Below are 52561 nucleotides of genomic sequence, written 5' to 3'. Positions count from 1 at the left end.
CAGATTTCATTTTCTTGTCTCCAAGCTTCCCGTTCTTCCTAGACCACTCAGCTTGCGGGGGAATGATAAACCAATCATCAATTGATCAAGCTGCATGGCTTATCTTCTGTTGCATGGCTTATCTTCTGTTACCTAATATTCACCATTGTAATTATCCTCTCTTATCCTAGACGTACAAGTAGATAGGTTCTGTTTACTAGTCTTATCTTTCCTATATGTAGAGTCTCACTCCTAATACAATTATACTTGTAAGTTACTCATCAATATATATACAATCGTCAGCCACTAGGTGTGCTTGACAACACTTTATTCAAACCCTTTAGAGTTGTGTTTCATTTCAGTAAAACATCTAGCAAGATGGCTTTCTACCGCAGCCATTATGGTTAGAACACCTTTGTTTAAGATTGTTGCTTCTCAAGGATGTAGCTACTATAATGAACTGATGTGATGCAATTTTTTTTTTCCTTTCTTTTTTCAATGAAGTGATGATAAATAATAAATTACAATCAAGGTATTGCATAAACTAAGACAACTCTTGCAGCCTTCAATTACTGAACATGCACAAATATATGCACAATGTAATACCAAAAGAACACTAATCAATTAGATATGCAGAGAGGTGATACAATCATACAAATCACACTTTAAAAAGTAGGGCACATACCAAATCGATCAGAAGCTAGGTTTACTTGCAACCATATGTTTCACTCAGCAAAATCAAAATCCCAAAAGGACAAAGCAGAATATGAAGATACACAAGAAATTATATTGAGTAACACTGAACTGTAGGCATAAATATCAACCATGACTTAAAAGTCTGCTACATAGCAGCAAAACCTGCCCAAATGGTCCCAACTTTTGCTTCTGTGCTAGTAGTTCAGCCAAATTAATATCTGCTATTATACCAGCTGAGTATTAATGATCAAGACAATGTAAACAACAGTGGATAAGAACACCACCAAGCATATATATGATTATAGAAATGACTGGGAAAGAAGAAGAAGAATATTGGGTGGAGAAAAAGGAGAGCAAGAAAACAAAGAACACACAGAAGTGCGGTATGACACTACAACATAGACGGCCATGGAGCTGCAAGTGGAGAAATCATTGGTTGGTTGGTTCAAACCTTTTAATGTTATAAACAGCAACAAGTAAGTCCTGCTCTAAGAATAACTGATAATAAAACCTTCATTTCAAAATAACTGCTCCAATAGTTTACATGCTTGCACTGAGTCTACCTTTACTCTCTAGCTAATAAAAAGAGTGTCTCATCGAAGCAGGGGAAATATACTCTCTTCTCACATTCTCTGTTCAAAAGTCTCCTCTCCAACTCTCCAAAGAAGAATACTTCTGTGTTTGTAACACTGAAGCTAATGGAATTCTATTACTTCCAGGTTAGAAACATAGTCTATTAACTATTTCATATTTGATTTGATTGGTTTTTACTCTTTTTTGTTTTTCTTCTCTATGTTTGCATGTTTAATTGAAAGATGGCCATGGCGATTATTGTGGTAATTGTGACATGGTTCGGTGTCATAGCTAGTATTAAGTGGATCTGGTCTCTAGTGAAGTATCGGTTAACTTCTTACACTCAAGAGTTATTTGCAGGTAAATTGCTTTTCGTCAAAAAGGTTGTTTTGTTTAGGTCACAATCTAAAAGGTTTACCAAAAATAAGCTTGACCTAATATGTTTTAGAAAGGCCAAATATAGGCAGAAGTTTAGCAATACTTCCCAACTTTGACAGGGTTTTTTAATAAACATTTAGCTTTGAGTAGTGGATAAGAACACCACCAAAAAAAGAAAAGAAAACACACACACACAGAGAAAAGCACTAGCAAAGCCAACGACAAAAAAAATATACTAAATAACAGCAACACTACAATTTGAGAAGATAGCAACTAACCAATCTCTGAATACCTAGGAAACTGATGCCTATAAGGACTCCCAGAATTGAACTCTATCCACAACTTACGCTCCTCCCTCACATCTAACCAGAATACACTGGTAGGGAATTATTTCCAACTTTGTCAACATTCAACAAGCACAAATTAAAGTAATAACATTTAGGATGGCTAGATTACTTCTATGTAAAATGACTTAACGACTAACATTAATTCTAAACTTCACTTCTCCCCTGCTACAAAACAATATCACCAAAATCCCAAATTCCAATCAACAAACTAGAAACACAAACACAACAGATATATAACAAAAACCCTCAAACAGTATCCCCTAAAACCAAATAGCCCTTTTCTCTAAGTTATGAGAAAGATAAGCTCTAAGCATACAAGGAAGTCAAGTGAAGCCTTAGATTTTGGTTAAAAGAGAATTTTTCGTTGAAGTCTAAGATAGGATTGCTGGTAATTGTCAAATACGTGTTGCAAAGAAAAGAGAACTCACTTACCTCAAATCCTAAACAAGACCAATCGCATAGAATCGATGCAAGGCTCTTGTACTATTGCCCAACTGCCAAACTTCTTTCAATTTTTGTTTCCGAGCAGATCTGGAATGGAGGCACACCTGTAAAGAAAGACCAAGAGGATTAGAGCTTACATTAACCAGAAGATATAGAAGAATAAGACGTGCTGAGACAGAATAAGAGGAAAAAAAGAGAATTACGCGAGAGAGAGTGATGGGCGATGGAAGAGAAGCCGTGAAATTTAAGATCTTTTAGGTTTATTGGAGTTTCATCACTGGAGGTAGTAGAAGAGTAGCGTGTAGAGGCTCCACAATTTTAGGGATATGGGTAGGATGATCAAATATTTGAGGCAGCGGGAAGAATTTTAGTGGCGGCAAACTTAAATTTTTTATTTTAATACAAATTTCAAACCCCAAACTCTAAATCGTAAACCCTAATTGTTATTTTGTATTTTTTCTTTTGGAACAATTATTGGTTTTTTTTTTTATTCTTAGGTATTGTGTATTGTGAATTAGGATATTTTAGACAGTGATTTATGGACTTTGCAGACGTGTAGTCCAGTTATATGACTACTTATATCAAACAAGTTTAATTGCATAGAATAATATCCACTTATTCAGGATATCTCGTCGGGAATAAGATATCTTGTTCAGGAGTAGATGTTATGTCGAGAAAGAAATATCGTATCAAGGAGCAGATAAGCTGTCAAGGAAGTGTTGAGAAACATATATCTTGACAAGTTGGAATAGGAACCATATATCTTGTGTAGAAGTGAATATCTCGTCTAAGAGCATATATATGATTGAGGAGCAAATATTGTATCTAGGAGGGAATATCTCGTCGAGAAGCATATATCTTGTCTAGGGGGTATCCTCTCATCTAGAAGTATATATGTTGTCAAGGAGGGGTGTCGAGGAACATACATATTGTCTATGATGGAATATCTCGTCTAGAACCATGTATCTTATCTAGGAGAAAATATCTCGTCAAAGAGAATATATTTTCTGTTGAGAAATAGATATTGTGTTTAGGGCAAGGTTTCAAATTTCAATTTCGATCGGTTTTGATTTTGGTACTTCAAATTTAAGAAAATTTCGGAGAAAGTTTCGATTTCGGTGGAAATTTCGGTTAAAAATAAAGAAATCACATTAATTGCATTTATAAAATGATATTTTTGAATGAAACTTCTATATAAACTAAATTAACCTATAATAAACCTATTTACAATATAACCTCTCTAAAATTATATATAAATAATAGAATTGTGATATTTAATATAGACGAGTAATTAACTAAAACTGTAATGAGTTGCTAAACTAGTGTTTTTATCTATATGTAATTATAAATGTTCTGTATACTGACAATGTGAATGTGATTTACTTTTTTATTTTTATTTTTATTTTTTATTTTTTTTTTTTATTTTTTTTTTTTATGACTAGAACCCAGTGGGAGGCTTGGCCATCACGCATTTTTCACTAATAATTAGAAAAATACAACGGGGGATGTAATACCAAAACCCCGTGAATGAAAATGAACAAGTACAACAAAAGCAATATAAAGTATTAGTAATAAGAGCTACTATGATATAGTTCGATCCATGTGGTTGAACTAGTCTCATTTAGTATCATACAATACTGGCATACTGCTCCCAAGTACATGAATTTTGGAAATGATTTTGGTACTTCATCACATGAGTAATGTATGTGTGTTGATCTCTTCCCACATGCAATCCATATATCCGATTGTGGAATTACCCAATATGGTGTTTCATTATATGAAGCATACGACATTTGGGACGAAGAATGATAAAAAAGGCCATATGTGCTTGCACCTTGTGAGCTTGATCCAATTCCGTAAGTACTTTCTTAGGCAGAACTCATTTCATGATGAGGATAATGGAAATGGAATGAGTTAGGGTTATTACTATATTGAGTTCCTATGTCCATTGAGTCAAGACTTGAAGAAAGTGATTCAAACTCATTTAGAGACAAATGGCTATCGCGTCTTCCTTGTGCATCCCTAGCTCTAGAATTGTATTCACGATTTGCACCAGGATAAGTAGTATGATCATCACTACTATATTGGTTATAGTGTCATGATTTTACCACTCCCCTTGTCATTTCCATAATTTGCCTCATTGCAAATAGAATCATGATGTGGTTGGAGACTTGGAGCATGAGTTCTTTGGTAGCAGATAAAGCAAAGAGAGTTTTGTTGTATCCAATTTTAACTTGATTGGAAAAAAAAAAAAAAAATCAAAATTTCATAGTTTGTCAGTGACAAACGAATTTCACAGAAATTTCAGAGAAATTTCGGACAAAATTTCGGTGTGAATTTTTTAATATATTTTTTGTGTATAGATATTTTGGAAATTAAGAATTTCGCGGAAATGTACGGAAAATTTCAGAAAATTTCGGGAAACTCCTGACGGAAATGATATAGCATATGAATTTCGTTTCGGTACTTCAAATTTAAGGAAATTTCGACAGTTTCGGAGAAACTTAAAACCTTGGTTTAGGGGGAAATATATCGTCCAAAAGCATATATCTTGTCTAAGAGGGTACCCTTCTCGTCTAGGAACAAATATCTTGTTAAGGAACAAATATCCTGTTGAGGAAGAAATATTGTGTCTAGGGGGAACTATCTCGTGGAAAAGCATATATCTTGTCTAGGAGGGTACCTTTCTCGTCTAGGAACAAATATCTTGTTAAGGAACAGATATCCTGTTGAGGAATAAATATTGTGTCTAGGGGGAACTATCTCGTCCAAAAGCATATATCTTGTCTAGGAGGGTACCTTTCTCGTCTAGGAACAAATATCTTGTTAAGGAACATATATCTTGTTGAGGAAGAAATATTGTGTCTAGGGGGAACTATCTTGTCCAAAAGTATATATCATGTCTAGGAGGGTACCTTTCTCATCTAGGAACAAATATCTTGTTAAGGAACAGATATCCTGTTGAGGAAGAAATATCGTGTCTAGGGGGAAATATCTCGTCCAAAAGCATATATCTTGTCTAGGAGGGTACCCTTCTCGTCTAGGAACAAATATCTTGTTAAGGAACAGATATCCTGTTGAGGAATAAATATTGTGTCTAGGGGGAGCTATCTCGTCCAAAAGCATATATCTTGTCTAGGAGGGTACCTTTCTCGTCTAGGAACAAATATCTTGTTAAGGAACAGATATCCTGTTAGAAAGAAATATCGTGTCTAGGAAAATATCTTGTCTAGGAACAGATATCCTTTTAAACTATTAGATTACACTTGTGAGCGCTCAAGATCAGTGCTATATCAATGAAAACCCTAAACCCTGATCAATGCTATATCAATCTAGACTTTTAAATATAACTTTTTTATCTGTATGAGTCTGGTGTGGTCGTACTTATGGTGTTTTCATATGATTTCTGCATAAATATCAATCTTGGCTCTTTTCATGGTTTGAAATCTGGAGCAGTGTAAGCTAGACTTCTACAACTTGGCAATTGCTCATTTTCTATAAACTGCCCAAAATTTGAAGTCCTTTAGGTGGAAGGCTGTAGTTGGATTCAGGTTCATAAGACAAAGAACTTGAGGAATATTTCAATTGCCAATAATACAGGGAGAGTCTACATGGTTGATTTTGAAAAACTTGTGGCTCTGCAGTCCTTATCCATTAAGGGCGTCCAATGGTGTTGGGGTGCAATAAGCAGGTTGCTGCCATGGGCAAGCGAAGTGAAGCAACTCTATATGAAGGTGGAATTCACAAGAGAATTTTGAGACTCTTCAACCCTCTCCAGAGATTGATCGAGTTTGTTAATTTTTTCAATAGTGAACAACTATTTGCAATAAAGTACAAGAAGAATGTAGAAAATTGATCTCTACAATAAGCCAAAGAGAAAGACAATACGTGAAGGGGTTTAACTCTTCTTCTTCTTGTTTTTTTTTGTATGGAGTTAATCATAGTTTTTTTTTTTTTGGTTTGGAATTAATCATAGTTAACAGCACAGTTAACTGGATTTATGTGAAAAACAAAAAATTAATGGAAAAGTGATGTGGCAATTTAATGACTCTTAGATTAGACAGAGAGTCATGATTTAATGAAATTGACGTAAATTCACATCCTCCTCAGTTTAGAGGAGCCGGATCCCACAAGTAGTATATAAGTCGCTCCAAGGTATGTAACTTCCACACACAGAAATTAACATTCTACATCTTCAACTTCAAAAGCTAGCTTAAATAGTTTGTATCTAGATAAATTGGCTGCAACATCCACTATGCAATCAATCCTTGGAAGCTCTGTCGCTTATGGAAGAGTTGCAGGCAAGAACAGATCTCTGGACCTGCAGAGTACTGTTCCTGCTAGTTATGCAGTTTCAAGCTATCTCAGGGTTCGCTCTATGGCAGAGGTAATTACTAAAACATATTCTATTATCAGAAGTTCCCACATATGATGACATAATATATCAGATATCTCCAAGTGTTTGGGTACATTTGCATTTTGATCATCTTTACATGCTGTAGTTCCTGAGTGATCCTAACACGTTTTTAATTTAATTATTTGTAGGATGGTCAAAAGAAGCAACCAATAACTGTAACAAAAGCCTCAAAAGATCCCCAGCCTGCAGCTTCTCCACCATCTCCGAAGTTTTCAGACGTGTTTGCATTCAGCGGACCGGCACCTGAGAGAATCAACGGCAGGCTGGCAATGGTGGGCTTCGTTACGGCTCTATCTGTCGAACTCGTCGAGGGGCAAGATTTGTTTGCTCAGATATCCAACGGCCCCGGAGTACCATTGTTCATCGGCACAAGTATTTTGCTATCAGTAGCATCCTTGGTTCCTTTATTGAAAGGAGTGACCGTGGAGTCCAAATCCGACGGGATCTTTACCTCGGATGCAGAGCTCTGGAATGGAAGGTTGGCCATGTTGGGTCTTGTAGCTTTTGCCTTCACCGAGTACGCGACCGGCAGTGCCCTAGTGTAGAGATGTTTCATTACTCGTCACAAGTCAAAGGGTGCTTGCTAGCTTATATAAGCACACCCTGTAAATTCACATGTAGTTAATTACACGTCTTATTTAAGAGCTTCACGTAAGTCTTTAGATTCATACTCAAGTGTTCAGTTATTCCAAATATCAATATACTCTCTTCAATTTACTTTCTTTGGATATAATCTACTTTAGGCAATGTGAAACTCAAATGCTTAATTATCACCTCTTTTACATTCTTTACATCTTAAATGAATTAATCACAAAGAATTACTAGCCAAAGTTCATAAATCATCAGATAGTATGTAAAAGATATATATCCGGCCTATTGGAAAAATGAACTAGAATTGAGCAGTGATTAAGTGTCTGTGTTTTGGGGTTTCACGTGCTTTCTCGGCCATTAAGATCTTCCAATTAGATGGACATCAATCGGCTCTACAAGGAAAACGAGTACAAAACAAAAAAATCTGTCAAACTAAATAAAAATTTAATTGAAATAACTCTAACAGGGTCGACTCACTTTGCTGATGAAAATTGCGTCAATTCAGCAAAAATCAATATTTTGTCATTAAAAGCCTCCCAAAGAAAGAAATAAAAGGGTTGACTTACTTTAGCGACAAAAATTATGTTGGTATAAGTCATCCATAGTAAAAAAAAAAAAAAAAAAAAAAAAAGGGCTTATGAGTGAACCTAGCTAAAGGAATATTTCTTTACAATCATGTATATGTTGTTTATATTTGCCTTTAGGGTTAGACGTTAGAAGAACTTGTGCTTACTTTTATGACTCAACAATTAGTGGAATTTTGTTATCAAGTTGCATTCATTTTGATCTGTTTGCTTTTAAAATTAATCAGTGTTCCCTATGTTTCAAGTGTTTAAACGTTACCTAAAACCTATAATTTGTTTGAAAGGTTTCTACGGGCAAGCAACTCTAAACCCTCGTCGGCCAATTCTTCTCCAACTTAAATTTCTGATTACATTAAAATAATAACCATGACAATCAAATTAACCGCCGATAATTTTTTTTGGCAAATAAAACACATCAACTTGATTAGAACAAAGCTAGTTAATAATTCGCAACTAAATGACGTGGAAGTGTGCTGAAATATGTTTCTCAATCTTATGAACAGTCCATCTCTGTTATGTAATCTGTAGCACACATGTGACAGTAAATAAGTAAAAATGAAAACAATACTTAATTCAATGAGTATGTTTTACCAGTATTTTCTAATATGGTAGGATCGATTAGAAAATTTATAGATTATATTTTCTAAAACATACTCATTGAACTCCATGTCCAGCTTTGTAAGCAATAGGATATAGTAAGATCGATAAAATCAACCTCAGCAATTAATCTCTAATATGACCCTCACACTCATGAATATATTCAAGAGACAAAAGAAAGCTAATAAACAGAAGCAATTAATAACGGCTAGGAAGGGTACGAGGCCTCAATGGGACTAAAACCCAACTGCATGCATTCGTTCATCATCATTGAGATAAATGGAGTTGTAGGGATAAGTACGTGCTTCAATAATAAATTATGTCACGCTAACAAAACTTACAAAAGAGGAATAACCAATTACTCTAAATTAAGATCGGTAAGTGAGAAGCCTTCCCTTGTCGGTTCCAATTTCATGGGATGTCCCCAAAGAGACAAACAAATACAACAGCTGTATATAACCTTGGGAGAATACTCTAAAACGTGCTACGTGATCGTAAACTGAACCGTGAAAACCATGAATCAAATGCAACACCGTAAGAAAAGAACCTGGACCCTGCTTTCCTTGCGTTGTGGAGGGAAGCCACGTAACTCCTGTTTGTTTCCTACAACGCGTCATGTGACTCATCAGTACGGAGGAAACCAAACCCATGCCACGATGGGGTGCCAAAATATGAACCGTTGAGCTTTCAAATGGGTCTAAACTCTAGAGTAGTATATAAGTCGCTCCAAGGTATGCAACTTCCACACACAGAAATTAACATTCTATATCTTCAACTTCAAAACCAGCTTCATTAGTTTGTATCTAGATACAATGGCTGCAACATCCACTATGCAATCAATCCTTGGAAGCTCTGTCGCTTATGGAAGAGTTGCAGGCAAGAACAGATCCCTGAACCTGCAGAGTACTGTTCCTGCTAGTTATGCAGTTTCAAGCTATCTCAGGGTTCGCTCTATGGCAGAGGTAATTACTAAAACATATTCTATTATCAGAAGTTCCCACATATGATGACATAATATATCAGATATCTCCAAGTGTTTGGGTACATTTGCATTTTGATCATCTTTACATGCTGTAGTTCCTGAGTGATCCTAACACGTTTTTAATTTAATTATTTGTAGGATGGTCAAAAGAAGCAACCAATAACTGTAACAAAAGCCTCAAAGGATCCCCAGCCTGCAGCTTCTCCACCATCTCCGAAGTTTTCAGACGTGTTTGCATTCAGCGGGCCGGCACCTGAGAGAATCAACGGCAGGCTGGCAATGGTGGGCTTCGTTACGGCTCTATCTGTCGAACTCGTCGAGGGGCAAGATTTGTTTGCTCAGATATTCAACGGCCCCGGAGTACCATTGTTCATCGGCACAAGTATTTTGCTATCAGTAGCATCCTTGGTTCCTTTATTGAAAGGAGTGACCGTGGAGTCCAAATCCGACGGGATCTTTACCTCGGATGCAGAGCTCTGGAATGGAAGGTTGGCCATGTTGGGTCTTGTAGCTTTGGCCTTCACCGAGTACGCGACCGGCAGTGCCCTAGTGTAGAGATGTTTCATTACTCGTCACAAGTCAAAGGGTGCTTGCTAGCTTATATAAGCACACCCTGTAAATTCACATGTAGTTAATTACACGTCTTATTTAAGAGCTTCACGTAAGTCTTTAGATTCATACTCAAGTGTTCAGTTATTCCAAATATCAATATACTCTCTTCAATTTACTTTCTTTGGATATAATCTACTTTAGGCAATGTGAAACTCAAATGCTTAATTATCACCTCTTTTACATTCTTTACATCTTAAACGAATTAATCACAAAGAATTACTAGCCAAAGTTCATAAATCATCAGATAGTATGTAAAAGATATATATCCGGCCTATTGGAAAAATGAACTAGAATTGAGCAGTGATTAAGTGTCTGTGTTTTGGGGTTTCACGTGCTTTCTCGGCCATTAAGATCTTCCAATTAGATGGACATCAATCGGCTCTACAAGGAAAACGAGTACAAAACAAAAAAATCTGTCAAACTAAATAAAAATTTAATTGAAATAACTCTAATAGGGTCGACTCACTATGCTGATGAAAATTGCGTCAATTCAGCAAAAATCAATATTTTGTCATTAAAAGCCTCCCAAAGAAAGAAATAAAAGGGTCGACTTACTTTGGCGACAAAAATTATGTTGGTATAAGTCATCCATAGTAAAAAAAAAAAAAAAAAAAAAAAAAAAAGGGCTTATGAGTGAACCTAGCTAAAGGAATTTTTCTTTACAATCATGTATATGTTGTTTATATTTGCCTTTAGGGTTAGAAGAACTTGTGCTTACTTTTATGACTCAACAATTAGTGGAATTTTGTTATCAAGTTGCATTAATTTTGATCTGTTTGCTTTTAAAATTAATCAGTGTTCCCTATGTTTCAAGTGTTTAAACGTTACCTAAAACCTATAATTTGTTTGAAAGGTTTCTACGGGCAAGCAACTCTAAACCCTCGTCGGCCAATTCTTCTCCAACTTAAATTTCTGATTACATTAAAATAATAACCATGACAATCAAATTAACCGCCGATAATTTTTTTTGGCAAATAAAACACATCAACTTGATTAGAACAAAGCTAGTTAATAATTCGCAACTAAATGACGTGGAAGTGTGCTGAAATATGTTTCTCAATCTTATGAACAGTCCATCTCTGTTATGTAATCTGTAGCACACATGTGACAGTAAATAAGTAAAAATGAAAACAATACTTAATTCAATGAGTATGTTTTACCAGTATTTTCTAATATGGTAGGATCGATTAGAAAATTTATAGATTATATTTTCTAAAACATACTCATTGAACTCCATGTCCAGCTTTGTAAGCAATAGGATATAGTAGGATCGATAAAATCAACCTCAGCAATTAATCTCTAATATGACCCTCACACTCATGAGTATATTCAAGAGACAAAAGAAAGCTAATAAACAGAAGCAATTAATAACGGCTAGGAAGGGTACGAGGCCTCAATGGGACTAAAACCCAACTGCATGCATTCGTTCATCATCATTGAGATAAATGGAGTTGTAGGGATAAGTACGTGCTTCAATAATAAATTATGTCACGCTAACAAAACTTACAAAAGAGGAATAACCAATTACCCTAAATTAAGATCGGTAAGTGAGAAGCCTTCCCTTGTCGGTTCCAATTTCATGGGATGTCCCCAAAGAGACAAACAAATACAACAGCTGTATATAACCTTGGGAGAATACTCTAAAACGTGCTACGTGCTCGTAAACTGAACCGTGAAAACCTTGAATCAAATGCAACACCGTAAGAAAAGAACCTGGACCCTGCTTTCCTTGCGTTGTGGAGGGAAGCCACGTAACTCCTGTTTGTTTCCTACAACGCGTCATGTGACTCATCAGTACGGAGGAAACCAAACCCATGCCACGATGGGGTGCCAAAATATGAACCGTTGAGCTTGCAAATGGGTCTAAACTCTAGAGTAGTATATAAGTCGCTCCAAGGTATGCAACTTCCACACACAGAAATTAACATTCTATATCTTCAACTTCAAAACCAGCTTCATTAGTTTGTATCTAGATACAATGGCTGCAACATCCACTATGCAATCAATCCTTGGAAGCTCTGTCGCTTATGGAAGAGTTGCAGGCAAGAACAGATCCCTGAACCTGCAGAGTACTGTTCCTGCTAGTTATGCAGTTTCAAGCTATCTCAGGGTTCGCTCTATGGCAGAGGTAATTACTAAAACATATTCTATTATCAGAAGTTCCCACATATGATGACATAATATATCAGATATCTCCAAGTGTTTGGGTACATTTGCATTTTGATCATCTTTACATGCTGTAGTTCCTGAGTGATCCTAACACGTTTTTAATTTAATTATTTGTAGGATGGTCAAAAGAAGCAACCAATAACTGTAACAAAAGCCTCAAAGGATCCCCAGCCTGCAGCTTCTCCACCATCTCCGAAGTTTTCAGACGTGTTTGCATTCAGCGGGCCGGCACCTGAGAGAATCAACGGCAGGCTGGCAATGGTGGGCTTCGTTACGGCTCTATCTGTCGAACTCGTCGAGGGGCAAGATTTGTTTGCTCAGATATTCAACGGCCCCGGAGTACCATTGTTCATCGGCACAAGTATTTTGCTATCAGTAGCATCCTTGGTTCCTTTATTGAAAGGAGTGACCGTGGAGTCCAAATCCGACGGGATCTTTACCTCGGATGCAGAGCTCTGGAATGGAAGGTTGGCCATGTTGGGTCTTGTAGCTTTGGCCTTCACCGAGTACGCGACCGGCAGTGCCCTAGTGTAGAGATGTTTCATTACTCGTCACAAGTCAAAGGGTGCTTGCTAGCTTATATAAGCACACCCTGTAAATTCACATGTAGTTAATTACACGTCTTATTTAAGAGCTTCACGTAAGTCTTTAGATTCATACTCAAGTGTTCAGTTATTCCAAATATCAATATACTCTCTTCAATTTACTTTCTTTGGATATAATCTACTTTAGGCAATGTGAAACTCAAATGCTTAATTATCACCTCTTTTACATTCTTTACATCTTAAACGAATTAATCACAAAGAATTACTAGCCAAAGTTCATAAATCATCAGATAGTATGTAAAAGATATATATCCGGCCTATTGGAAAAATGAACTAGAATTGAGCAGTGATTAAGTGTCTGTGTTTTGGGGTTTCACGTGCTTTCTCGGCCATTAAGATCTTCCAATTAGATGGACATCAATCGGCTCTACAAGGAAAACGAGTACAAAACAAAAAAATCTGTCAAACTAAATAAAAATTTAATTGAAATAACTCTAATAGGGTCGACTCACTATGCTGATGAAAATTGCGTCAATTCAGCAAAAATCAATATTTTGTCATTAAAAGCCTCCCAAAGAAAGAAATAAAAGGGTCGACTTACTTTGGCGACAAAAATTATGTTGGTATAAGTCATCCATAGTAAAAAAAAAAAAAAAAAAAAAAAAAAAAAGGGCTTATGAGTGAACCTAGCTAAAGGAATTTTTCTTTACAATCATGTATATGTTGTTTATATTTGCCTTTAGGGTTAGAAGAACTTGTGCTTACTTTTATGACTCAACAATTAGTGGAATTTTGTTATCAAGTTGCATTAATTTTGATCTGTTTGCTTTTAAAATTAATCAGTGTTCCCTATGTTTCAAGTGTTTAAACGTTACCTAAAACCTATAATTTGTTTGAAAGGTTTCTACGGGCAAGCAACTCTAAACCCTCGTCGGCCAATTCTTCTCCAACTTAAATTTCTGATTACATTAAAATAATAACCATGACAATCAAATTAACCGCCGATAATTTTTTTTGGCAAATAAAACACATCAACTTGATTAGAACAAAGCTAGTTAATAATTCGCAACTAAATGACGTGGAAGTGTGCTGAAATATGTTTCTCAATCTTATGAACAGTCCATCTCTGTTATGTAATCTGTAGCACACATGTGACAGTAAATAAGTAAAAATGAAAACAATACTTAATTCAATGAGTATGTTTTACCAGTATTTTCTAATATGGTAGGATCGATTAGAAAATTTATAGATTATATTTTCTAAAACATACTCATTGAACTCCATGTCCAGCTTTGTAAGCAATAGGATATAGTAGGATCGATAAAATCAACCTCAGCAATTAATCTCTAATATGACCCTCACACTCATGAGTATATTCAAGAGACAAAAGAAAGCTAATAAACAGAAGCAATTAATAACGGCTAGGAAGGGTACGAGGCCTCAATGGGACTAAAACCCAACTGCATGCATTCGTTCATCATCATTGAGATAAATGGAGTTGTAGGGATAAGTACGTGCTTCAATAATAAATTATGTCACGCTAACAAAACTTACAAAAGAGGAATAACCAATTACCCTAAATTAAGATCGGTAAGTGAGAAGCCTTCCCTTGTCGGTTCCAATTTCATGGGATGTCCCCAAAGAGACAAACAAATACAACAGCTGTATATAACCTTGGGAGAATACTCTAAAACGTGCTACGTGCTCGTAAACTGAACCGTGAAAACCTTGAATCAAATGCAACACCGTAAGAAAAGAACCTGGACCCTGCTTTCCTTGCGTTGTGGAGGGAAGCCACGTAACTCCTGTTTGTTTCCTACAACGCGTCATGTGACTCATCAGTACGGAGGAAACCAAACCCATGCCACGATGGGGTGCCAAAATATGAACCGTTGAGCTTGCAAATGGGTCTAAACTCTAGAGTAGTATATAAGTCGCTCCAAGGTATGCAACTTCCACACACAGAAATTAACATTCTATATCTTCAACTTCAAAACCAGCTTCATTAGTTTGTATCTAGATACAATGGCTGCAACATCCACTATGCAATCAATCCTTGGAAGCTCTGTCGCTTATGGAAGAGTTGCAGGCAAGAACAGATCCCTGAACCTGCAGAGTACTGTTCCTGCTAGTTATGCAGTTTCAAGCTATCTCAGGGTTCGCTCTATGGCAGAGGTAATTACTAAAACATATTCTATTATCAGAAGTTCCCACATATGATGACATAATATATCAGATATCTCCAAGTGTTTGGGTACATTTGCATTTTGATCATCTTTACATGCTGTAGTTCCTGAGTGATCCTAACACGTTTTTAATTTAATTATTTGTAGGATGGTCAAAAGAAGCAACCAATAACTGTAACAAAAGCCTCAAAGGATCCCCAGCCTGCAGCTTCTCCACCATCTCCGAAGTTTTCAGACGTGTTTGCATTCAGCGGGCCGGCACCTGAGAGAATCAACGGCAGGCTGGCAATGGTGGGCTTCGTTACGGCTCTATCTGTCGAACTCGTCGAGGGGCAAGATTTGTTTGCTCAGATATTCAACGGCCCCGGAGTACCATTGTTCATCGGCACAAGTATTTTGCTATCAGTAGCATCCTTGGTTCCTTTATTGAAAGGAGTGACCGTGGAGTCCAAATCCGACGGGATCTTTACCTCGGATGCAGAGCTCTGGAATGGAAGGTTGGCCATGTTGGGTCTTGTAGCTTTGGCCTTCACCGAGTACGCGACCGGCAGTGCCCTAGTGTAGAGATGTTTCATTACTCGTCACAAGTCAAAGGGTGCTTGCTAGCTTATATAAGCACACCCTGTAAATTCACATGTAGTTAATTACACGTCTTATTTAAGAGCTTCACGTAAGTCTTTAGATTCATACTCAAGTGTTCAGTTATTCCAAATATCAATATACTCTCTTCAATTTACTTTCTTTGGATATAATCTACTTTAGGCAATGTGAAACTCAAATGCTTAATTATCACCTCTTTTACATTCTTTACATCTTAAACGAATTAATCATAAAGAATTACTAGCCAAAGTTCATAAATCATCAGATAGTATGTAAAAGATATATATCCGGCCTATTGGAAAAATGAACTAGAATTGAGCAGTGATTAAGTGTCTGTGTTTTGGGGTTTCACGTGCTTTCTCGGCCATTAAGATCTTCCAATTAGATGGACATCAATCGGCTCTACAAGGAAAACGAGTACAAAACAAAAAAATCTGTCAAACTAAATAAAAATTTAATTGAAATAACTCTAATAGGGTCGACTCACTTTGCTGATGAAAATTGCGTCAATTCAGCAAAAATCAATATTTTGTCATTAAAAGCCTCCCAAAGAAAGAAATAAAAGGGTCGACTTACTTTGGCGACAAAAATTATGTTGGTATAAGTCATCCATAGTAAAAAAAAAAAAAAAAAAAAAAAAAAAAGGGCTTATGAGTGAACCTAGCTAAATGAATTTTTCTTTACAATCATGTATATGTTGTTTATATTTGCCTTTAGGGTTAGAAGAACTTGTGCTTACTTTTATGACTCAACAATTAGTGGAATTTTGTTATCAAGTTGCATTAATTTTGATCTGTTTGCTTTTAAAATTAATCAGTGTTCCCTATGTTTCAAGTGTTTAAACGTTACCTAAAACCTATAATTTGTTTGAAAGGTTTCTACGGGCAAGCAACTCTAAACCCTCGTCGGCCAATTCTTCTCCAACTTAAATTTCTGATTACATTAAAATAATAACCATGACAATCAAATTAACCGCCGATAATTTTTTTTGGCAAATAAAACACATCAACTTGATTAGAACAAAGCTAGTTAATAATTCGCAACTAAATGACGTGGAAGTGTGCTGAAATATGTTTCTCAATCTTATGAACAGTCCATCTCTGTTATGTAATCTGTAGCACACATGTGACAGTAAATAAGTAAAAATGAAAACAATACTTAATTCAATGAGTATGTTTTACCAGTATTTTCTAATATGGTAGGATCGATTAGAAAATTTATAGATTACATTTTCTAAAACATACTCACTGAACTCCATGTCCAGCTTTGTAAGCAATAGGATATAGTAGGATCGATAAAATCAACCTCAGCAATTAATCTCTAATATGACCCTCACACTCATGAGTATATTCAAGAGACAAAAGAAAGCTAATAAACAGAAGCAATTAATAACGGCTAGGAAGGGTACGAGGCCTCAATGGGACTAAAACCCAACTGCATGCATTCGTTCATCATCATTGAGATAAATGGAGTTGTAGGGATAAGTACGTGCTTCAATAATAAATTATGTCACGCTAACAAAACTTACAAAAGAGGAATAACCAATTACCCTAAATTAAGATCGGTAAGTGAGAAGCCTTCCCTTGTCGGTTCCAATTTCATGGGATGTCCCCAAAGAGACAAACAAATACAACAGCTGTATATAACCTTGGGAGAATACTCTAAAACGTGCTACGTGATCGTAAACTGAACCGTGAAAACCATGAATCAAATGCAACACCGTAAGAAAAGAACCTGGACCCTGCTTTCCTTGCGTTGTGGAGGGAAGCCACGTAACTCCTGTTTGTTTCCTACAACGCGTCATGTGACTCATCAGTACGGAGGAAACCAAACCCATGCCACGATGGGGTGCCAAAATATGAACCGTTGAGCTTTCAAATGGGTCTAAACTCTAGAGTAGTATATAAGTCGCTCCAAGGTATGCAACTTCCACACACAGAAATTAACATTCTATATCTTCAACTTCAAAACCAGCTTCATTAGTTTGTATCTAGATACAATGGCTGCAACATCCACTATGCAATCAATCCTTGGAAGCTCTGTCGCTTATGGAAGAGTTGCAGGCAAGAACAGATCTCTGAACCTGCAGAGTACTGTTCCTGCTAGTTATGCAGTTTCAAGCTATCTCAGGGTTGGCTCTATGGCAGAGGTAATTACTAAAACATATTCTATTATCAGAAGTTCTCACATATGATGACATAATATATCAGATATCTCCAAGTGTTTGGGTACATTTGCATTCACTTTTGATCATCTTTACATGCTATAGTTCCTGAGTGATCCTAACACGTTTTTAATTTTATTATTTGTAGGATGGTCAAAAGAAGCAACCAATAACTGTAACAAAAGCCTCAAAGGATCCCCAGCGTGCAGCTTCTCCACCATCTCCGAAGTTTTCAGACGTGTTTGCATTCAGCGGGCCGGCACCTGAGAGAATCAACGGCAGGCTGGCAATGGTGGGCTTCGTTACGGCTCTATCTGTCGAACTCGTCGAAGGGCAAGATTTGTTTGCTCAGATATTCAACGGCCCCGGAGTACCATTGTAATACCCCGAAAAATCTAAATTATTTTTCCGAGGACATTTTAGAAATGATTTCGTGGTCATGGGAGAAAGTATGAAGCTTGGAGGAGTGGTGAAATTGGTTCGAACAATTTTTATTCGAAAACTGAACATTTTAGGGGAGGTCAAAGGAGTTGAATTTTTATACGTTCATAATTGGGGAAAACTTCCTTCATGAAAGTTGTAGAGCTCGTCGATACGATCCCGTGCATATGTGGTATGCAAAAATCAGAGTTCGTATGAATTAGTTATGATTTTTTTGAAAAAGTTTCCAGTTTAGTATAAAGCTGCCATTTTTGGAAATTACCAAAAATAATTTCAGTTCCATTTCTGGAAACCGAACTCTCTCTCTCTTGCGCGCGTCCGAGCCCAGAAAAAACAGAGCAAAGCTCTCCGGCCGAGTTCTCCCTCCTCCGGCCACCAATCGACACCAGACCACCTCCCTTGCCTTCGCCTCGACGCCGCCTACCTGCTAGACGTGATCACTTCCACCGGAACGGCCTCAAATCCGGCAGTCGGAGCCGCAAACTTTGAAACAAAAATCGGTCAACGCCGGTTTTCTCCTAGCTCCGGCCACCAAAACTCACGATCCTTAGCTCCCTGAACTCGCCTCAACCTTCTGATCATCATTCTAGAAGGATCGCACCTGGAGTGATCGGATTCACGTTCGTCGGAGCTCGCCGGATTCTGGAAATTTTCCACCACCACCGAAGCTTTTGATAGGTATATCTCGAGTTGTAGTGCATCGTTTTGAGTGATTCTTAAACTGGTAAACTCACCTTGAGTTTCTTAACAACTCTCTAGAAGGAATCGAAGCCTGAAATTGAAGTTTTGACGTCGAAATCAAGCCTTGCCGGATTCTGCAAAATTCTGGAATTTTTCCGACCACCGAAGCTTTCGATCGGTATATCTCGAGCTACAGACCATATTTTTCTGTGATTCTTGAACCAGTGAGTTCTTCTTGAGTTTCTTAACAACTCTTCAGAAGGAATCGAAGCCTTAAATTGACGTTTTTACGTCGAATTGGAGCTCGCCGTTTTCTGCAGTTTCTCGCCGGTTTCTGGAAAATTCCGGCCACCTTCATACTGTTCAAGGTAATTTTCGACCCCTTCCGGTCATTTTCAGACTTCGTGCTAGTTATGAAAGTTGTCAAGCATGATGAGAGGAAGAAGAGCAGCCCGGCCCCGACACCATTGGTGGTTGTCGGCGGCGGCTCTGCCACTAACTCCGGCGGCCCTTTCCGGCCACCTCCGGGGATCAAAAATATGGTTTCTGTACATTTTCAGATTCTATATTTCAATACGATCATTTCGATATATTATACGCAATTTTTGGATATCGTATGATTAAGTTATGAATTTTTAAGTTTAGATCGATTTCGATCGTTAGATTTGTGATCTGTGAAGTTAGTACCGTCAGATGGACTTGTAGTTTTGATATGATGATCTTATGACAGTCCCAGTGGCTTTGTGTAGTCATGGGCGAAGATCCGACCGTTGGATCTTCGTATAAATGCAAAACAGTGATTAGGAAGGCGATCCGTGAGGATCCGACCGTTGGATCATCATTTAATTTCAATCCGACCGTTGGATTGTCGTTTGATTATGTTTTTGAGTTATTTGCTAAGTTAAGGTCATGTTTGATTAGGTGATCGACGGTTTGATTTGGCGGACGATTCGTGAAATTGTATTTTGAGCTGTTAAGAAGACGCAGCGGGAATTTAGAGGTGAGTAAACCTCACGTGGTTCATATTACGAACCGAATAAATTTAATTACCTTATTTTGTCGTAATTGCGTGAAAATATTTATGAAATAAATATTTGTTTTAAAATCATATGGACTTGATCAACTACGGTCCATGGGTAAGTAAAATGATTTTTACTATACAAATGAATTTCTCGGTTTATTGCATGTGAACTATAGTTGGTATTAGTGATTATCCCTGAGCGGATAATTACGTATATATATATTTACGTGATTATATGTGAATGGTGTGACATTGAAGAGTGTGGAATTGGGATGATTAAATTATCATGAATTGACATGTAACTTACCATATTTATATGTGATGAACATGATTGATGAGTTCTTGTTAATATTCATGATTTACATTGGAGGATGTATAGAGTTAGAGAATGTAGGATTCTGAGGATGAGGTGTCCGAAGTTCGACGGTTAAGGATAACCGGAGTGTTTGTGTACTGAGGACGGGGATGTCCAAGGTGCGACGGTTTATTATTAACCGAAGTTGTGTGCTGAGGACGGGGATGTCCAAAGCGCGACGGTTTATTATTAACCGAAGTATATGGTGCTGAGGACGGGGATGTCCAAAGCGCGACGGTTATAGTGTTAACCGAAGTATTTTTGCCGTTGCTTGACCCTAGGCCAAGGTGTCAGAGGTAACGAGGCAGTTAGAGCTCTAACGTGTTATGGGATGGGACCAAAGTGGTGATAGTGTTGTGAGATAGGACCAAAAATGGTGATAGTGTTGTGTGATAAGACCAAAGTGGTGATATTGAATGGGTTTGACGTTTGCGTCGTGGATGTTGAGATTGTTGGTTGTGTTGTTGAGTTATAAGAATTGTAATTTAAAATCAACAGTTCTTTCTTGTTTACTCATACTGGCTGTAAAAAGCTTACCGGGTTTTGTGTTGTTGCAACTCCCGGTACACTATTCAAATTGTGTAGCGGGAAATCCTACAGGTCAGGAGAACCAGGACGGTGATCGGGCTGCTTAGAGTAGTGTTATGTGAATTACAGCATTATATTGTGAGGTTTGTTATGCTCATTTAGAGCTTTGCAATTTTACTTTGTAAGAGTGAATTGTAATAATTAACTCGAGGTTTTCGAATTTTTGTGTTGAGTGGCGAGTGGTGTGTTTGTTTGTGAGACAAAAATTCAGAACGTATTTGTATTAATTGTTTATTCATGTTTCGGATTTGAATTGGTTATTCAAAATTCGGGGCGTGACAGTTTGGTATCAGAGCGTAAGGTACATATTTGGTGATAATCAGTACCTCCCGAGTGATGGCCTGTCTGCAGCGGATCCCCATCATATACTCTTCGGTACTGGTATAATCATTGGGTATGTCTTAGTATGGGGTCTAGACAACGTGTAAGTCCGTAGGACGGTAGAGTTGTCTACTAAGTTCGTATTAGAATAAGTTTAGTTTCCGCGAGTTGTGATCTTCGAGGAATAGGAACCTCTGGATTTAACTCTGATGAGTCGGTGAGGTAGAGGTCGAGTCTGATGTAGGGACAGGATCTTTCTATGGAGACAGTTGAGGATGAGGTGGAGGCATTAGAGGTTGAGTTGCCTAGTCTACCTGTAGTTGATGTGATGGATGTTATTCTTGGGTTGAAATGGTGAAAGAGATTAAGACCCTAGGAATAGTTGAAAAGAGAATTGATCTCACCAACTCAAGATGATAGGAGTGTGAGAGATTATGAGACAGAATTCTCAAGACTATATTGGTGTACGAGTGTAGTGATGTAATTTGGGAGATACTTATGTTACCTTTAATAAGGGTAGTATGTTAAGTGATCATGGCATAGGTTGACTTTGTAAGTGAAGTGGTGGAGTTTGTGTAGCTTCTTTGAGTTATAACCTTTGAGGAATGGGAACCTTTGGATTAAACTCTGGTGGAGTTATTGAGGATGGTTTCCACGAAAAACAGTATCCTTATGTGCATTGTAGTCGTTGGTTGTTGGGGTCATGGTGTTTGACCAATGCTTGTATCTAAAGTCGTTACGAGTATTTGACTAGTAGTTGTGATACTTTCCATTAGTTGGATATGCAGATGTTTTGAGTTGAAGAATACTTAGCAGTTATTGGTTGCTTAGTGATGGAATTGTGTTATAATGGAGCATTCATTCATGCTCAGTTGTTTGGTGTTTAGGATAGCTACTATATATTAGCTAAATGTCGGGGTGTGGTTTGAGGTCTGCGGATGGTATTGGAAATTATTGTGGAGTGCTGCTTCACTGACTATTGTTGAGTAGTGATGCATAATTCGTTGTTACTATGATGGATTTTGTGTATGGTTGACTTATGGAAAGATTGATATGACCTCGTGATAGGATTGACTGTGAAGAGACATTGTGTTGATGTATGAGCTTAGGTAATATCGTTGTTTTCAACTCTAGGAGTGCTAGGGTTGTATAACTAATTTATGAGGCCAGATACTGTTGTGAGGACAGATTATGGATTATGACGTGGTTAGTGTGAAGTGCTATAATCACAGAATTTTGACCACTAGATGTTGACTTACCACCAAATGAGCAGTGAGGTGATTCGTGGGTGAGATACTGAGTGTTGTACCAGTATCGATTAGTGGATGCTAAGATGGTACATATTGCTTGTTGAAGCAATTGATAGATGGAATGATCGAGATTTTTTTTAGAGTTGTAAGTGTAACTCTAAAGATGTGGGTTTTTCCTAACTAACTCAGGAAGTGTTTAGCTTTATTAATCCCTAATTCTAGCGACGAAATTATTGTGTTTGGTTTGACTCAGAGGATACTAGCTTGACCTCTGTGTGACTTAATTGATTGCTAGGTTTTGAGTGATTGTTTTATTGCATCATTATGAAAGATGTGTGCAGCAGAGTTCTCGATGGTTTTGAAAAGAGTATTGAGTGACCAAGGTTCGATCCTTGGTGTTGTTGTTGGTTAAACAAAAAGAAAAGAAAACATGCACACAATCTTATTGATTTTATATTACAAAAAGGGAAACGAGGACTATTCTATACTAAGCCTAGTCAGCAGCTCCGGATGGGTTGAGGCTGAGCTCAAGAGAAACGTTTGAGCCACTGTGGTAACCGCCTGAGCCACCAGAATAGTAACCAAATGCGCTACCTTCCTCGGAAGTAGTCTTCAGGTTACCAAAGACGTCCTCGCCGTGCACGGGGAACAGAGGAAGAGTTTGAACCTCCTGGTGATCTCCTCCTCGTTGTTGTAGGGATGTTTGTCCTCCTGTTGTGCCAAAAGAGTTGTACTGGTATTAGTGTTGAAGTGTGAGGAAGATTATGAAACAAAATTTAAATCAAGAAATCCTTCATTACCAGTAGAATAGGTGGAACCAAAGTTGAGATCAATGGATCTACCATCATCAGTAGAACTAGTGGACCCAAAATTGATGTCGATGGATCCACCAGCTGGCCCAAAATTGATGTCGATGGATCCACCAGCACCAGTAGAACCAGTGGACCCAAAATTGAGATCGATGGATCCACCAGTACCAAGAGAACTAGTTCCCATGGGCACTGGAGCAGCCTGATTACACCTATTCATCTGCTTCTCTCGAGCCCTGACGTTCTGGAACCAAAAGTAAATGTTCTTACCCTCAACATGTCCATACTGGTTCAGCTGGAGGCAGATCTCGTGAATGTGCTCTGTAGATGGGCACTTAAATCCCTTGACGTAGTAAAGATCCTTGAGGATTCTTATTTGTTCTGGAGTAGGAATCCATCTGGTACGGCTTCGCCAGAAATCCATGTTGGCACTACTTCCAGCTGCTTGGGTGTTTCCTCCCTCCTCTGTTGGTTGCTGTTGTTGTGGTTCCATTTGTTGCGGGGTTTGGAGCTCCATTAGTTGCAGAGTTCGTGGCTCTTGGGTCATGAGGTGAGAGGATGTGAATATCGAGGAATACATGGTTTAGTGTTTGAGGGAGATTTTGTTAGAAGGATTGGAGTTGTTGAACTGGTGATTGGAGATCTGAGATTCTCAGAGGAAAGATGAAATCGAATCTTCAAATGGGAGAGAAGATCAGAAGAGAAGGATTGAAATTGATGAAGAAAGGATTTGAGTTTCGAGAGGAAGACTGCAGAGTTTGAGAGAGAATGGCTGGGGAAAATTTCTTTTCTTTGGTGTGAACAGTTTTTCTCCAGGATGCACCTATTTATAGAACGAGGTGAGCAGATCTCCACCGTTGGATGGACGATCTCTGAGATTCAATCTACGCGTTGGATTAAAGTCATCCGAAAACCCGGAAAAGTTGTTGGCGCGTGGAGAGCGTGTAAGGGGACAGGCCGAACCTCGAGACGCTGTGGCAGACAGCTTTAGCCGAAAGTGATTTGCTTTCCGTAAATCACGGAAGAGACGTGTCGTGGCACGTGGAGTGTACCGACAGTTTGTTGTTATTCTATCGCTTATGATAGAATAAATAAAAGAAGTTGCATGGATAGTAACGAGAGCAGCTGGTGCTCTAGTGGTTGAAGAGCAAGGCTCTTGTACAAGAGGTCAGAGGTTCGAACCTTGCCTCTCGTTTATTTTTATTATGTTCGCTTATGACATAATAAGTATAACATTTGTACACATTATATTAAGCACAGCTTGTGCTCCAGTGGTTGGGGGAAAAAGGTTTCGTGCGGCAGGTTGAGGTTTCGAACCTTGCCTTCCCTGTTATTTTATTTATGTCGCTTATGACATAATAAATATAACACGTGAGCATATATTAATGAAGGCAGCTCTTGCTTCAGTGGTTGGGAGCAAAACCTTCGTGTTCGAGGTCGGGAGTTCGAACCTTACCTCTTACAAATATTTTTGGATCTCGTATATGCTTGATATACGGACGTATATACGGTATGTACGGTATACATACATATATATGGTCTGTACGGTATGCATACACGTATATACAGTTGTACGATATGCATACGTATATACGGTCTGTACGGTATGCATACATATATACGGTATACCTACGGTATGTACAATTTCATACCGTAGCCGAGCTGGAAGTCGGTGGGCCGATTGGTAGGCCCAAATGTTAAGCCCAATTGTTCGGCCCGAATGGTAGGCCCAAATGTTAAACCCAAATTGGTTCGGGCCGGTTCGAAATGTGAATGGTTCGGTTTCTTCGGCCCAATTGGCCAGCCCTAATGCTTAGCCCAAGGATTGAGCAAGCCCAAGTCATCATCACTGGGTGACATGTTTTATTGGCGTGCTTTTGAGAATGATTTGTTTTGAGTGATGCATCTCTATTGTTGTGTAGAATAGTGCATGCTTAAGTTTTACTATAGAGATTTACCGTGATGCTAATGGAGTAGCGAAACGCTTTGTGGGAGTCTTTACTGTGCTTGTATGCCAGTACAGGGTGATGATCTATGTGAGGATCTATGAGATAATCTCTGTGAAGATCTAAGTGATGATCTCTGTGATGATCCACGTGATGATTTTGTGTAATTGATGTGGAGTGATGTTGAGCAGTTGTTTTGTGAATTTACATCGTGACGAAAGGATTTAGTGGCCATAGGAAAGTATTTTTATACAAAGGGCTGTGGCTTTGTAGATTACTACAACTTTGGGAATGATGGAGATTCGATGGTTAGGTCAACCTTAATCAAGAGGAATTGACTTACGCTTAAATTTCGGGACGAAATTTCTTTAAGGAGGGTGGATTGTAATACCCCGAAAAATCTAAATTATTTTTCCGAGGACATTTTAGAAATGATTTCGTGGTCATGGGAGAAAGTATGAAGCTTGGAGGAGTGGTGAAATTGGTTCGAACAATTTTTATTCGAAAACTGAACATTTTAGGGGAGGTCAAAGGAGTTGACTTTTTATACGTTCATAATTGGGGAAAACTTCCTTCATGAAAGTTGTAGAGCTCGTCGATACGATCTCGTGCATATGTGGTATGCAAAAATCAGAGTTCGTATGAATTAGTTATGATTTTTTTGAAAAAGTTTCCAGTTTAGTATAAAGCTGCCATTTTTGGAAATTACCAAAAATAATTTCAGTTCCATTTCTGGAAACCGAACTCTCTCTCTCTTGCGCGCGTCCGAGCCCAGAAAAAACAGAGCAAAGCTCTCCGGCCGAGTTCTCCCTCCTCCGGCCACCAATCGACACCAGACCACCTCCCTTGCCTTCGCCTCGACGCCGCCTACTTGCTAGACGTGATCACTTCCACCGGAACGGCCTCAAATCCGGCAGTCGGAGCCGCAAACTTTGAAACAAAAATCGGTCAACGCCGGTTTTCTCCTAGCTCCGGCCACCAAAACTCACGATCCTTAGCTCCCTGAACTCGCCTCAACCTTCTGATCATCATTCTAGAAGGATCGCACCTGGAGTGATCGGATTCACGTTCGTCGGAGCTCGCCGGATTCTGGAAATTTTCCACCACCACCGAAGCTTTTGATAGGTATATCTCGAGTTGTAGTGCATCGTTTTGAGTGATTCTTAAACTGGTAAACTCACCTTGAGTTTCTTAACAACTCTCTAGAAGGAATCGAAGCCTGAAATTGAAGTTTTGACGTCGAAATCAAGCCTTGCCGGATTCTGCAAAATTCTGGAATTTTTCCGACCACCGAAGCTTTCGATCGGTATATCTCGAGCTACAGACCATATTTTTCTGTGATTCTTGAACCAGTGAGTTCTTCTTGAGTTTCTTAACAACTCTTCAGAAGGAATCGAAGCCTTAAATTGACGTTTTTACGTCGAATTGGAGCTCGCCGTTTTCTGCAGTTTCTCGCCGGTTTCTGGAAAATTCCGGCCACCTTCATACTGTTCAAGGTAATTTTCGACCCCTTCCGGTCATTTTCAGACTTCGTGCTAGTTATGAAAGTTGTCAAGCATGATGAGAGGAAGAAGAGCAGCCCGGCCCCGACACCATTGGTGGTTGTCGGCGGCGGCTCTGCCACTAACTCCGGCGGCCCTTTCCGGCCACCTCCGGGGATCAAAAATATGGTTTCTGTACATTTTCAGATTCTATATTTCAATACGATCATTTCGATATATTATACGCAATTTTTGGATATCGTATGATTAAGTTATGAATTTTTAAGTTTAGATCGATTTCGATCGTTAGATTTGTGATCTGTGAAGTTAGTACCGTCAGATGGACTTGTAGTTTTGATATGATGATCTTATGACAGTCCCAGTGGCTTTGTGTAGTCATGGGCGAAGATCCGACCGTTGGATCTTCGTATAAATGCAAAACAGTGATTAGGAAGGCGATCCGTGAGGATCCGACCGTTGGATCATCATTTAATTTCAATCCGACCGTTGGATTGTCGTTTGATTATGTTTTTGAGTTATTTGCTAAGTTAAGGTCATGTTTGATTAGGTGATCGACGGTTTGATTTGGCGGACGATTCGTGAAATTGTATTTTGAGCTGTTAAGAAGACGCAGCGGGAATTTAGAGGTGAGTAAACCTCACGTGGTTCATATTACGAACCGAATAAATTTAATTACCTTATTTTGTCGTAATTGCGTGAAAATATTTATGAAATAAATATTTGTTTTAAAATCATATGGACTTGATCAACTACGGTCCATGGGTAAGTAAAATGATTTTTACTATACAAATGAATTTCTCGGTTTATTGCATGTGAACTATAGTTGGTATTAGTGATTATCCCTGAGCGGATAATTACGTATATATATATTTACGTGATTATATGTGAATGGTGTGACATTGAAGAGTGTGGAATTGGGATGATTAAATTATCATGAATTGACATGTAACTTACCATATTTATATGTGATGAACATGATTGATGAGTTCTTGTTAATATTCATGATTTACATTGGAGGATGTATAGAGTTAGAGAATGTAGGATTCTGAGGATGAGGTGTCCGAAGTTCGACGGTTAAGGATAACCGGAGTGTTTGTGTACTGAGGACGGGGATGTCCAAGGTGCGACGGTTTATTATTAACCGAAGTTGTGTGCTGAGGACGGGGATGTCCAAAGCGCGACGGTTTATTATTAACCGAAGTATATGGTGCTGAGGACGGGGATGTCCAAAGCGCGACGGTTATAGTGTTAACCGAAGTATTTTTGCCGTTGCTTGACCCTAGGCCAAGGTGTCAGAGGTAACGAGGCAGTTAGAGCTCTAACGTGTTATGGGATGGGACCAAAGTGGTGATAGTGTTGTGAGATAGGACCAAAAATGGTGATAGTGTTGTGTGATAAGACCAAAGTGGTGATATTGAATGGGTTTGACGTTTGCGTCGTGGATGTTGAGATTGTTGGTTGTGTTGTTGAGTTATAAGAATTGTAATTTAAAATCAACAGTTCTTTCTTGTTTACTCATACTGGCTGTAAAAAGCTTACCGGGTTTTGTGTTGTTGCAACTCCCGGTACACTATTCAAATTGTGTAGCGGGAAATCCTACAGGTCAGGAGAACCAGGACGGTGATCGGGCTGCTTAGAGTAGTGTTATGTGAATTACAGCATTATATTGTGAGGTTTGTTATGCTCATTTAGAGCTTTGCAATTTTACTTTGTAAGAGTGAATTGTAATAATTAACTCGAGGTTTTCGAATTTTTGTGTTGAGTGGCGAGTGGTGTGTTTGTTTGTGAGAAAAAAATTCAGAACGTATTTGTATTAATTGTTTATTCATGTTTCGGATTTGAATTGGTTATTCAAAATTCGGGGCGTGACAACCATTGTTCATCGGCACAAGTATTTTGCTATCAGTAGCATCCTTGGTTCCTTTATTGAAAGGCGTGACCGTGGAGTCCAAATCCGACGGGATCTTTACCTCGGATGCAGAGCTCTGGAATGGAAGGTTGGCCATGTTGGGTCTTGTAGCTTTGGCCTTCACCGAGTACGCGACCGGCAGTGCCCTAGTGTAGAGCTGTTTCGTTACTCGTCACAATTGTCAAAGGGTGCTTGCTAGCTTATATAAGCACACCCTGTAAATTCACATGTAGTTAATTACACGTCTTATTTAAGAGCTTCACGTAAGTCTTTAGATTCATACTCAAGTGTTCAGTTATTCCAAATTTCAATATACTCTCTTCAATTTACTTTCTTTGGATATAATCTACTTTAGGCAATGTCAAACTCAAATGCTTAATTATCACCTCTTTTGCATTCTTGTACATCTTAAACGAATTAATCACAAAGAATTACTAGCCAAAGTTCATAAATCATCAGATAGTATGTAAAAGATATATATCCGGCCTATTGGAAAAATGAACTAGAATAGAGCAGTAATTAAGTGTCTGTGTTTTGGGGTTTCACGTGCTTTCTCGGCCATTAAGATCTTCCAATTTGATGGACATCAATCGGCTCTACAAGGAAAACGAGTACAAAACAAAAAAATATGTCAAACTAAATAAAAATTTAATTGAAATAACTCTAATAGGGTCGACTCACTTTGCTGATGAAAATTGCGTCAATTCAGCAAAAATCAATATTTTGTCATTAAGAGCCTCCCAAAGAAAGAAATAAAAGGGTCGACTTACTTTGGCGACAAAAATTATGTTGGTATAAGTCATCCATAGTAAAAAAAAAAAAGGGCTTATGAGTGAACCTAGCTAAAGGAATTTTTCTTCACAATCATGTATATGTTGTTTATATTTGCCTTTAGGGTTAGAAGAACGTACTTGTGCTTACTTTTATGACTCAACAATTAGTGGAATTTTGTTATCAAGTTGCATTAATTTTGATCTGTTTGCTTTTAAAATTAATCAGTGTTCCCTATGTTTCAAGTGTTTAAACGTTACCTAAAACCTATAATTTGTTTGAAAGGTTTCTACGGGCAAGCAACTCTAAACCCTCGTTGGCCAATTCTTCTCCAACTTAAATTTCTGATTCCATTAAAATAATAACCATGACAATCAAATTAACCGCCCGATAATGTAACAAAGACCGCATCCTTAAATTTTTACTCTAACATCAAGCTTTTAGCTCAAGCACATCAATTTATTATTATTATTATTATTTTTGGCAAATAAAACACATCAACTTGATTAGAACAAAGCTAGTTAATAATTCGCAACTAAATGACGTGGAAGTGTGCTGAAATATGTTTCTCAATCTTATGAACAGTCCAGATCTGTTATGTAATCTGTAGCACACATGTGACAGTAAGTAAGTAAAAGTGAAAACAATACTTAGAAAATACTGGTAAAACATACTCATTGAACTCCATGTCCAGCTTTGTAAGCAATAGGATATAGTAGGATAGATAAAATCAACCTCAGCAATCTCTAATATGACCCTCACACTCATGAGTATATTCAAGAGACAAAAGAAGCTAATAAACAGAAGCAATTAATTACGGCTAGGAAGGGTACGAGGCCTCAATGAGACTAAAACCCAACTGCATTCGTTCATCATCATTGAGATAAATGGAGTTGTAGGGATAAGTACGTGCTTCAACAATAAATTATGTCACGCTAACAAAACTTACAAAAGAGGAATAACCAATTACCCTAAATTAAGATCGGTAATTGAGAAGCCTTCCCTTGTCGGTTCCAATTTCATGGGATGTCCCCGAAGAGACAAACAAATACAACAGCTGTGTATAACCTTGGGAGAATACTCTAAAACGTGCTACGTGCTCGTAAACTGAACCGTGAAAACCTTGAATCAAATGCAACACCGTAAGAAAAGAACCTGGACCCTGCTTTCCTTGCGTTGTGGAGGGAAGCCACGTAACTCCTGTTTGTTTCCTACAACGCGTCATGTGACTCATCAGTAGGAAACCAAACCCATGCCACGATGGGGTGCCAAAATATGAACCGTTGAGCTTTCAAATGGGTCTAGTCTCTAGAGTAGTATATAAGACGCTCCAAGGTATGCAACTTCCACACACAGAAATTAACATTCTATATCTTCAACTTCAAAACCAGCTTCATTAGTTTGTATCTAGATACAATGGCTGCAACATCCACTATGCAATCAATCCTTGGAAGCTCTGTCGCTTATGGAAGAGTTGCAGGCAAGAACAGATCTCTGAACCTGCAGAGTACTGTTCCTGCTAGTTATGCAGTTTCAAGCTATCTCAGGGTTGGCTCTATGGCAGAGGTAATTACTAAAACATATTCTATTATCAGAAGTTCTCACATATGATGCCATAATATATCAGATATCTCCAAGTGTTTGGGTACATTTGCATTCACTTTTGATCATCTTTACATGCTATAGTTCCTGAGTGATCCTAACACGTTTTTAATTTTATTATTTGTAGGATGGTCAAAAGAAGCAACCAATAACTGTAACAAAAGCCTCAAAGGATCCCCAGCGTGCAGCTTCTCCACCATCTCCGAAGTTTTCAGACGCATTTGCATTCAGCGGGCCGGCACCTGAGAGAATCAACGGCAGGCTGGCAATGGTGGGCTTCGTTACGGCTCTATCTGTCGAACTCGTCGAAGGGCAAGATTTGTTTGCTCAGATATTCAACGGCCCCGGAGTACCATTGTTCATCGGCACAAGTATTTTGCTATCAGTAGCATCCTTGGTTCCTTTATTGAAAGGCGTGACCGTGGAGTCCAAATCCGACGGGATCTTTACGTCGGATGCAGAGCTCTGGAATGGAAGGTTGGCCATGTTGGGTCTTGTAGCTTTGGCCTTCACCGAGTACGCGACCGGCAGTGCCCTAGTGTAGAGCTGTTTCGTTACTCGTCACAATTGTCAAAGGGTGCTTGCTAGCTTATATAAGCACACCCTGTAAATTCACATGTAATCAATTTCGCATGTTTTTTAAAAGCTTCACGTTTTTTAGATTCATACTCAGTGCTCAGTCATTTTAAATTTCAATATACTCTCTTCAATTTACTTTGTTTGGATATAATCTACTTTAGGCAATATCAAACTCAAATGCTTAATTATCACTCTTTTGCATTTCCTGTATATCTTAAACGAATCAAACAAATTACTAGCCAAAGTTCATAAATCATTAGATTGTATGTAAAAGATATAAATCCGGCCTATTGGAAAAATGAACTTGAATTGAGCAGTAATTAGGTGTCTGTGTTTTGGGTTTCACGTGCTTTCCCGGCCATTAAGATTTTCCAATTTCTTGGATGGACATCAATAGGCTGTACGAGGAAAACGACTACAAAAAAAAAAAAATAAAAAATAAATCTGTCAAACTAGATAAGAATTTAAAAGAAATAATTCTAATAGGGTCAACTCACTTTGCCGACGAAAGTTGCGTCAATTCAGCAAAAACGAATATTTTGTCATTAAGAGGCTCCTAAAGAAAGAAATAAAAGGGTAGACTTGCTTTGGTGACAAAAATTATGGTTGTATAAGTCATCCATAGCACAAATGGGCAAACAGTTGCCAACATATGATTTTTGGTTAAAAACCTCCCCAAAAATGAAAAAAAATAAAAGCGACACACCTTGGCCGTTGTATTCCATTGATAGAAGCCCCTCATAAATAAGAAACAAGCTTTTATCAATCAATTATTCGTTGGCAAAAGCCTCTCAAAAGTATTAAAAATTAAAGAGACAACTTTTCCGACAAATGTTTCATTTGCAAAAGCCTCCCATGAAAAAAAAAAAAAGGTCCAACTTTTGCCGCCGAATAATTTCATCAGTATATAAAAAATAAAAACAAAAAAAGAAACAAGTGTTGATGGTTATATATATATATATATTTTTTTTAGGGGAATGGAATCAGGTTCCAATATATTACGACGTCACTGCGTCAAGCTAGAGGGTTTCAAGAAAGCACTCAAAGTACAGAGTCAAGCACAATACAGACTGCACGGAGCAGCCAGAAAACTCCTAACCAAAAAACTAAAACCTTAAGGAATAACAAAGAAAAGTAAAAAACAAAAAGTAAATAACTCCTACACCTAACCAACCCTAAATCAAAGCCACTGACTTAATAAGCTTTGACGCCTAAGACCATCTTGGTGTACATCGCCACTCATCAACCAGCAAACAGCTACAATCGAGGGAAGGTCAGGTGATGGTATTTATTGAACGCAGGAAAAAACTAAGCAGCCTCCCAGCAGTCCATACCAGGCCCAATCCAAAAAAAGAAGAAAGGATGGCAGTCCATCAATGGACCCAAAACAGCCCATTAATCCACTACTTCAGACCCAGCCCAAAAACTTAGTGTTTCCAGGTGAGAATCCGGAGAGCAGATCCCATCGGAAAGCAGGCGCCCCCTCCCGCCAAACCCCGGCAGATTCCGTCACCGGCAACGACCCTGACCGCCATGGGTACTGTCTCCGATCGAAGCAGACTCAGCACCCTCCCCTCTCCCTCCGGAACGGCACGAGACACACCGCCGGAAAGGCGCCCACCTTCACCGGTCTGGTGGCCGGCCTCTGTCCTCCACCATCTTCAAAACTAGAGAAAACCTTGAGCTACGATCAGGAAATCAGAAGATCAAGACCCTCCCGTCAGATCCACTGTCGCTCCAATCCACCACCAAGCCTCAAACTGCCGCCGTTGAGGGTGACACCCGCGTCGTCGTCGAAACTCAGACTCTGGATCGAAACCCACAACCACGATCTGAGAAGCCCCCAAGCAGGAACCTCTCGCCGCAACCCACAATCAACACCGAGACAACTCCCTCCCTGTGTCGCCGCTGTCCCACACCGCATCACGATCGTCGCCTTGCGCACCGCCGTCAGTCGAAACCTAGGTTTCAAAAACTAAGTTCGCTCCGAGAAGCTCGGAGACACCCCTAGGTTTGTCTTCTCACGATCTTGACTTGTTGTCTTTTTTGTTGGTGGTTATATTCTAACATAATTTTGTCATGTCAAAAGAGTAACTATGATTAGTAAATAAAATTAGTAACTGTGGTTGGAACGAATTAGGTTTAGCACAAAATCAAATAATAATAAAAAAAATATTAATTAAAGAAACCCAGATATAATGTGAAGGCGGTGAAGCAATCAGCTCTCCCTCATCCCTTCTTTTCAATTTTCAAGCTAACTAAGCAAACTGTTTTTGAAATTCACATTTGTTTTTTTTTCTAATTTTATGATATAATTTCTTACAAATGAAATTCAAATCTTATCGTCTTTCAGAACCTCGGACGTATATGGGTCAGACTCCTATCCTTGCCGCTGTTGACCTTTCTCCTATTTAGCCATAGAGCAGTTCGCAGGTCTAATGATAGTCAGGGCAATCTTTGTGATATCCGCGAATTAAAGGGACACACATATATTTATATAAACTTGAATGATAGAAAGACGTTAGCTAGGCAATCTCTTCATGCTTTTATTCAAGAGTCACAAGTCTATTCATGCTAAGAACATAACTCCAATTACGTATATCACGTACATTTTTACGTGTTTATGCGATATAATGGTACGTTTTGTCTAGAAAGGCAACCAGGAAGAATGTTATAAGCAAGGTAACTCCACTTCCTAACTAAGGTGGCACTTAGAAATAAAAGGGATTTTTACTTCAACAGTGTCTGAACTCTTCGAGGACTTTTAAAATGATACCTGAACTTTCAAAGTTATCAATGTGATACCTGGACTCATTTTTTCGTATCAAAGTCATACCTACATCAGATTTCTGTCACGGAACCGTTATCCGGAGGCACGTGATCAAAAAAGTGAGGGCAAAACAGACTTTTTCTCCCAATTCCCCCTAAAATCGATCAAAAACTTAATTCCTTCCAAAGTTTGGAGGACATGAGGTTCGAACCCCCAACCTCTCTCACAACAACTCAACTCCCCACCACTGGAGCACGAACAGTTCTCATTATAATAGGCCCAAACTTTATATTTATACTCTTTTTAGGCGATACCGAATAATTATACAAAATATACAAACCTTGGAGACATGAGTTTCGAACCCCCAACTTCTCTCACAACAACTCAACTCCCCACCTCTGGAGCACGAACTGTCCTCGATATATTACCTCCAAACTTCGTATTTATACTCTTTTGAGGCGATACCGAATAATTAAACAAAATATATAAACCTTGAAACACATGAGATTCGAACCCCCAACCTCTTTCACAAGAGGTCAACTCCCCACCACTGGAGCACGAGCTGCAGGCGTTATAACTTCTACGAACTTTCTATTTATACTGTTCTTAGGTGATAGATTAAACACCAAAAAGAATCTTCTCTCTCTCTCTGTCCTGGTCTTCGACCTTTCTTCTTTTTCTTCTTTTGCATTTAGTTCTGCAGTTCTGCAATTCTGCTTCATCTTTTTTTTTTTTTTCTTCCTCCCCAATCCCCATCAACGTCGTCGTCGTCACTGCCACAGCGAGGCGAACCGAGTTGGACCGGAGCGGGCGGCGAAGATGACTGCCAATTGTATTTTGGTAGGTATAGGAGGTGGAAGATGAGTATCATGGCGCAAATTCCAAGGATCTTGATGGGCTCCGGGGCGGGGAAGAGGTCGGAGGAGGCGATGGGCTCCGGGGTAGCGAAGAACCCGACTTGGCGGATGGCGGATCTTCGGGTTGCTGACGAAGAAGCTGAAAGAAAGCAGAGGGAAGAAGAAGCTGAAAAAGAAAAACAAGAAAGAAAAAAAGAAAGAAAGAAAGCAAAAAAATAAAGAATAAAAAATAATAAAAAAATAAAAAAATAATTTTGAGGGTAAATTAGTCTTTTACTCTTATTTTGTGCCTCCGGATAACGGTTCCGTGACGGAAATCTGATGTAGGTATGACGTTGATACGAAAAAATGAGTCCAGGTATCACATTGATAACTTTGAAAGTTCAGGTATCATTTTAAAAATCCTCGAAGAGTTCAGACACTGTTGAAGTAAAAAACCCGAAATAAAACTACAAATTTAAAATTTGACCATTTTTTGATTTGCGTGTACTAATTAATTGCAAGTCGATCTGTGCTAGACAAATGGAAGTAACTAAGCGGACACGTACCAGTAACCTATTCACTATAAAAGATTTGTTACTTCTCTTACATGCTGGCCTTTAGCTAGCTGAAAAGTCTTGGGAGAACACTGTAATTGTGCTACGTGCTCGTTACTGAACTGCGAAAACCTTGCAGCAATTGCAACCTCAGAAAAGAACCGCTGGACTGCTGAATTGTGTTGTGTCGGCAAGCCACGTACGTATGTCTTGTGTATCTCATACTGTGCACTATGAAACGTCCAAACCCATGATGGGGTGCTAAAATATGAACCATTGAGCTCTGCTGCCTCGAGTGGGTCTAAAGTAGTATATAAGTCACTCCATGCATGCAACTTCCGCACTCAGAAACCAACGTACACATTAATTCTACATCTTCAACTTCAAACAAAGCTAGCTTATTTTCCTTGTAACCAGAATGGCTGCAACATCTGCTATGCAATCAATCCTTAGAAGCTCCGCAGCTTAATTATGGAAGAGCTGCAGGCAAGAACAGATCTGTGAACTTGAAGATACTGTTCCAGCTAGTTATGCAGTGTCGAGCTATCTCAAGGATCGCTCCATGACCGAGGTAATTACTGTAAATATTATCTTCTACGTATAATGTCCATTTGATAGTATGAGAACATAATTTGTAGAATATGCAACTGTAGTTCATAAATGGCCCTAATTATGTGTCTAATATTTAATTTGCAAGACGGTCAAAAGAAGCAACCAACAACTGTAACAAAAGCCTAAAAGAATCCACAACCAGCTGCATCTCCTTCACCTTCACCTCCTCCCCATTCTCCCAAGTTTACAGACGCGTTTGCATTCAGCGGACCAGCACCAGAGAGAATTAACGGCAGGCTTGCAATGGTGGCCGGGCTTCGTTGCAGCTATGGAAGTTGAACTATCCAAGCCTCCAAGGGGCAAGATGTGTATGCTCAGATATCCCACGGTCCCGGAGTCCAATTGTTCATCGGCACCAGTGTTTTGCTATCAGTGGCATCATTGGTTCCTCTGTTGAAAGGGGTGAGCGTGGAGTCCAAATCAGATGGGATCATGACATCAGATGCTGAGCTCTGGAATGGAAGGCTAGCCATGCATGTTGGGGCTTGTAGCTTTGGCCTTCACCGAATATGTGACCGGTGGAACCCTGGTATAGATTAATTAGTCTGATATTACGTACAATTAACTCATAGGGCCGGTATCTTATCAAAAAAAAAACTCATAGGGCCGGTGTCTTATCAAAAAAAATTCAGAGGGCTGGTGTTTGGTAGCTTATACTATATAAGGGCCTGTAAATTCAAATGCAATTACACATGTAATATAGCGCAATTCTGGTAGCGTACGCCCTTCACTGCCGTTAACGGAGGGACATTCAAGTCAATTCCCATACAACGGTAAATATGGTTTAACCGAGCCCACCTCCCTCTCACGTGCCAATCAGTTGGCCTCGATCATCTACTTCTGAGAAGACTTGGTGTTTGATTTTCTACGAGATGAAGCCTAGAGTTATGACAGTTTTAATGTTGAAGCCGAGAGCCAATCCGACATAATCGGCAAGGTTCCGGCCATCCTTGAGCTGCTTTCCGGCGAAGATGAGCCTCTGCTGATATGGAGGGATGCTCTCCTTGTCCTGGATCTTGGCCTTGACTTTATCTCGATCGTGTCAGAGCTCTCGGCACTGAAACAATAAGGATTTTTGCTCCAAATCAAAATTTTTGGCGCTAGAAGGACATATTGCTGAAAATTCTTACCTGGATAACTTCAAGTTTCTGAAATTTGCTAGATTTTACTCTGAATGGCTTGGAGGGGAACTTAAATAGAGCAATCTGAGTTCAGTTTAATCAGTCCTAACAATATAGCAAATGAGCGACCTGGATTCAATAGCAAATGAGCGGATTGAATAGCAATCTGGGTTGGCAGTTCAAGAAGAATCAAAGAAGAACCAACAAAATTAACTACATAGGAAACCCGTTTAACTTATGTTCAAAAGATAACTGAAGACCATTTTAGCAAATATGCATGCTGGTGCGTTGGCATAGGCATTAAAGGTTAAGGGTGGCAACCTGGGATCGAGCCACCTCGTTCCTTCTTCTTCTTTTTTTTTTTGTTTTTTTTTCTTTTCCATTTTTTGTATTTTGTACTCTATATTTGTTAGTTTGTTAGTTTTTGTTCTCGTATCGACAATATTAGTGATCTAAAATAAATTGGAAAGAAAAGATTTTTAAAATATATAAAATTGAATTTTCTAGTAAACTTTGAATTGATTAAATTTTATTTATAAATTTAACATTTAAGTGTTTAGAAAAATTAATCGTAAAGATTCAGTCTCTTGACTTTTTATGCATGAATAAAGAGGCATACCATAAACTTTGAATTGATTAAATTTTACTTATAAATTTAACATTTAAGTGTTTAGAAAAATTAATCGTGATGATTCAGTCTCTTGACTTTTTATGCATGAATAATAGAGGTATACCATATGAGAAATGATCATGAAAAATGCTCTCATAGTATTAGTGACAGGTTGGCAAATTATGTTTTAGTGTTAGTAATAATGAAGACATTATAGTAGATCGTTGTTGACACGAAGTCGAAAGCGGATAATATTTTGAAAATGAGCATAAAATATCTCAACCATTACATCTAACGGTCAGTTATCATCAGAAGTCTTGAAGGGGTTGCTTTTAGACAATGTAATTAATAAATAGTGTTATAAATATATCATCGGTTGACCATATGGATCGAACTCAAAACGATGATGAAATTTGTTAATTTTTTTACAGAAAACATAAAATATTTCAATCATCTCATCTAACGGTTGGTTTAACAAAATTCAATTTCCTTCTTCTTGTCATTTTAGAATGTATATTTTTCCCTACAACCAACAAATATGCTAGACAATGTTAGTAGGCATAAAGATTTTGTGTGATCCAAATAATCAAAATTGAAAATTGATATATTTGGCATTAGTCATGAACTTAATGTGTATCAATAGGTGCCATGTAAAAAAATTAATTCGATCAGCCGTCATTTTCATATTGGTCATAAGGATTAACCCAACACACACTTATGTTTCCCTAAGGGGAGCCGAATCACAGGGAGATAAACGTCTCGAATTTCTTACATGGGTTGATGCAGCTAGTCTCCACAAGAGTGTGAGTGCTGACGGATCGAGAAAAGAAGTTGTGATGGAGTGGTTATGAGCTTTTTAGTTAAATAGGTGTTTAGAGTTTAGGGTTGACCACGTGGATCGAGGCCGAAACAATGATGAAAACATGTAAATTCTTTACCATAGTCATATTTTCTCACCTTGATCACATCCAACGGTTGAATTTGCCAAATTCTATTTCCTCCACCTTGTTCATTTTGGAATGTATATATTTCCCAATAACCAATAATCATGGGAGACAACATTAGTGGGCATATAAGGAATTTTGTTATCCAAATAATCAAAATTGAAAATTTATAGAATTGACATTACTCATGTATTTTAATGCATATTAATAGGTACGGTGTAAAAATATTAACCAGGTAGGCCTTCATTTTTATATTGATAAAAAGGGTCAACCCAATATACGCCTATGCTTCCCTAAGAGGAGCCAAATCATGGGGAGGATCCCTAGTTTCTTACACGGGTTGATACAGCTCGTCCCCATGAGAGTGTGAGCGCTGACGGATCGAGAAAAGAAGTTGTGAGTTAGTGATTATGAGCATTTTAATTTGATGAGTATTTTGAGTTTAGGGTTGACCACGTGGATCAAGGCCGTAAATTTTTTACCATACCCATATTTCTCTGCCTTGATCACATCCAACGGTCGAATTTGTCAAATTCTATTTCTTTCACCTTGTTCATCTTGGAAGGTATACTTTTCTCTACAACCAATAAACATGTTATACAACACTAGTAGGCATATAAAGATTTTGTGCAATCCAAATAATACAAATTGAAAATCGGTAGATTTGGCATTACTCATTAATTTAACACGTATTAGTAGATACCCATATATTTTTTTACACGGTTATAAGAAACTATATTAATTTTTTTAAAAAAAAAAATTAAATAAATTACATTGTTCTTTGCTAAAAAAATACCAAATTAATTTGCACCCAAAAAATAAAAAACAAATAAATTGCAGCACATGGCTCGAACCTCCGTAGCCAACACAACTGCTAGCCTGCTAGGTGGCTTCACCACTCCGCTATGCAATCCCAGTGTCTCATTTTTGGTTCAATTAAAATATATCATACCCGACTCTTCTTCCACCTAAAGCTTTTGTTTTCTATTCCTCCAGAGACTCTTCTTCCATAGAGCCCATATGGCCATATATGTTCATATCAAACATGCTTAGAAGCTGTTGAAGATTTGTCCTTATCCTCATCATCAAGTGATAAGTTGTAATTATAGGATAAACTTCATCAAGTGAAGATTTGCTCTTCCAAACTTTACAGAACCCAAATTGGGTTTAGATAGAAAGTTGAGGAAATCCAAATTGGACTTCTTGGTTTTATTAATGTTTTCTTTGTTTTCGTAGGCGGTGGAAAGTTGGGATTAAATGGCGTAGAGAAGTCCCGGCGATCGACGAGGCCGTCGTGATTGTACAGTGCAGAGGAATCTGGAGAAGAGACAGAGTGGTTTTTACTTTTGTTTGTTGTATAGTGGGATTTGTCATAAACACCCTCAAACTTTTACCATAACGGTGTCATTTTCACTGATAACGATAGTTAAGTGATAGATTTACATTTGTGCCCTTCAAATTCAAATCTTGTGGACAGCAGCCATCCACGCGTACCCACGCGTACTGGGCCCACAAGGGCGTAGGGTACGCCCGGCGTACTCCAGACGCACCCTGTAATATATAAGAGCTTTTCTTAAAAAAAAAAAAATATATATATATATATATAAGAGCTTCACGTCTTCATTAGGGCTGTCACTCGGTCGGTTCGAATCGGTTATAGGTATTACCAACTTCAAAACCAAAGCTTTCGGTTTCAAAATTGAGTTACCAATTACCAACCAAAATTTTCGGTTTTTAATTATAACTACCAAATTCAGTATTTCGGTTTTCGGTATTACCAAGTTTAAAACAACTAATTCTTTGTAATTAAAATTAGAACGAACAATACTAGGTTCTTCAATTTTATAGTCGTAAACTTTGTACTCATCTCCTAATTATAGCTTTCTTTTGTATATATGACATCAAGTTTGAGTCATTTTCAATAAAACTAGGTTATTTAACCATCTTTGACTAGGTTACTTAAAATACATGTACTATTAATGTAGTATATGTAGTATTGTTCATACTATTATGAAAAATTTTATGTTTATTTCTTAATATACATGTATGTGTATTGAAAACCATAGTATATAAAACTAATATTTAGATAATCGGTAGATTCGGTATTTACCAAAACCAAACCAACTTTTTCGGTAATTTTCGATTTCGGTTTTATCGGTCTCGGTTACCAAAAAGTCGGTTTACCAAACTTAAAACATCGGTTGGTATTCGGTCGGTTTGGTAATTACCAAACCAAGTGGCAGCCCTAGTCTTCATTCACATGTCATGCTCAGTCTTTTTTAAATTTCAATGCAGTCACTTATTTGTAATCTTTATAATTAAAGCATGTGCTTTAACACAAAGACTTTCCATATTCATTTTACAAGGGCTTGGGTCAAACTGATCCACCATGAGATTGGTTGCTAGGGACAACCAATAATCACATGAAATGTGTGTAAGTTTAGGACAATGGCAAGGGGTAACATTTTTTTTTTTGAGAAGAAGAAAGGATTTATTCCTTAAACAGAAACATTACAATCATGAAAATGACACAAATAAGACTCTCCAAACTCCCTAGAATCAGAAAGAGAAACAGTACTTAACTCTCTAACTGAAAAACCGGCTAAAGTCTTATCATGATAGATAAGTGACATGAGCCAATCAGGCCCATCCTCTAACCAAACATAACGCCCATTATTTCGGGCTACAAACTTTGCAATTGCATGAGCAGCCGTATTTCCTTCACGTCGAACATGATAGATGGAAGAAATATTGACAAGAGCCATAGTATTTTGAATATCTTCAACCAGACCTCCCTCAGGAGCCAAACATCTCTCTTTAGAGTTAAGAAGATGAATAGCCTCCAAACAATCAGACTCCACCATTACATTTCTAAGCCTTCGTTCTACCACCAAATCCAGGCCAACTTTGATAGCAAGTAATTCAGCCACCAAAGAAGACACGGGATGTTGGAAATTTTTTCCACCAGCCACAATTAAGGAACCAAACTCATCCCTTATAATTGTCCCACCACCAAAACATCTATCCTTAAAATTTGCTGCTCCATCACAATTAACCTTTAGCTGACCACTTCTAGGGGCCTGCCACCTCCGTAAACTACCCGGAACCACCTCCTCCACTGCATTAAATTCCACTCCAGCCCGGCAGCCCAAAGCCTCTTTGAAACACTTCAGAAACTTCACCCCATTCTCATATATGATATCTGAAGGCACAACAGCTCCCTTATGATAAAAATTGTTCCGCTCATGATAAAAATTGTTCCGCTCATGCCAATTTAACCACAACAACACAGCAAAAAACTGCAACTCCTCCTCATCGAGAGTAGAAAAAGCATGATGTAACAAATGAATAAAAGAAGGGAACTGACCAGATGACAACTTTGAGTAAAAACCCGCCCTTTCGAACACCGCAACACAGCACGAACAACCCCATGTTGCGTGTACAGGCGACTCCCTGCCCTGCTGGAATCTCAAACAACTCGCTGAATGAGCAATCTGTTTCCAAAGTAAGACCTCCATACAAGGGATAAACCCCATAGAACATCTCCATAGAAAGTGATTAATTTTTGGAGGCAGTTTGAGCTTCCATAAATGCTTCCAGAAATTTCTAGGAGCAAGAACAATGTTCGCCGCCTCCTCTCTATTCTCCTCACATGCTAGCCAATATCCACTTTTCACTGTGTATCTGCCATTCTTACAATAATTCCACATATACACATCAGGACGTCTTGTAGCTCCCACGGTGATACTACTAATAGCCTCACACTCATCATCAGTAAACCAATAATTAAGTGCCTCCATATTCCAGCCTCCGTTATTGTGTAACAAGTCTGAAACCCGTAAGAACAAAGGAGCACCCTGCCTCAAAATTGGACGGAAACTGGGCAGACCTGGCACCCATGGATCAATAAACACTCTAACTTCCTTCCCATCTCCTATTCTCCATCTAACCCCCTTCCGAAGCAACTCTCTACCCCATAAAAAGGATCTCCATAAATAAGATGGACTTGATCCAAGCTCAGCCTCCATAAAATCATCCCACGGAAAATACTTTGCTTTCAACATACGAGCAACCAAAGAATCAGGATACATCATTAACCTCCATCCCTGCTTCCCTAATAGAGCCTGATTAAATAGAGATAAATCTCTAAATCCCAAACCACCATCCTTTTTGCTGAAACATAGATCACTCCACCGCCGCCAATGTATACCCTTACCACCTTCCTTCCCCCACCAAAATCTTGCCACACATTTATTAATCGCATCACTAGTCCCTGCCGGCAACTGAAATACACTCATCGTGTAATTAGGAATTGCTTGTGCCACGATTTTAATAAGTACCTCTTTCCCAGCCTTAGATAGCAGCTTCCCTTCCCAGCCATGCACCCGATTCCAAACTCTATCTGGTAAGGATTGAAATAACTTTTTCTTGTCCTTACCAGTAACAGTTGGAAGGCCAAGGTAACGTTCATGACATGGCACAACCTGCATGTCTAAAATAGCACTGCAAGCTTCCTTTATAGCTGCTGGAGACTTAGGACTGAAACAAATCGCCGACTTATCTTTATTAATCTTTTGTCCCGAGGCCGCTTCATAAGTAGAGAAAATATTCTTTAAAGCCATACAATCTGTTACTGTAGCATCACAAAATAATAGACTGTCATCTGCATAGAACAAATGAGAGACTGAAGGTGCACCTCTAGCTATAGCAACACCGTGAATTTGTTGTTCACGCTCAGCTTTTCTGATCAGAGCTGATAAACCTTCCGCAACAATCAAAAACAAATACGGCGAAATAGGATCCCCTTGTCTCAAACCACGCGAAGGCTTTATTTTACCAAAAGGAGCTCCTTGCAGCAGAACTGAATAAGTCACAGATTTAACACAATCCATAATTAGGAAAACAAATCTGTCAGGAAACCCCATAACCTCCATCATACGCTGCAAAAAACCCCATTCAACTCGATCATAGGCCTTTGTCATATCCAACTTAAGAGCAATCTTTTGGCGACTATCTTTCCCTCTTCTCTTCAAGCAATGAATTATTTCAAAAGCTGCAATAATATTATCATGAATGAGCCGTTGAGACATAAATGCACTTTGATTCTCAGCAATTACTTCCGGTAAAACAGACTTCAATCTATTGGCAAGAACCTTCGAAACTAGCTTATACACCACATTACATAAGCTAATTGGTCGATACTCCGTAACCTTCTTTGGGTTTTGCACTTTTGGAATTAAGGCAATAAGAGAATGATTGAACTCAGCAATTGAACCATCTCCATTAAGGAAGCGCAAACACACATCCACCACATCATTACCAATAATATTCCAGAATTTTTGAAAAAATCTTGCAGGCATACCATCAGAACCCGGAGATTTTGAAGGGTTCATGTCCTTCAGAGCCAACTCAATCTCCTCCCTTCTATACACTTGATCAAGACTCTTTTTGGACGTTGCATCCACTCTACTAGTGACAGCTTCAAAAATAGTTTCATCCATAGAACCCCCTCCAGCTGTGAACAAATTACGAAAATAAGAGACAAAAACACATCCAATATCAGTCACATCAGACCTCCATCGATTGTCTTCTCCCAAGATTCCACAGATTCGATTTGATCTCCCTCTTTGCTTCGCCGTTTGATGAAAAAACTGGGTGTTTCTATCACCACATTTGAACCAAGAGACTCTAGCTCGTTGCTTCCATAACAACTCCTCCCTCTCCAAAACCCCATCAAGCAAACATTCAACTTCGTTTCTTTTACAAATTATATTAGAAGTAGGAGGTTGACGTTGCAAGACATCAAGCTCCTCACGCAGAGAGGCCACCTTCTTCTTAACAGAACCAAAAGTTTCCTGATTCCATCTTTTTAATCCACCCGCCACCTGTTCCAATTTACCAACAACAGAATTAACTCCAAACAACCATTGCCGTTCTACCACACCCCTACACCCTTCATGAGTTAACCACATATCTTCAAACAAGAATCTTCTCTTCCTTCTCCAATTTCCCCCTCTAGACATCGGCGGATCATTTTCAAATAGCAAAGGACAGTGATCAGAAGACATTGAAGAGGACAAAATAAAAGAAGAGAAGCAAACACAGCGATAACTATAAAGCTCACATTACCAAAATTAAACCAAGCCCACATAACTTAAAACCAAACGCATCAAGAGCCCATAACTGTAAATTAGGACTAAACTCACAGACTGAATGTGTGCTGCCATATAATTCACAATATCTATGAGAAGAAACTGTAGAATATAGGCGTGATTTGGGAAGGCTCTCTCTGACTATGCAACTGTGCATCGATCAAATGGCAAACTATCCAACAAACTTCATTAAACCCACAAGAATTTGGTTTTGACAAAAAAGGCCAAAACGCCCGAACATAATAAGTAATAAATACCCTACCAATGTAACCCTGATTGGGTATCCCTGCAATTTTATGTTCTTAAGTAGGGCTGGCACTTGGTTTGGTAATTATCGAACCAACTGAATACCAACCGATATTTTAGGTTTGGTAAACCGACTTCTTGGTAATAGAAACCGATAAACGGAAATCGAATATTACTGAAAAAATTGGTTTGATTTTGGTAAATACCGAATTAACCGATTATCTAAATATGAGCTATATATACTCTAGTTTCTAATACACATACATGTATATTAAGAAATGTAAACATAATTACTTTCATAATAGTATTAACATTATTACTAATACTAGATATAATATTTTAAATAACTTGGTAAAAGATCGCTAAATGAATAGTTTTATTGAAAATAACTAAAACTTGATGTCATATGTAAAAAGAGAGCTATAATCAGATAAGCAAATGAATACAAAGTTTTCAACAACTTATCAAACTAAATAATCTAGTATTGTTCATTCTAATTTATATTACAAAGAAAAACATGTTGTAAAGTTGGCAATACCGAAAATCAAGATACCGAATTTGGTCGATATGATTGAAGTTGGTACGGCTTATAACTGATTCGAACCGACCGAGTGACATCCCTATTCTTACACGATGTGATTGTACATTTCTCTGTAAATCAACCAAAGGATTGACATTAACAAGGAAACTCTGTGTACTTCTTGTTTATTTTATTTTTTGAGCGAAAAACGACAAAATTTTCACTGATTACTATTAATTACTTAATACACATGTCTAATTACTTAATAGTTAATACACACCCCTCATATTTTTTTGTCCAACTTTTACTTTAGACTTCCATTAATGCCACCATAGTTTTATTAAAGAAAAGAAATTAAAGGTCTCTACCGAGACGTTGAACACACACCCAAGAACAAAGAGATACGTCACTCGTTGTGGTTGAAATCTGTTAATGTCTAAAATTCAGCGGTGGCTAAATCTTGGTTAACGCTGGTCCGATGGGCGGACCGCTACTTGTGATGTGCTCAATACTCCCGCTACCTGTCAAGTAAAATACAAAGGGCGTCAGAGGGAGACCGCGCTGGGCGGTCTTCTCTTCTCTGATGCCTAAGTTAGTCAATGTATTTATGTTGACAGAATAACAGTAGGTAAGTAGTTAATGCGTAATTAATGAGGAGAGAGGAGTGAACCTTTTATAGGTGGGGAAGAGGCTAACATTTTCCTTGTTTTCGATGTGGGACTGATATTCTTTAGTTCCCAGTTTGTGGAGCTTCTGATGCTGTTTTGGCACGGCGCGTGGCGGCGCGTTAGCGATGATCTGGGGGTGAGCCGGGGCTCAGGCGGTAGCCTGCTTGGTTGTGTTTCCGTAGGTCACACCGTTGGTGGTAGTTGGTACCGCTAGCGGTAGCATGAGCGTAGCTCATTATAGCTAATTATGTTTGGCAAATGCTCATGTAAGTACAAGATCTAGGGTTATTACAGTAAAGAACGTTGCAACACAATCAGAAGAAACCACTTCCCTATCATGAGACCCCTAAGTTGTAACAACGTGGAGTGAGATCAAGATTGTTTTGAAACCCTAATTAAGTCTTAGTCTTGGCTATTCTATGATTGGAAGCCACCAAGGCCCCAACAATTGAACAAAGAGAAGTACGTGCTCCTGGCCAAAAATAGTTCAAGAAACATCCCAAGATCCTTCATTGACCAAAGGGAAGAAGAAGACTACTACCAGATCCATCACAGTTGGATCGATCTTCTCAACCACGACTCAATTTTGTTTTTTTGTTCACCTTTGATTTTTTTTTGTTTAACTTCGTTTAAAGGGTAAAATGGTATTAAAAAAATAATAAAAAAGAGGGTGTGTATTAAGTGTTTAGGGACGTGTATATAAAATTTCTCTTTGACAAAAATGGCCAAAACACCCAAAACATAATGAAGTAATAAACACCCTACCAATGTAACCCTGATTGCGTATCCCTGCAATTTTATGTTCTTACACGATGTGATTGTACAGTTTCTTTGTAAATCAACCAAAGGATTGACATTAAAAAGGAAACAGTTTCCTTCTTGTTTATTTTTATTTTTGAGTGACAAAATTTTCACTGATTACTAACAATGACCTACCAATAAAGAGTAAACAAAACGCCACTACCGAAAGTAACTGAACCTACTTATCAACGACCTTTCCACTCAAAAAAGAAAAAAAGATCATTGATCTTGATCATTACAGCTAAAGCTTTCGACTATAGAGGAACCTGTATCGCCCCAACAGGTGTGACAAAACTGGTAACAAAAAGGCATCATGTATACCAAAGAAGCTATCATGCATAACCCCGTCAAACGAACCATCGGACCCATATATACAATCAATCGATAATCAAGACACTGGTCACAAGGCCTTGAATATAGCAAAGCTTAGGAAGGGGAGAAACACCGTACCCCTAGATGTCAGTCGACGGAGGGAAGACGCAAAAAAAAAAGAAAAAAAAAGAACCTCAATAGAGATATCATCCTTTTTTACATCTTTGCAACTCCAGGTACCTCTTAAATAGGGGTGGATTATAAATAAATGAATGGAGCATTTGTGAATTTAGGCAAACCATCATTACGCCGGGCCATGCTAATGTCCGATCGTTCTAATTTTATGGGAAAAATTCACCAACGGTGTCTGGACACTTAGGGGACTTTCAGAATGATACCTGAACTTACAAAGTTATCAATGTGATACCTGGACTCATTTTTTCGTATCAACATCGTACCTATGACCAATTTCCGTAACGGCTCCGTGACGGAAATTGCCCGTAGGTATCACATTGATACGAAAAAATGAGTCCAGGTATCACATTGATAACTTTGTAAGTTCAGGTATCATTCTGAAAGTCCCTAAGTGTCCAGACACCGTTGGTGAATTTTTCCCAATTTTGCACGTGCAATGCACGTGAGTCACTTAATGAAGACAAAATGACCGATTTACCCTCAAATTCTTTCTTTCTTTTCTTTTCTTTTTTTCTTTATTCTTTATTCTTCTTTCTTTCTTTCTTTCTTTCTTTCTTTCTTTCTTTCTTCTTCTTCTTTTCTGGTTTCTTCTTCCCCTGATTTGAATCATCAAGATTCAAATCATCTTGCTCGTCCGATTCCCACCGCCGATCGCCGATCAAACACCGCCGCTGCGTCTCAATCCACCTTCATGCACCACAGATGTTTCTGGTTCCCCCAACTTCAAATCCTATAGCAAATTGAAATTGTGGATTGAGGCTTCACCGCTCACTCTGAGTTCATCCCCGCCGCCGCCACCAATGACTTGACCACCACCACTCTCGTTCTCTCCTCCGACCCCCTTTTATACACCATTGATCAGAAACTCAGAGCCCGCCAGCCCTCCACTCTCAAATCACAGCTCCGATCACACCCCTCCATCCTCTCCTTCTTCCCGACATGCAACACCACCTCCACACCATCCTCACCTGCAACTTCATCGGTTTAGCCGACAACTTCGGCCTCTAGCCCAACTTCGATCAGAGGCAATTTTAGGCAGACAAAGATTAACAACTTCGGCCTCCACACCATCCTCACCTGCAGAAAATTCGAGCTGTTCTTATTCACCAGCTTCGCCACTCCGCTGCTACCCACCATTGTGCCTCGCCGATTAGTAAACAAAGGACTCGGAGCCTCCACCATCGAGAAATTGAGGCTCACGTTCTGCGTGTCCTGCGCGGAGGATATCGGCATCGTCGGAGAAAATGTTGTATGAACATAAATTTAGTTTGGGTTCCACGGTGGCAGCTAGTCGAGCTCGTTGATTGTGGCCTTGGCTTTCTTGATTAGCCAATCGACGACTTTGCTAGGCTGGTCGTATTCAAGCCGATCCTGCATGTCGTAGAATTGAATGGCGGTGTGGGCGACGAGCCTGATGCTGCGATCCCTGGGGCCTTTGGTGGTGCAAACCTTGCTGTGGCTGTCCTTCCGGCCGGTGGCCCTTAGAATGTGGCCTTGAGCCTCCACGATTTCGCTAGCAGTGGAGGAAGAAGCAGTCCTTATCCCCAAACCCAATCGAGAAGCAGCGGAGGATGACGTTGTTGTGCGGTGGTTGAGGTTGTTGTGGTCAAGTCATTGGCGACGGCGGCGGGGATGAACTCGGAGTGAGCGGTGAAGCCTCAATGCACAATTTCAATTTGCTATAGGATTTGAAGTTGGGGGAACCAGAAACATCTGTGGTGCATGAAGGTGGATTGAGACGCAGCGGCGGTGGGAATCGGACGAGCAAGATGATTTGAATCTTGATGATTCAAATCAGGGGAAGAAGAAACCAGAAAAGAAGAAGAAGAAAGAAAGAAAGAAAAAAAGAAAAGAAAAGAAAAGAAAGAAAGAATTTGAGGGTAAATCGGTCATTTTGTCTTCTTTAAGTGACTCACGTGCATTGCACGTGCAAAATTGGGAAAAATTCACCAACGGTGTCTGGACACTTAGGGACTTTCAGAATGATACCTGAACTTACAAAGTTATCAATGTGATACCTGGACTCATTTTTTCGTATCAATGTGATACCTACGGCCAATTTCCGTCACAGAGCCGTTACGGAAATTGGTCATAGGTACGACATTGATAAGAAAAAATAAGTCCAGGTATCACATTGATAACTTTGTAAGTTCAGGTATCATTCTGAAAGTCCCTTAAGTGTCCAGACACCGTTGGTGAATTTTTCCCTAATTTTATTGGATGTCGGAAGAAACAAACAACTCTATGCTAACAAATGCAAGCAGCTAGGACGACAAGTAGCCAATTTACCATGAAGATCATTCGTCTTGTAAATATTGGCACCGCTAGCTGCCCTTTGGGAGAATACCTTAATTCCTTAAATGTGCTACGTGCTCGTAACTAAATTGTGAAAATCTTGAACCAAATGCGACCACAGAATTCTGTACTGCTTCTTTGCCTTGGTAGGAGCAAAACCACGTACGTCTTGTAATTCCATCTAACTACGCGTCATATGACTCGTCACTATGAACACCAAACCCACGATGAGGTGCCAAAATGTGAACCATTGAGCTCTGCTGCCTAAAGTAGTATATAAGTCACTCCAAGGCATGCAACTTCCACACTCAGAAACCAAGATTAATTCTACATCTTCAACAAACTTCAATCAAAGCCTGAAAAATTAGCTTGAATCTACAATGGCTGCAACAACTGCTGTGCAATCAATCTTTGGAAGCTCCATTGCTTGCGGAGCTGCTGTAAGACTAAAATGGACTTTATCATTAGTTTACATCGAGTCATCAACAACTTACCAATTTACGCAGAATAAGTAATTGGAGAATTTTGAGACTTTAATTCTATATATTTTATTTATGGTGTATCCACGTAAATTATGGAGAAATCTAATATGACTTGGTTATTAAGTTAACCTAAAAAGATATGCAATTATAATAGAGATTTGGACTTGAATTGTTTCCTTTATGGGAGGTTACAGAATATCCAATTCTCTATATAAAGCTTGGGTCCCTGCACTCTCTCATATGCTCTCGGTAATACAGTCTCTTGCCCCATACAAGAATACCAAATATTGAGATGCAGTGCAGAAGACTTAGGCTCAGATTGAGTGGCCATTCAGTTCAAAGGTTCATGATCCATTTCTAATTTAGTTCTTGTTCTTACTTTTATACAATTGTATCTGTATTCCTTGTGAAGCGATCTAATGGCTTTTAAGTTTAAGATTACAGCTGCAGGCAAGAACAGATCTCTGAACCTACAGAGTACTCTTCCTACTAGTTATGCAGTTTCAAGCTATCTCCGCGTGCGTTCTATGGCCGAGGTAATTACGATAATCATTCTCGTCTATGTATTATGTTTATTTGATAGTATGTCAACATAAACTCTAGGATATGCATATGTAGTGCACAAACGGTCCTAACCATGTGTCTAATTAATGTTTCAGGATGGTCAAAAGAAGCAACCAACAACTGTAACAAAAGCCTCAAAGAATCCACAGCCAGCTGCAGCTCCTTCACCTTCACCTCCTCCCCCTTCTCCTAAGTTTTCGGACGTGTTTGCATTCAGTGGACCAGCTCCAGAGAGAATCAACGGCAGGCTGGAAATGGTGGGCTTCGTTGCCGCTCTGGCAGTTGAACTATCTAAGGGGCAAGATGTGTTTGCTCGGATATCCAATGGCCCCGGAGTCCCATTGTTCATCGACACAAGTGTTTTGCTATCAGTGGCATCATTGGTTCCTCTATTGAAAGGAGTGAGTGTGGAGTCCAAATCCGACGGGATCATGACCTCAGAGGCAGAGCTCATAAATGGAAGGTTGGCCATGTTGGGTCTTGTAGCTTTGGCCTTCACCGAATATGTGACTGGTGGAATCCTAGTGTAGATCAGTCTAACAGTCATTACAATTAACTCACAAGGAAGGGCTTACTAGATTCATATATAAGCATTTAATATACAAGAGCTTCACGCCTAGGATTAACTCGATCATCCTCGGTCTTTTTTAAATTTCTCTTTGTAATCTTTATAATCAAAGAATGCATGTATCCTGTTGGAACTTGTGGTTTCTTTGGGTTTAATATACTCACTTCAATGAATATCAAGTTTCATATATATTGATCTAATCCTTTCTTTTTTTGTCAATTGATTGAAACTCTTTGGGTTTCATTCACGTTTTATGCTTAATTTTCCGACAAAGATGTTCCATTTTCATTTCAGAAGTGGATGTGTACGTGGTATATATCGTCCGGAAGAGATTGTTTATAGAGTGCGTCTACTAAATTTGAATAGGGTTGAGAGAAGAGGAATGAGGAAAGATGGAAAGTGAGTGAACATGAGTATTCCCATTAAGATATTTACTAGTAACTGGAATGTCAATACAAATACATATGTAATTTTTCCAATATTAAATAACGGCCAATTTGTTAGTAAAAAAGTTTGTATTCTAGAACAAATATAGGATTTCTCACCAAAAAAAAAAAAAAAACACAAATATAGGATGCTTTTGGAAAATTGTAAAAGAAGTGGGGGTAATTTTGATATAAGAAGTTGGATCCTATGAAGCACTACCATATCCCCCCCACCCAGAATAAA

The 52561-nt window shown here is 38.7% G+C and overlaps 9 protein-coding genes and 3 long non-coding RNA genes across 12 annotated transcripts; 9 read left to right on the top strand and 3 right to left on the bottom strand.

Annotated features, from left to right (window-relative positions):
* Positions 1–711: 711 nt before the first annotated feature.
* On the bottom strand, positions 712–2740 carry LOC133735683 (uncharacterized). The gene is made up of 3 exons (XR_009859214.1): positions 2621–2740; positions 2406–2521; positions 712–893 (listed from the first exon to the last, which is right to left on the bottom strand). It is a non-coding gene; the product is annotated as an uncharacterized LOC133735683 (long non-coding RNA).
* A 3863-nt stretch (positions 2741–6603) lies between these two features.
* Positions 6604–7556, top strand: LOC133739938 (early light-induced protein, chloroplastic-like; the record flags this gene model as incomplete). Its single annotated transcript, XM_062167763.1, has 2 exons — positions 6604–6804; positions 6963–7556. Coding segments are annotated over 2 exons (618 nt in total), but the record flags the coding sequence as incomplete, so codon positions are not given.
* Positions 7557–9338: 1782 nt separating this feature from the next.
* On the top strand, positions 9339–10320 carry LOC133739476 (early light-induced protein, chloroplastic-like). Its single transcript, XM_062167256.1, has 2 exons — positions 9339–9568; positions 9727–10320. Exons 1-2 carry the CDS (start codon positions 9419–9421, stop codon positions 10141–10143), a joined length of 567 nt encoding a protein of 188 aa, XP_062023240.1. The 5' UTR covers positions 9339–9418; the 3' UTR covers positions 10144–10320.
* A 1778-nt stretch (positions 10321–12098) lies between these two features.
* On the top strand, positions 12099–13080 carry LOC133739488 (early light-induced protein, chloroplastic-like). Its single transcript, XM_062167269.1, has 2 exons — positions 12099–12328; positions 12487–13080. Exons 1-2 carry the CDS (start codon positions 12179–12181, stop codon positions 12901–12903), a joined length of 567 nt encoding a protein of 188 aa, XP_062023253.1. The 5' UTR covers positions 12099–12178; the 3' UTR covers positions 12904–13080.
* Positions 13081–14859: 1779 nt separating this feature from the next.
* Positions 14860–15841, top strand: LOC133739517 (early light-induced protein, chloroplastic-like). The gene is made up of 2 exons (XM_062167302.1): positions 14860–15089; positions 15248–15841. The coding sequence occupies exons 1-2, from the start codon at positions 14940–14942 to the stop codon at positions 15662–15664; spliced, it is 567 nt and encodes a 188-aa protein (XP_062023286.1). The 5' UTR covers positions 14860–14939; the 3' UTR covers positions 15665–15841.
* A 1777-nt stretch (positions 15842–17618) lies between these two features.
* Positions 17619–18246, top strand: LOC133737734 (early light-induced protein, chloroplastic-like). The gene is made up of 2 exons (XM_062165240.1): positions 17619–17849; positions 18013–18246. Exons 1-2 carry the CDS (start codon positions 17700–17702, stop codon positions 18244–18246), a joined length of 384 nt encoding a protein of 127 aa, XP_062021224.1. The 5' UTR covers positions 17619–17699.
* A 285-nt stretch (positions 18247–18531) lies between these two features.
* On the top strand, positions 18532–21147 carry LOC133741158 (uncharacterized). The gene is made up of 4 exons (XR_009861655.1): positions 18532–18983; positions 19065–19354; positions 19908–19986; positions 20948–21147. It is a non-coding gene; the product is annotated as an uncharacterized LOC133741158 (long non-coding RNA).
* A 296-nt stretch (positions 21148–21443) lies between these two features.
* On the bottom strand, positions 21444–24870 carry LOC133741157 (protein WUSCHEL-like). The gene is made up of 2 exons (XM_062169106.1): positions 23322–24870; positions 21444–23232 (listed from the first exon to the last, which is right to left on the bottom strand). The coding sequence occupies exons 1-2, from the start codon at positions 23908–23910 to the stop codon at positions 23015–23017; spliced, it is 807 nt and encodes a 268-aa protein (XP_062025090.1). The 5' UTR covers positions 23911–24870; the 3' UTR covers positions 21444–23014.
* Positions 24871–25817: 947 nt separating this feature from the next.
* Positions 25818–29016, top strand: LOC133741159 (uncharacterized). Its single transcript, XR_009861656.1, has 4 exons — positions 25818–26401; positions 26483–26772; positions 27326–27404; positions 28366–29016. It is a non-coding gene; the product is annotated as an uncharacterized LOC133741159 (long non-coding RNA).
* Positions 29017–30798: 1782 nt separating this feature from the next.
* LOC133739917 (early light-induced protein, chloroplastic-like) lies at positions 30799–31726 on the top strand. Its single transcript, XM_062167732.1, has 2 exons — positions 30799–31024; positions 31188–31726. Exons 1-2 carry the CDS (start codon positions 30875–30877, stop codon positions 31602–31604), a joined length of 567 nt encoding a protein of 188 aa, XP_062023716.1. The 5' UTR covers positions 30799–30874; the 3' UTR covers positions 31605–31726.
* Positions 31727–41587: 9861 nt separating this feature from the next.
* LOC133737733 (uncharacterized) lies at positions 41588–45157 on the bottom strand. The gene has a single exon (XM_062165239.1). The coding sequence runs from the start codon at positions 45155–45157 to the stop codon at positions 41588–41590; it is 3570 nt and encodes a 1189-aa protein (XP_062021223.1).
* Positions 45158–51207: 6050 nt separating this feature from the next.
* LOC133735982 (early light-induced protein 1, chloroplastic-like) lies at positions 51208–52083 on the top strand. The gene is made up of 2 exons (XM_062163419.1): positions 51208–51296; positions 51420–52083. The coding sequence occupies exons 1-2, from the start codon at positions 51288–51290 to the stop codon at positions 51852–51854; spliced, it is 444 nt and encodes a 147-aa protein (XP_062019403.1). The 5' UTR covers positions 51208–51287; the 3' UTR covers positions 51855–52083.
* The last annotated feature ends 478 nt before the right edge of the window (positions 52084–52561 follow it).

This window comes from Rosa rugosa, chromosome 3 (genome assembly GCF_958449725.1).
Source record: "Rosa rugosa chromosome 3, drRosRugo1.1, whole genome shotgun sequence".
Taxonomy (NCBI): domain Eukaryota; kingdom Viridiplantae; phylum Streptophyta; class Magnoliopsida; order Rosales; family Rosaceae; genus Rosa; species Rosa rugosa.
Note: the sequence above shows the minus strand (reverse complement) of the source record. Positions and strands in the feature narration are given on the sequence as shown.

Excerpts from the sequence above, each read along its gene's own strand:
- LOC133739476 (XM_062167256.1), top strand. The coding sequence starts at position 9,419 with ATGGCTGCAACATCCACTATGCAATCAATCCTTGGAAGCTCTGTCGCT. Across the intron at positions 9,569-9,726 it reads GGGTTCGCTCTATGGCAGAG|GATGGTCAAAAGAAGCAACC; the intron begins GTAATTACTAAA and ends AATTATTTGTAG.
- LOC133739488 (XM_062167269.1), top strand. The coding sequence starts at position 12,179 with ATGGCTGCAACATCCACTATGCAATCAATCCTTGGAAGCTCTGTCGCT. Across the intron at positions 12,329-12,486 it reads GGGTTCGCTCTATGGCAGAG|GATGGTCAAAAGAAGCAACC; the intron begins GTAATTACTAAA and ends AATTATTTGTAG.
- LOC133739517 (XM_062167302.1), top strand. The coding sequence starts at position 14,940 with ATGGCTGCAACATCCACTATGCAATCAATCCTTGGAAGCTCTGTCGCT. Across the intron at positions 15,090-15,247 it reads GGGTTCGCTCTATGGCAGAG|GATGGTCAAAAGAAGCAACC; the intron begins GTAATTACTAAA and ends AATTATTTGTAG.
- LOC133737734 (XM_062165240.1), top strand. The coding sequence starts at position 17,700 with ATGGCTGCAACATCCACTATGCAATCAATCCTTGGAAGCTCTGTCGCT. Across the intron at positions 17,850-18,012 it reads GGGTTGGCTCTATGGCAGAG|GATGGTCAAAAGAAGCAACC; the intron begins GTAATTACTAAA and ends TATTATTTGTAG.
- LOC133741157 (XM_062169106.1), bottom strand. The coding sequence starts at position 23,910 with ATGTATTCCTCGATATTCACATCCTCTCACCTCATGACCCAAGAGCCA. Across the intron at positions 23,233-23,321 it reads TGGTTCCACCTATTCTACTG|GAGGACAAACATCCCTACAA; the intron begins GTAATGAAGGAT and ends TTGGCACAACAG.
- LOC133739917 (XM_062167732.1), top strand. The coding sequence starts at position 30,875 with ATGGCTGCAACATCCACTATGCAATCAATCCTTGGAAGCTCTGTCGCT. Across the intron at positions 31,025-31,187 it reads GGGTTGGCTCTATGGCAGAG|GATGGTCAAAAGAAGCAACC; the intron begins GTAATTACTAAA and ends TATTATTTGTAG.
- LOC133737733 (XM_062165239.1), bottom strand. The coding sequence starts at position 45,157 with ATGTCTTCTGATCACTGTCCTTTGCTATTTGAAAATGATCCGCCGATG.